At 40.7% G+C, this 66899-nt stretch overlaps 1 protein-coding gene across 2 annotated transcripts; it reads right to left on the bottom strand.

Annotated features, from left to right (window-relative positions):
- Positions 1-10912: 10912 nt before the first annotated feature.
- Positions 10913-50076, bottom strand: LOC120941166 (myosin-6). 2 transcript variants are annotated; one of them, XM_040354456.1, is made up of 39 exons: positions 50016-50076; positions 45719-45763; positions 40233-40441; positions 39948-40091; positions 39652-39808; positions 39003-39030; positions 38814-38913; positions 37938-38030; positions 37675-37738; positions 37153-37251; positions 35425-35528; positions 32216-32354; positions 29671-29789; positions 29373-29522; positions 27733-27903; positions 27268-27580; positions 27113-27180; positions 25595-25682; positions 25272-25389; positions 25067-25190; positions 24841-24977; positions 21511-21766; positions 20610-20852; positions 20349-20525; positions 19003-19148; positions 18828-18918; positions 18282-18671; positions 16934-17179; positions 16384-16580; positions 15684-15867; positions 15431-15596; positions 15182-15306; positions 14730-15038; positions 14267-14470; positions 12678-12803; positions 12320-12595; positions 12006-12101; positions 11179-11313; positions 10913-11030 (listed from the first exon to the last, which is right to left on the bottom strand). In XM_040354456.1, the coding sequence occupies exons 3-39, from the start codon at positions 40431-40433 to the stop codon at positions 11007-11009; spliced, it is 5808 nt and encodes a 1935-aa protein (XP_040210390.1). In that variant the 5' UTR covers positions 40434-40441; positions 45719-45763; positions 50016-50076; the 3' UTR covers positions 10913-11006. The 2 variants fall into 2 exon arrangements, with proteins under 2 accessions (XP_040210390.1, XP_040210392.1); XM_040354458.1 differs by having other exon boundaries at positions 27274-27580.
- Positions 50077-66899: the final 16823 nt, after the last annotated feature.

Here is a 66899-nt window from a genome sequence, read left to right as displayed (position 1 = left end):
TACTTAGTGCTTACTAATGGTGTCAGTGGAGGGCCAAGAAAATTAAACCAGGTCAGCACTCTCTATGCCTAAAAAATGCATTTTCTTGTTTTCTGTATGTGTACTGCTAATTTAACTCCCATTTAGCAATTACTGAACTAAACAATCAATGCATTTTGTCATTTTAATCCACTTTTTTACTTTCCTCAGATCATAAACCTACTTTATCTTGTGTGTATAGAATAAACAAGTGCCTTGCTTTACATTCCAAGTATTATATATGCGTAAACTGGTGGTAAAATCAAAGCCTGCTGCTGAGGTCAGTAGAACTGGCTAGACATCCATTAATAGAGAATGATGCAAAGTTTTAATAAGACTCTCCTGAAGGACAAAGAGCTCCTGGGTAGACCCCCTATTTTCTCTGGCAGGCTTGTACGCGAAGGTACACCTACTGTTTTTTTTTATGCTTAGCACCGTATGCGGCAGGTAGTTCTTGGCTACTTGTGATGCTTCATAGATATGTAGATATGACTTCAATAGAAGATAAGTAGCTAGTTTTTTTTTTAGGAAACACTTCCTGGGAATGAATGCAGAAAAGCCTTACCTAAAAGAAATAGAACATCTGGGTAAACACCAATTTTGCATGGCAGGTCTGTAAATGAATGCACAGCTACTGGCTTACTTCTGGTTCTGGTCTCGCTTAATTGAACAAGCACTTTTGGTCGATATGTAATGCACCATGGATTTGTACATATGACTTCAATAGAGGATCAAATATGAGTAAAATAAGCTAAATTTCAGGCAATGCTTTCATATTGCCATTGCTGGATTAAAACAAATATGAAACAAATGTCAGTGGAAAGTATTGTTTCTGCTTACTGAACCTATCTGGTATGCAGCGAGGCAGCATAGAATGACTCTGTTGGAGTCTCAAAGCGGTATTAAACCCAAAACCAAAAATATAATACATTGCAGCCTAACAATTATTAGATGTGGTTGTTGCATCAGTTTTTTTTATTCTTAACCACTTCAGCCTCGAACCATTTCGCTGCGCAAAGACCAGAGCCTTTTTGCGATTCGACACTGCGTCGATTTAACTGACAATTGCCACGTGGCTTCCAAACAAAATTGACGTCCTTTTTTTTTCACAAATCGAGCTTTGGTGGTATTTGATCACCTCTGCGTTTTTTATTTTTTTGCGCTATAAACAAAAATAGAGGGCCAAATCTTCAAAAAAGCTGCCTAACTTAACTTTCAGCAGTTAAGTTACACAGGCGTTAAATTTCTACCTAAGTGCCCGATCCACAAAGCACTTACCTAGAAATTACACGCCGTGTAACCTAAGTGCCTCCGTCGCAAGGCGGTCGTCTGCTCGAGGGGGCGATTCCTATTCAAATGAGGCGCGCTCCCGCGCCGGATGTTCGGCGCATGCGTGTGACGTCATTTTTGCTGACGTGCATCGCGCGAACGTACTTTACGCCGGGCTTTGTGGATCGCGACGGGACAATAAAGTTGCGTCAGGTAAAAAAAAAAATACGCGCCGGGAAAAAAAATTTGAAATTTAAAAAAAAACAGGGCGATCGAAAAAAAGGTTTGTTTTTACAAGGTCTAAACAGTTTAGGCCTTGTAAAAGCATCCATAATTTTACGTATGCAAAACGTAACTTACGCAGAAAACACAAAGCTAAAAAGCTTTGTGGATCTGCTTAAGTAATCATTTGCATACGCAAAGCGGCATTTCGACTCGAAATGCCCCCAGCGGCGGATGCGGTACTGCATCCTAAGATCCGACAGTGTAAGTCTATTACAGATGTCGGATCTTCTGACTATCTTTGGAAAAATCCTTCTGAGGATCGTTTCCAAAGATAGCCACAGGGATACACAGGCTGAACAGCAGTTCCGCCTGCATATCTCCTTTGAAGATTTGGCCCATAGTGTCAATTTTGAAAAAAAGCTATATTTTTAACTTTTTGCTATAATAAATGCCCCCAATTAATCTATGAAAAAAAAATTTTTTTTTCACAGTTTAGGCCAAAATGGATTTTTCTACATATTTTTGGTAAAAAAAATCGCAATAAGCGTATATTTATTGGTTTTCACAAAAGTTATAGCATCTACAAGATAGGGTTTTATGGATTTTTATTAACACTTTTTTTTACTAGTAATGGCGGCGATCTGCGATTTTTATTGTGACTGCGACTTTATGGACACTTTTGACACATTTTTGGGACCATTGTCATTTTTACAGATATCAGTGCTATAAAAATGCATTGATTACTGTGAAAATTACACGGGAAGTGAAGGGATTAACCACTAGGTGGTGCTGAAGGGGTTAAGTGTTTCCTAGGGAGTGCTTCTAACTATAGGGGGGATGGGCTATGTGAGACACGACACTGATCACCGCTTCCGATTACAGGAAGCTGTGATCAGCATCCTTGTCACTAGGAAGACTGGGGAAATGCTTGTTTACATCAGCATTTTTCTGTTCTTCCTCACTGTGAGACGATCGCGGGACCCGCGGTCAGGCTCACGGAGCTCACGGCATGTCCACAATGCCGATTCTTAAAGGAGACGTATATATACGTCCTTCTGCCTGCTCGTGCCATTCTGCCGATGTATATCGTCGTGTGTGATGGTCGGGAAGCAGTTAAGCCTTGTACACACGGGACGATTGTTGGCCAATCGAGCATCTGATTTTTGTCAAAAGGGCGTGTGCCAGGATCTTGTCTTGCATACTAACGGTACACAATTGTCGTGCCACAAACACGTACGTAGTGACGTACTACAAGGAATTTCAGCTTTTGGGCCCCTTCTGCTAATTTCATGTTTTGGTGAGCTCTGATTCCGAGCATGTGTGTTTGTACTTTCGACTTTTGTGTGACGGATTTGTGTACTGACCATACGAAAATCTGACATTAAACCGCTGTCCGCTGAAAATTTACTAGCTTGCCATCCAACATTTGTTGGCCAAAAGTTGGACAACAATTGTCAAAAGGAGCGTACTAACGGTAAGATTTTAGGACAACAGTCTGTCAACAGACAATCCCCTGCCAACAATCGAACCGTGTGTACAATGCTTTAGGCTTTCCCTTTTGTTTTTACCTTTGCCAGTTAAACAATTGTACTAGGGTGTCTATACTCTGGATGAATGAGCACAGTGGGCACCTTTGGACAGCAGCACTGTCAGTATGTCAGTCTGTGAGGGAGGGGAGTGTTAGATGGACTAGCAGATTTAAATACACTAACACATTTAAGCCAAATTTCAGATAATACTTTAGAAGCAGTTAACCACTTCCATACCGCGCCATAGGGAAATGATGGCGGCAGGAACCCCTCGCCAATCCGGGTGGACGTCATATGACGTCCTGTGTTCCCGGCGATCTAGGGCGCGCGGCGCGGGTGCCCGGCGGCCGCGATTGCCGCCGGGTGCCCGCGATTGCCGGTGATGACGGCAGGAGTGTGGATCTGTGTGTGTATACACACAGATCCACCTCCTGTCAACGGTGAGGAGACCAATGTGTGTTCCCAGTACAGAGGAACACACATCGGTCTCCTCCCCTTGAGAGTCCCCTCCCCCCTACAGTTAGAACACACCACCCTGAACACCCCATTCCCAAGGTGAAACATGGTGGTGGCAGCATCATGTTGTGAGGATGATTTTCTTCAGCAGGGACAGGGATTCCGGTCAGAGTTGATAGGAAGATGGATGTAGCCAAATACAGGGCAATCTTAGAAGAAAACGTGTTAAAGTCTGCAAAAGACTAGAGACTGGGACAGAAGTTCACCTTCCAGCAGGACAATGACTCTAAACATACAGCCAGAGATACAATGGAATGGTTTAGATCAAAGAAAATTAATGTGTTAGAATGGCCCAGTCAAAGTCCAGACCTAAATCCAATTGAGAATATGTGGCAAGACTTGAAAATTGCTGTTCACAGCGCTCTCCATCCAATCTATCAGAGCTTGAGCTGTTTTGCAAAAAAGAATGAGCAAAAATTTCACTCTCTAGATATGTAAAGCTGGTAGAGACATCCCCAAAAAAACGTGCAGCTGTAATTACAGCGAAAGGTGGTTCTACAAAGTATTGACTACGGGGGCCTGAATACAAATGCACGCCACACTTTTCAGATATGTATTTGTTTTGATCTATCACATAACATCCCAATAAAATACATTTACGTTTTTGGTTGTAACAGGACAAAATGTGGAAAATGTAAAGGGGTATGAATACTTTTTTAAGGCACTGCACCTGTTTTGTGCCATATGCAGTTTTAACATCATTGCTTACTACCTTCCTTCATGATAGAAGAATGAAAAAAAATGCATGGTTCACAATTTTTGTATTCATTTTATAAATTATCCATATATAAAGCTTCCAATGTATTATTAATGAAAGCAATGCATTTTCCTGAATGACTGCCCTATAGCATAATGTGATTTGTCTTTGATGTTTCCTGAAGATACTATTTAGCAGTACTGAATGTGTTACAAATTTAGTAGCAGTACTGTGTATAAATGAATGGTTTAGATTTAGATTATTTTAATATTCTGTGAGAACTTTTTTTTTTCTTACACCTGATCCTAAGAGGGCCTAAAGTGAAAAATAGACTAGTAGTCTATGAATATTCCTTGTTAACCAAATGTTAGTCTGTTTCCCACAAATGCTTACTTTCTCATCAAATTTCTGTCAACTAAGACGAAAGTCCGGATGTGTTTGAACAAAAATCTGCAATTGACTGCCCTTCCCTAACCTCAGACAGCTCCAGTTCTTCATCATAGCTAATAAGCAGAGGTGAGTATGAAGCAGCAGCTGCATAGTCTCTGTGGGACCCTACTCTAGGAAAGAGGAAAGCTTTGGGACATTTGGGCAGCCAATTCTTCTGTCTACTGTAAGGGGGACCAGTGGACCAAAAGTCATTTTCTTTTGTATCTTCTAGATCCAAAGAGATAAAAGGAACCATTCACTGTATTAACTGCCTCATTTGTTTCTCAATCAAAGACCGAACAGTCCGTCTGAGGTGTAAACATTCCAAAGCATTTCACTCAGTACGGAGCTTCTTATGATTATGGCTATGACAGCTATATACTGCTCTTAAAGGGGTTGTAAAGGTTAATTTTTTATTTTCTAAATAGATTCCTTTAACCACTTGCCGACGGCGCACCGTCGAAATACGTCCACAAGGTGGCTCTGCTGGGCGAGAGCACGTAATATGACGTCCTCTCTCCCAGCCGCCACTAGGGGCGCGCGCGCGCCGCCGGAGGCGGAGGCTCGCCCCCGACTCCCGTGCGTGTGCCTGGCGGGCGCGATCGCCGCCGCGATCGCTCGGTACAGAGCGGGGACCGGGAGCTGTGTGTGTAAACACACAGCTCCCGGTCCTGTCAGCAGGGGAAATGCTGATCTTCGGTTCATACAATGTATTTTTGGGGGATATTTATTATAGCAAAATGTAAAAAATATTCATTTTTTTCAAAATTGTCGCTCTATTTTTGTTTATAGCGCAAAAACTAAAAACCGCAGAGGTGATCAAATACCACCAAAAGAAAGCTCTATTTGTGGGGAAAAAAAGGACGCCAATTTTGTTTGGGAGCCACGTCGCACGACCGCGCAATTGTCTGTTAAAGCGACAGAGTCCCGAATCGCAAAAAGTACTCTGGTCTTTGGGCAGCAATATGGTCCGGGGGGTAAGTGGTTAAGCTAGTGCATTGTTGGTTCACTTACCTTTTCCTTCAATTTCCCTTCTAAATGTTTTTTTCTTTGTCTGAATTTCTCACTTCCTGTTTCTCCTCAGTAAGCTTTCCACCATCATCCGAGCGGTGGAAAGTCTGTCAGAACTGCTTACTGAACAGCTTACTGAGGAACAGGAAGTGAGAAATTCAGACAAAGAAAACAAAGAAAAAAAACATTAAGGGAAATCGAAGGAAAAGGTAAGTGAACCAACAATGCACTAGCTTAAAGGAACCTATTTAGAAAAAAAAAAAAAAAACCTTTACAACCCCTTTAACATTGGTTACAGTGTGGATCTTAGGGCCTGGAGTGGAACAATTGTTTTATTTCCACTTCTATATCTTGTAGTTTTCCGTGAATTGACTGCCATGATGTATGTACACTAGTGCCTTCCTTTACCTTCCCAGGAGTACAAGCAGTTCTGGTCAAAACTGAATATATACTTATAAATAAGTCATGGCAATCAATTTACAGCAAACTGCAGATACATTAGGGACACAATGTACACAAATATATTCAACAACAATCAAAATGCAGCACGCATAGCAAAAATAAGTGCTTATATTCCACTGATGTAGCCTTAGTAAATAGAAATCTGATTGCTTGCTGTTGGCTATGAATCACTGCATATCACCTTTGCCGTTTGCACAGCTTTAGTAAGCTAGCAATTTTCTACACAGGAGTTGTGTAAACAATTACAGAAAAAGAGCAGTGTTACAGAGATACACTGCCAGGCACATGCACTTTGCATGAAGTACTCACGCTTCTAAGCACAAACTATGTGTTCATACATACAGTGGGTAAAATAAGTATTGAACACGTCACCACTTTTCTAGGTATATATATTTCTAAATGTGCTATTGACATGAAATGTTCACCACATGTCGGTAACAAACCATGCAATCCATACATACAAAGAAACCAAAACAAATAAGTTCAGAAATTAAGTGACAGGCACCACTTTTAAGTACACAGTGGGGTTTATTTACTAAAGCTGTAAAGCACAACATCAACCTCACTTCTGCATAGAAACCAATGAGCTTCTAACCCCAGCTTGTTCAATTCAGTTTTGGTAATAAGACCCGGAAGCTCATTGTTTTTTTGCAGAAGTGAGACTGATTTTGCTCTTTCCAGGTTTAGTAAATAAACCCCATTGTGTACCTAAAAGTGGGGTATGCCTGTATATGTAATAAAATGGAATGACACGGGGGAAAAGTATTGAAAACATGAAGAAAAGGGAGGTGCAAAAAGGTATGGAAAGCCAAGACACCAGCTTACATCTATCAGTAATTAGAAAGCAATCCTCCTCCTTGTCAGTGCAAATTAATCAGCTGGTTCAGTCTCAACTGATGGCCTATATCAAGGTGTCTCATTACCAAGGTGTCACAAAAGAAACATCTTATGATGGGTAAAAGAAAAGCGTTCTCTAAAGACCCTTGCGACCTTATTGTTGCGAAACATACTGATAGTATGGGTTACAGAAGGATTTCTAAACTTCTGAATGTTCCAGCGAGCGGAAGTGGAAAGAACATAATTTTACCATAAATCGGCCACGTCCAGGTCTCACAAGACTTCTGACAAGATGAAGGGAAAAATGTACCAAGACATTCTTGATAAAGATCTGCTGCCATCTACCGGGATGATGAAGATGAAACGAGGGTGGACATTTCAGCAAGAAAATTATCCCAAACACAAAGCCAAGGAAACTCTCAATTGGTTTCAAAGAAAGAAAATAAAGCTGCTAGAATGGCCCAGCCAATCACCTGACATGAATCCAATAGAAAATCCATGGAAAGAACTAGAGATTAGAACTAAAGACTCATCCCTGGCCCCATTCAACGGTAGAGTCCCCAGCCAACAGCTGAAAGTAAACCAAGGGGCAGGGATGCTGGCTGCCACCATTGTCCAAATATGACCACATCTTCCCAAGACATTTAGTCCCTCTGTAAGTCAACTCAGAGATGGTTATAGTTACTACAAGTTTGCTTATCTGCAAACTAAAGCAAATTATTTTTGAATTTGTCACAGCCTCAGTGACAGATTTCTAAAGTGAATTACCCAAATCTGGCCCACGTATCAAATTTCCTAATGGGACCTTCACAAGGCTTATCTGTATTGTGCACAGGACATTTCAATGGGGCCATACTACCAAAAGTGTTGGAACTCCTTTATTGAATTCCACCTTTTATCCTTTACTAGATTTTCTGTTCAAGCTGCAAAGTGGTAATAAAATACCTTGTCCGGGGAAATGATCTATGAAAACAAGCTCCTACTGCTCAGGAATGTCCACTGTATGGTCTGCAGTATAATATTGCTGTGGGGATTTGGTCATACTGGTGGCTGCACTGTTCTAATTCATCAGTGTTTCTGCACACAGTTGTTACAGCTTGGGATATGCTGGTAATACAAGCGTTTTACAACATAATGAGGGAGATTTACTAAAACTGGCGCACACAGAATCTGGTACAGCTGTGCACAGTAACCAATAAGCTTCTAACTTTAGCGTGTTCAATTAACTATAAAACCTAGAAGCTGATTGGTTACTATGTGTAGTAATATTAATAGAGATGTGTAGGTATTTAAAATATTGTGGTATATGTAAGGCACAGTATATATAGTGTTGCATACAGGCATTCAAGGTTAGACATTAAAGGGTGTTTGCTGACCAAATCTTGTGGCCAAACGACACGTATCAAAAGGTTCAGAGGACCCTTTGATGTGTTAATCTTATCTAAGACTAGTTGTGTGAGATGGCCTGGTACTTCCTTACATAAGGAAGTATTTATTGATGGTAATTAGACTTGGGGAAGTTTTCATTCAAGGAAACAGTTGATTGACCTGAAGGAACCCCTCCCTTTTGAGTGTGAGACCAATATTTGAGACACTCAAGCTGGCATTCAGCTAGTGTAGTCTTGTCACTCTATGGTGAATATAGCACAGGTCTAAGAAAAGATGGGATTCTGAAATACTCTGTTGGATTCTTTGTATCGTCTGTGGACTTTGGACTTTGTATGTTATTGGAAGTTAATTAAATTTGCGTTCTCTGCAGAACCTGGTGTGAGTTGCTACGGAACAGCGTAATTTATAATCATCATACTAACATCTAAGATATTAATTATCTAACCGGACTACTGGGCACTATACATATACATTATCACTACATTGGTGCCGTGACCCGGATTCGAACCGGGGTTGCTGCGGACACATCTATTGGACACATCTAGATCACTATCCATGCCACACAAAAATATCATCGGTACTCTGCGTAACAGCACCGCGCCGAATGATATCATCCCCACTAAACTGCTGAAGGAATGCGCCGACATCCTGGCACCTCCTATCACGCAGCTTATCAACCAATCCTTCAGGGAAGGCATAGTGCCCTCCCAGTTGAAGGAGGGTATAATTCGACCCATCTTGAAGAAACCCAATCTGGACCCCAAGGACCCACTCAACCGTCGTCCAATAACAGGCCTAAATGTACTCTCAAAGGTAATGGAAAAAGTAGTGGTACAACAGCTGCAACAGCATCTAGATACCCACAACCTATTTGATCCATTTCAATCGGGATTCCGGCCTGGACACGGGACAGAAACCGCATTGCTCAAAATATGGGACGATGCTCTCGAGGCCGCAGACGAAGGAGAATCTTGTCTTCTGGTTCTGTTGGACCTAAGCGCTGCCTTCGACACAGTAGACCACAAGCTTTTATTGACTCGGCTAGCTGAAGTAGCCAGAGTCGCAGAAGGCGATTTATCTTGGTTCTCCTCTTTTTTGGAAAACCGATCGCAAATAGTGAAGTTAGGACCTTTCACTTCTGAGAAACGCACATTATCGTGCGGAGTCCCTCAAGGATCGCCTCTGTCGCCGGTGTTATTCAACATCTATCTTCGCCCTCTTTTTGAGATTATTAGCAGTCGAAAACTGCTCTACCACTCATATGCAGACGACACGCAACTATATTTCCGCATTTGCAATAAAAAGGATCACCACCTCAATCTAGAGACATGCCTCTCTTTGATAGAGGACTGGATGACAAAGAGTTATCTTAAACTCAACGGAGCGAAAACAGAACTTCTCCTGTTTCACGCCAAACGTATGAATCAACCTGCAACAACTTGGACCCCCCCCGCCAATTCTGGGCAAAATCATCACCCCTAGCGCCAAAGTCAAAAGTCTTGGGGTCATCTTTGACTCCTACATGACAATGGATGCACAAATAGGGTCAGTAGTCAGCGGATCTCACCATCTGCTGCGCCTACTACGCAGACTTACTCCTTTTATCCCCAAGGAAGACATAGCGGTCGTGGTGGGAGCTATTGTAAACTCAAGATTGGACTATGCAAATGCCCTTTACCTCGGACTCCCCAAGTACCAAATCGCTCGTCTGCAAGTCGTTCAAAATACGGCCGCTAGACTTGTGACTGGGAAAAAACCATGGGAATCAATCTCACCTTCACTGAGAACCCTTCACTGGTTACCAGTAAAAGACAGAATCACTTTTAAAGCACTCTGTCTAACGCATAGATGTATCTATGGGAATGCTCCCCATTATCTATGCGAAAAATAAAAGCTCATAATCCCAATCGCGTTCTGCGATCCACCAATCAAAATCTCCTCCAGATACCGAAAGCCAACTACAAGTCCAAAGGAGAAAGGAGATTCGCGGTCCAAGGGCCTAGACTATGGAACGCTTTACCAACCAGCATTCGGTTGGAGGAGAACCACTTGACGTTCAGGAGAAAGATCAAGACTCATCTCTTTTGATACCAAAGGAGACAGGAACAACAAGCGCCCAGAGGCGATTAAGTTCGCATGTGTTGCGCTATATAAGTTTTCATTCATTCATTCATTCACTACACTATGCACAGCTGCACTAGATTCTTTGTGCACCAGTTTTAGTAAATTCCCTCAATATATCATCAGAAATATTCATATACGTTTATTGGAGTATCTACAGATCAGTTAAAAGCAGGTACCAGATAGCATTGTTTTACCCACAAAACCTCAACTGCTTTATCAGGAATGAACTATTAATGCAAATGAGATTTTATTTTTTACAAGTAGGGCAATTAGCAATCCTGAACCCCTTGCTCCCTTTTGGCTTTGACAGACATGGGACAGCAATTGTTTTCAAATAGTTTTTTATAGTAAGGGCATTAGTGTACACACAATCTACAGTACTGAAAAAATAGGAGGCGAAAAAAAATTTGAGGTTGCATTATGCAGACAATCTTTATTTAAGTTTGTTTTACACAGTATGTACAGTTTCAATAGAATCTTTAGAGCTTCTTGGAGCCTTTCTACTCTTCATCATGGAGCTTTTGCTGTTGAAAAAAAAAAAACAGTGTTGAGGTATCAAAGCATAGGAGCATGAAGTGTATTTGCTAGTAAACAGAAACAACAGAAGTGATCTATAGGAACATGTCATGAAGGAGAAATATTTGACCATGTCAAGATAAATGTTATACTCACCTTACCACCAACATCTCTAGTCTTGGCTCGCAGCTTGTTGACCTGGGACTCAGCAATGTCTGCTCGTTCGTCGGCCTCATCCAGCTCATGCTGTACTTTACGGAATTTGGCTAGGTTTGCATTAGCTTGTTCCTCCTAAAAATAAAACCAAAAATAAGAAAGTAGAAGATGCATGAAAAAAGTAGTCAAAAAATAATGTGAGTGGAGAAATGACAGTATATATACAGTATATTATAGAGCAGTGTTTCTCAACTCCAGTCCTCAAGGCGCTCCAATAGGTCATGTTTTCAGGATTTTCATTATTTTGCACAGGTGATTTGCCTTAGTAATAACTAGGGTTGTCCCGATACCACTTTTTTAGGACTGAGTACAAGTACCGATACTTTTTTTCATGTACTCGCCGATACCGAATACTGATACTTTTTTGAAATGTCAAGTGACAGTTTTCAAACCACAATACAGACTAAGGATATTTTCTTTAGAATTATGAAGAACTCTAACTCAAGACATTATAAAAGAATAAAACGGAGTAAAAATGAATAAAAATGTTTTATTTGCTTGTCATGCAGTAGTAAAAAACTCAAAGAATTTTCATAGAACATGTTGATAAATACAAAAAAAGTATTCTATCAGGCATCGGGAGCATTTGCGCGAGTACAAGTACTCCCGCAAATACTCGGTATCTGTCCCGATACCGATACTAGTATCGGTATCTGGACAACCCTAGTAATAACCATACACCGTTTCATCTGAGGGAATGTCTGAAAATTTGACCTGTTAGGGTGCCTTGAGGACTGGAGTTGAGAAACACTGTTATAGACACTTACAGCCTCTTCTGCCTGTCTCTTGTATGCTTTCACTTTAAGCTGTAACTTATCAACCAGGTCCTGAAGACGAGCTAAGTTCTTTCTGTCCTCTTCTGTCTGTAGAAAATAGAAAATGATTGTGAAAATTGCTCCTTGGCAAAATACTGCAAGCATTGCATTCTTATAACATAAGGTATTTACACATTCTTACTCCCAAAAACGAGGAGCTCGGCCCTGAGCTCACCAAAACCTTTATTATTGTATTGTTCCCCTACCATGCAAAATAATCTTGAAATGTAAATTATATTTTAATCTTTATGTTTGACCTGTCATACCTGGTACGTAAGCTCTTTAATTCTCCTTTCATACTTCCTCACGCCCTTCACAGACTCAGCATTGCGTTTCTGCTCAGCTTCCAGCTCATTTTCCAGTTCCCGGACGCGAGCCTCCAGCTTCTGCACCTGCTTCTTACCACCTTTCATTGCAATCTGCTCAGCCTCGTCCAGACGTTGCTGGAGATCTTTGATTGTTTGCTCCATATTCTTCTTCATCCTCTCGAGGTGGGCACTTGTGTCCTGCTCTTTCTTTAGCTCTTCTGCCATCATAGCAGCCTAAGTTATAGACATTTTTAAAACAGTTAAAGAGAAAATAATGGGATGTAATAGAGTTTTTTTGTTTTCAAAATGTACATACATCAGTGATTGCTTTCTTGGCTTTTTCCTCTGCATTACGGCACTCCTGCACTGATTCCTCCACCTCTGTCTGCAGCTGAGACAAGTCAGATTCCATCTTCTTCTTCTGATTGATCAAACTGGTGTTCTGTTCAGGAAAATAATAAGTGTTACAATCTAGGTGAATATCAATATTTTGAGAAAATCTAAGTGACTTATATGATATAGGAAAAACAAGGCATGGTGGCACACCACAGACGTAGTAAAAATTCTTTGAAGATACTTATGTGATCATCCAGCCAGACATACACAAGATACGTTGACGCATTTCACTCAAGTCACGCGAGTTTACTTATAACAAATTATGAGTAAGCTCGAGTGACTCGAGTAAAACGTGTCAGCGCATCTTGTGTATATGTCTGGATGTATGATCAATTAACCACTTGCCGTCGCCGCACCGTCGAAATACGTCCACAAGGTGGCTCTGCTGGGCGAGAGCACGTAATATGACGTCCTCTCTCCCAGCCGCCACTAGGGGCGCGCGCGCGCCGCCGGAGGCGGAGGCTCGCCCCCGACTCCCGTGCGTGTGCCTGGCGGACGCGATCGCCGCCGGGCACACGCGATCGCTCGGTACAGAGCGGGGACCGGGAGCTGTGTGTGTAAACACACAGCTCCCGGTCCTGTCAGCAGGGGAAATGCTGATCTTCGGTTCATACAATGTATGAACCGAGGATCAAAGTTTCCCCTAGTGAGGCCACCCCCCCCCACACAGTAAGAACACACCCAGGCATACTTAACCCCTTCCCCGCCCCCTAGTGTTAACCCCTTCACTGCCAGTGGCATTTTTATAGTAATCCAATGCATTTTTATAGCACTGATCGCTATAAAAATGCCAATGGTCCCAAAAATGTGTCAGAAGTGTCCGCCATAATGTCGCAGTACCGAAAAAAAAAATCGCTGATCGCCGCCATTACTAGTAAAAAAAATATAATAAAAATGACATAAAACTACCCCCTATTTTGTAAACGCTATAACTTTTGCGCAAACCAATCAATAAACGCTTATTGCGATTTTTTTTTACGAAAAATATGTAGAAAAAAACGTATCGGCCTAAACTGAGGAAAAAAAATGTTTTTTTATATATTTTTGGGGGATATTTATTATAGCAAAATGTAAAAAATATTCATTTTTTTCAAAATTGTTGCTCTATTTTTGTTTATAGCGCAAAAACTAAAAACCGCAGAGGTGATCAAATACCACCAAAAGAAAGCTCTATTTGTGGGAAAAAAAGGACGCCAATTTTGTTTGGGAGCCACGTCGCACGACCGCGCAATTGTCTGTTAAAGCGACAGAGTCCCGAATCGCAAAAAGTACTCTGGTCTTTGGGCAGCAATATGGTCCGGGGGGTAAGTGGTTAATATCTTCAAAGAATTTTGACTACGTCTGTGGTGTGCCACCATTCATTGTTTTTCCTACATTGCATCCACGGTGGCAAGCCAAGGTGAGCACCCACAGCTGTCAATTGCTTCACTGATTGGTGTGCTACATGTGTTTCATGTGTTTTGACTTATATGATAGGCATTGATTGAGAAAACCTGATTCCTTTCTGACCTGTGAATGAAGGAGTTGTACTCTCTCACTGGTCTCTATCAGTTCTTGCTCTGCAAGCTTCCGTCCCCTTTCAGTCTGCTCCACTAGAGACCGCAGTTCCTCCAGTTCAGCCTGGAGCAGCATGTTTCTCCTCTCTACAATTGCAATATTTTCTTTAAGATCATCATTAACTCTTAGTGTGTCATCCAGTTGAATTTGAGTGTCCTGTAAGTGACAAAACAAAAGAGTTACTTTCACCTGTACCTCTGGCAGTTGGTTGTAGTTCAGTGCAAGTCACAGATTTATTAGGGTGAGGCTTTGGTCTCCATAAAACTAGAATTTGTAGTTTAAAATTTTAAGCATCTTGAGATTTATTTCTATTATTATTTTAATAGTCAATGCATAAAGAGTATGATCATGACTGAATTTTAGAAAACATTAAAGCTATTCAGAGTCTACACATATGCTTACACTATCGGCTTACCTTAAGGGTACTATGGGCTATCTTCAAGTGTTTGTGAGCCTCAGCTGCTGCACGGTTGGCCTGACTAAGCTGAATTTCCATTTCATTTAGATCACCCTCCATCTTTTTCTTTATCCTGAGGGCCTCATTTCGGCTCCTGGTCTCAGCCTCCAGTGAGGTCTGCAATGATTCCACCAAACGCTGATGGTTTCTCTTAAGTTGCTCCATCTCTTCATCCTTTTCTGCCAGTTTACGCTCAATCTCAGACTTCACTTGGTTATATTCCAGCTGGGCACGAAGGATCTTGCCCTCTTCATGTTCCAATGAAGCCTGAAGACAAACACATTTACATGTAGAAACATTTCAAACAAATTCAAATATATATATATATATGTATTTATATTTATTTACTGAGTTGCTAAAGTGGTTTTATTATATACTATTAATTATAGCCAAGTATTGGTATTACATACTTCTGCTTCCTCCAGTGCTGATTGCAATTCCATCTTCTCCTGATCCAGCTGCTTTCTAATCTTTTCTAGTTCATGAATATTCTTTCCACCCTCTCCCAGCTGCTCTGTGAGGTCTGAGATTTCCTCTGTGAAATAATTTTATTATTAGTGAAGTTCATATTGAGATATTATTCCATCCATTAATTCCTAATAGACATTCAGCTCATTTTCATCTTTTCAATTAGTAGAATATTGGTCTAATTTTCTCACCCTGGAGATTTTTATTTTCTCTCTTGCAAGTTTCAAGATGCTCCAGAGATTCTTCATAGGCATTTTTCAGCTTGAATAGTTCAGTGCTTAGAGATCGAGCTTCTTTCTGTGATGCCTCCAGCTCTGACTGGGACTCCTCAAATTTCTGCTTCCACTCAGCAAGGATCTTAACGATTAAAAGAAGTTTAGAAACTATACATGAAGCATTTTACCAGTTATAGCTTTCCCCTTCACTGAAGCGTTTCTTTTTTACCTTATCAAAGTTCCTTTGTCTTTTGTCGAGTGCAGCAGATGCAGCATTTGACCTCTCTAAGTCAACCATCAAATCCTCAATTTCATTCTGTAAACGATGCTTGGTCTTCTCAAGAGATGAGCATTTGGCATTTACAGCCTCTACAGCCTCTTCTGCTTCTTGAAGCCTTTGAGCCAACTTTTTCCTGAAGAGAAGGTTGCAATATTTACAAAATACATGTGTGTTTTTAGGAACTAATGGACCATTAATCTCCAAATATCATAATGTGGAAACAGCAAAAAAAAGTCAAGAATATGTAAACAGACATTCACCATTAAGGATCATGCTCAGAAATGTTCATGCGGTAATTTATATATACTTTGGGTGCTCTCATGTTCTTTCACCCACCTGGATAGAAAAGGCTGAAGCAGAGCCTTCTAACAAACAAGCTTTATGCTCGTCTTATACAACAGTATGAAACATAATCCAAGCAAAAAGCTTCTTTGTTGAAAGGAATTTTAGCTGGGATGCATTAAGATACCTGGCCAGATGTTAAAGAAGCAATTAATTATTATAGCAGGGTGAGCTGCAGGAGAAGGATAATGACAAGTATTTTTAATGCCAAAAGAGTAAAGGGGAAAAAAAACACCTGTGTAAGTAATTCACTAATAATTATGGCACTGATTACATACAGTGGATTTAGAAGGATGTTATCACTCACTTGGCGTCCTCCAGTTCCTCAGTCCTTTGTATGGCATCTGTCTCATACTTGGTTCTCCACTGAGCCACCTCTGAGTTGGCTTTGGATAGAATTCTTTGCAGCTCTGCCTTGGCTTCCTGTTCTTCCTCATACTGCTCCCGTAGGAGATCACAGTCATGACGGGCAGACTGCAAGGCATGGGCTAGAGCATTTTTAGCCTAATGGAAAGAGAAACAATGCTGTCTTAGAAACCAGTCATATTTAGTTACTTAAGAAACTGACAAACTAAAATCAATTTGAAGTTGCGAAAGCAGCTGTAAGTACCCCATTTTAAAATGATCTCCTGAATATAAATAAATTGTGTAAATACTATGTGGTGAGAACTTAGCTATTTGGTAGTCTGCCACCTTTAGTATCCCAGAAAGACATGCAAGATAAAAAAATAAAAATAAGTTGCATGTCACTATTTTTGGTCAAAATTTAATTATCTAGAGTCTATAAGTTTGAGCCCTTTGATGATCAATCCAGAGTTGGTTGAGATTGTTTATCCTAGTAACTTAATAATATTTACCTTGCTCTCTTCCTCCAGTTGCCTCTTAAGGTCTTCCATTTGCTGTGTGTAGGTTTGCTTTCCACGTGTTAGTTGGGAAACTAATGCCTCTTTCTCATCCAGTCTGCGGGACAACTCTCCATTCTCTGTCTGCAGTTTAGCTTTTTGAGAAGTAAACTCATTTAGTGTTCTTTGACTCTCTTCATACTTGGTCCGATGTTCATTCATCTGGTCCTCTAATGTTCGGCATATCTTCTCTAAATTAACCTGGAAATCATAATGTAGAAGTGAGAGGAAGTAGTGTGGAGAAAATGATTGCTTCTGCTTAAACAGTAAATCACCATTATTACCAAACAATTCTTGCAAACTAACATCTGGATCCAATGGAGCATGCTCGCTTCTTGTGCCAAAGAACTGGGAAACTGTGGCTGGATTTTGCTTTGGAGCACCATGAGCACTGAGCTTAGCAACACCTATCTCCCCAATGGGATATAGTAAATAAACCTGATATAACGTATCCCTTATAAGACATGGACACTCAAGGCAAGCAAGAGTATGAGATAACAGGTACGGGAATAAAGCTATTGAGTCCCCAGAACATAGATTTGTCCAGTCATCTTACCTACTTACACATTGATCACGTGGCATAAATTAAATATGAGAATAAAAAGGACTTTACTCTTATGATACCTAGCTGAGCGTGTTCTGGTTGGGTCACATGATCAGTTCTCAGCCCCCGTTTCAGTATATGAGGGGCAGCCGACAACAGATGTCCTATATCAAGCCTATGGATGACATCATCGCTCAGGCTCTGCAACCATTGTCTGCATTCTTTCCTATTCAATGAAGCTGGCCCCTGGAGAGATCATGTGATCTAAGCGGTGCTCAAAAGGTAAGTATAACCATCTTTCCTTTACAGGCTAGTTAGAATAGGCTTAGAATGGGGGAGGGGACAGGTTTAGGTATGGTTAGGATTTGACTGGAATGATCCTTTAATATACACTGAATTGTTTTTAAAGAATCTAAATGTTATACTTTGGATATTAGGACACAAAAAATAAATCTAATAAAGGTAATCAGCACTGGTCTGATACACTCCTCTCTTCCGCTGCAGTAAAAGTCAATGACACTTGTGCTGAAGGGTGTGGCTAATACTCAGCTGTACCAGTTTAAATCATTGAAGGGGAAGGGTAGGAAGCAGCATTTCCATACTAAGTTAAGGTATTTCCAAAGATCTATCAGAAATTATGCGATATAAGGATGCAGAGTTGAAATTGATTAAGACTTAAATCTGGATTTAAGTCAACCAAAAACAGAAGGGATATAGCTGGTTTAGAAAAACTGCAGGACAACATACTAATCCCCTTACCTTGGCTTTCACCACCTGCTCCATATTAGATCCTAGATCATCCAGCTCAAGTTTGAATTCACTCTTCTCCTTTTCCAGTTTCTGTTTGACTCTCTGAAGGTTGTCTATCTGTTCACTGAGCTCTGCCACAGAATCAGCATGTTTCTTACGTAGAGTAGCAGCTGTGGCCTCTGATTGCAGAGTGGACTCTTCAAGATCCCGCCGGAGTTTCAGGAATTCAGCCTCCCTCTTTTTGTTGAGCTCCATTTGCACAGAAGTTGCTCCTCCAGCTTCTTCTAAACGCTCACTTATCTCCTCTAGCTCTCTTGACAGATCAGAGCGAAGTTTTTCTACTTTGGCTCTTGCTGTTCGCTCAGCTTCCAGTTCCTCCTCCAGCTCTTCTATACGAGCCTAAATAAGAAACATATATATTAAAAAGGAAAAACATATAAAAAAAGAAAGATAATAGGTGTATTTACTGTAGGTATTTATTATGTAGATCATTTGTTAAAAAAAATATATTATTCAGGTGGTCAATATGGGAAATTTGGTAACATTAAAGAGTACCTGGTGCTCTTTGAGTTTCTTTTGAAGTTGCATGCCTAAAAGTTGCTCGTCCTCTATTTTGCTATTTAGTGTACTGGTCTCAAACTCCTTCCTGTCAAAGAAAAATTATGCAATTTATCAACACCACAAAGGCACACTTAGAAAAAAAAAAAAACGAAATTCTGAGGTAACATACTTCTTTAACTTCTCCTCCAGCTGTTGCTTGTCATTCTCGAGATCCATCACATTCTCTTGAGTCAGTTTCAGATCACCCTCCAGTTTTCGTTTAATTCGTTCCAAATCCATTCTTATTTTTTTCTCTTGCTCTAAAGATCCCTCCAGCTATTGGGAATGAAGAGGTGTCACAATTGAGCTTATATCATACCAGATACTTAATATAAATAGTTGGAACATGCAAGTGTAGCACCCTCTAGATAGGTAGGTTCGAGAGAGGTTGATAGAGTAGGTAAATTTAGGCAGGCCTCGCTGGTTGCTAGGCCTGTTTGTTTTGATTCTGGGCAGGAAGTGCCTCAGGGTAGCAACTGTTGACTCAGAAGAAGCATCAATAATACCTCCCTCTTTTTTCTAGAGCCTCATGAAAGGTACTAGCAAGAGAGGAGTAGAGGAGAGGTGGAGCTGCCTGGGGTGTTCTAAGGAGCCCTGACCAATCCTCAACCTGGATTGGCAAGGGGCACACCTCCTTAAAAACCCAGGGTCAGCACAGCTGAGGGGGAGTTGGAGTTGTTCAGAGCTTGAAGATGGAGTGCTAGGCTGTCGGGGTCTTTGAGGGAGCTCCCCAGTCTGAGGGATTGACCTTAGGCCTGGGCCCCGGGTGCAGACAGAGCCCTTCAAGAAAGCGTGAAGGTTCTGGACAGGAGGCACAAGAGGAACAAGAGAGGACAGCGGGGAGCTAGCATTGCCGGGCAAGTCTTCAAGGAGAGGAACAACTGTTAACAGCCAGGAGAGGGCTGGTGAGTGACATGCACAGTCAGGAGGACTGGGGAGGTACGCCTGAGAGGACTGGGAGCATGCAGTCTGGAATGGGAGCCAGTAGCGTGGACTGTGATGTTATGGGCAGTAGAGAAGGCCAGCTACAGCCAGGAGGGCTGGCAGGGCCTAAAATTAGGTTACTAGGCTTAGTAACAAAAGTTAGGACAGCTAGCAACAAGAACTTTTCATTGCTACACTAAAGGGGCCTGGCTGAGCCAGTGTCAGGCCTAACCATTCAGTGCTAGTTGTGCCTGAAAGCTCAAGCAAGTAGAGTGCTGGAGGAGCTGAGGAGTAATAGTCTGCAGTAAGAGTTGTGCTGGAGGAAGAGAGATCTGTATATACCAGAGTCTATATAAGTTGTATATAATTGTCCCAATTACCATATTTGTTCCAAATCCACTGGGCATCCCATACTTCCTATACCCCATCCAAGTTCAATCCCCTCAATAGAAATACAAAAACAAAGCTAATGGACTGTTCATTGCCTTTGGAGTTTCTGAGGGGGGTACCCCTATGGGGGGTACCGCTAGACAGAGTACAGGTGTCACTTACATCATCAACCTGCTGTTCAAGCTTAGCTTTAGCCTTTGTCAGCACATTGACTTTGTCTTCTTCAGCCTGGAGGTCATCTAGTGTTTGCTGATGGGCCTCTTGGAGGGCCTTTTTCTCTTTGGTAAGTTTTGCAATGATCTCATCCAAGGCAGCCATTTCTTCGGTAAGATTTTTAACCTGGAAAAAAAGAAGAGCTGACACTAAAAGGGAAAGGAGAACTGTCATTGACTAGAGTAAGGTTCCAGATGAAAAAAGTATTACCTTGTTCTCTGTGGCATGCTTTTCCTTTTCCACTTTGGCTAATGTCAGCTCCAGATCATCAATATCCTTCTTGAGCTCAGAACATTCATCCTCCAGCTTCCTCTTCTTAGCTGTCAGCTCTGCATTCATTTCCTCTTCATCTTCCAACCGTTCTGTCTGCTCCTTAAGCTTGGCTTCTAGTTGGATTTTGTTTTTAATTAGCTGTTCGCATCTTTCCTCAGCATCATTTAAATTGTCTTGCTCCTATTAAAACAAGATTTTATGCAGAAATACAACTTTTAAGCAAAAATGAAGAAAAAAAATACCATATATAAACCTATATGAAAATTCTGTACTGCTTTCATATTAAATTACATGATTATTTCATTAGTCACCTCTGTTTAGTGCACGTGAACCATCTTAGCTTTGACATAGATATAATGACAATATGTGTTCATTAATTTTTTTGGGATATTGAATAGTTATATTGGAATTTAAGTTATAGGCAAAAAAAGCATGTCATGGTACAATCTTCTGCCTTTTTCCACCAATTTCTTCAGTTTTTCTCTCCCTCAATGTACACTGGTGGGTGTTGTTTAGCCTGCATCAGTGGATTACCCGGTCAGGGGTTTCTGAAAGACTGCTCACGTCTTATATAAACACCAGTATTTATTTTGTTTTTAAAATACAGTCTAATTAAGAAAGATGTAGGCAAACCCTTGCAACTACAAAAAGGGAGTCTGATTGTACAGTTACATTTAATGTAGGGTCTCAAAACCTAGTTGTTTGTACTGCCACAATATTCAGTAACTTAACTATTTTTAATAAAGAGTTTCAAACTGACAGTACTGAAGTATTACAATTATTGTGTATGTGTAATAGGTTAATTTCTTAATAGGAAAGTATGTTAAGGTAGACTTACAGATTGCACTTGAAGTTGCATTTCATTCTTCTCTTGTAACAAGGAGACCATCTTCTCTTCAAGCTCCTTGCGTCTGGCATCAGACTTCTCCAGGGCATCCTTTAACCTCTGGAACTCTTCCTTTATGTTTGCCATCTCCTTCTCTGTCTCTGCACTCTTAAGCAGTGGCTTGATCTTGAAGTAAAGCTTCATCCATGGCCAATTCTTAACACCCATGAAAGCACGAATGTTCCACTGAATAACCAGAAGAGCGTCTCTGAAATGATAAATAATATAAAGAATAAACCAAGAAAGCTGCACATGCAATACATAGCAGTGCATTAAGCCAAACTTTGGCCAAATTTAAAAAAAAACACACACACAAAATGTTTTAAATACACCTGTGGAATCTTGTTAGAAAATTTGACATTTCAGAATGTTTGTTCAATTGACTAAAGCCTCGTACACACGACAAAACCAGCAAGAAACTTGCTGACAGATATTTTTTTGCCGAGGAAACCGGTCGTGTGTACATTTTCGTTGAGGAAAATGTCGAGAAACTCGACGAGCCAAAAAGAGAGCATGTTCTCTATTTCTTTGACGGGAATGGAGAAAATTGGCTTGTCGAGTTCCTCAACAGCTTAACAAGGAACTCGACGTGCAAAACGATGTGTTTCGCCCATCGAGTTCCTCGGTCGTGTGTACGAGGCTTTAAGAGTTAAAGAGGACAATCCGTTTTGACCAGAATGAGTTAACAAGTAGAAGGACAAGGATGGACAATTTTTGTTGCATCTAATGGCTATGAATGAATTTCTAATTGATTAATTTGTTCCCGGCTGAAAAAAATCATAACTGGTCTTATGCGCTTCCAAAAGTTAATCTGGAAGTAGAATGTTTGTTTGATGATAACCAAGACATTGATATTGTGCTCGAACGAAAAGTCAGTCAAAATTAGTTGACCTCCCAGACCAGTTAGCCTGATATCAATAGTATGCAAGCTCTTGGAGGGAATGATAAGGGACTATATACAAGATTTTAGTAATGAGAACGGTATCATTAGCAGTAATCAGCATGGATTCATGAAAAATCATTCTTGCTGAACCAATCTATTAACCGTCTTTGAGGAGGTGAGTTGCCATCTAGATAAAGGAAGGCCCGTAGATGTGGTGTATCTGGATTTTGCAAAAGCATTTGACACAGTTCCCCATAAACATTTACTGTAAAAAATAAGGTCTGTTGGCATGGACCATAGGTTGAGTACATGGATTAAAAACTGTCTACAAGGGTGAGTACAGATGGTGATAAATGAGGAGTACTTGGAATGGTCAGTGGTGGGTAGTGGGGTCCCCCAGGGTTCTGTGCTGGTACCAATCCTATATAATTTGTTCATAAATGACCTGGAGGATGGGATAAACAGTTCAATCTCTGTATTTGCGGATGATTCAAAGCTAAGCAGGGCAATAACTTCTCTGCAGGATGTGGAAACCTTGCAAAAAGATCAAAACAAACTAATTGGGTGGGCAACTACATGGCAAATGAGGTTTAATGTAGAACAATGTAAAATAATGCATTTGGGTGGCAAAAATTGTAATGCAATCTACTCACTGGGGGAATCTAGAATGGAAAAGGACCTGGGGGTCCTATAAGATGATAGGCTCAGCAATTACATGCAAATGCCAAGCTGCTGCTAACAAAGCAAACAGAATATTATAATATAAGCAAGGAAGGGGCAGATACCCTGGGCTGGGCAGTACAATTTTCTGGAGGGAGGGGGGTGGAGGTAAAGTGTCGGCAGTGCTTCACACAGTACACACTAGCCGCCGCTAGCTGTACTATAGTGGTCTGAGTCTCTCTACCTTACTGTAACAATGTGCCCACTGCGCTCGTGCACCCGGCACAAGCACCAGCCATCCCTGTCAGCACTACCCACTTCACTCCCCCTAAGGCGCTTAGCAGTCCTGTCCTGGCGGGGTGACGTCACTCATGGCAGGAGGTGGGATGGGAGGAGCTTGGAGAGCTGCTCCCAGTGCCTAAACTGTAACCAAGAGGAGCTGCCAAGGAGGATTCAGCAAGTTCATCAAAAAGTTTGTATAAGCTAAGCTGCGTGTTAGAATGAATGATTCATTGCCATTGCCAAATGGCATGCGGGATGCGGCCATCTGACTGACTTAATAATGAACTGTCTAGATCCAATTGGGGGAGGGGAGGAGGCTGAAGGGGACATTACTAATGCTAGTATGCTACCTATTTATAATTTCTGTAATATGCAGCATTGGTCGGATTAATGTACTGCCACTGGTTAGTCATTAATGCATCAGTGTTAAGGTTATCTGAAAGATGGGTTTCAAATGTTTTAACATGGGCGCAGTTTCAGTGCTTGCCATAGGCGCCATTTTCACTAGATATGCCTCTGCGAATGAGTCTCTACATGCATGAACAGATTGTCCAGGTAACCGATCACAGCAATCCCTCGCTGTGTTAGCAAGACCTTGGCAAACACCTGAGGAGTGTAGGCCAGACCAGAGGGAAGCACTACAAAATGATAATGTGCATCCCCAATCGCAAAGCATAAGAAACGCTGGTGTCCCTCACAGATGGGAATGTGCAGGTAGGTGTCCTTGACGTCTATGGAGGCCAAGAAATCCCCTTGATGAAGAGAGGCCACCGCAGAGGGAATGGATTTAATCTTGAACATTTGAACCCATACAAAGGCATTCTAGGCTTTAAGGTCTAGGATCAGGTCCTTCTTGGGCACTGTAAACTGCTTGAGGTAAAATTCCTGGTACCTCTCTGACTGGGGTACCAGGACAATCACTCCTCGAAACAACATGTCCTGCATATCCCCATATAGGGCCTGTAGGTGCTCTGGCGAGAGCCAAATATTGGAGGGAAAGAAACTAACTTTTTGAAATGGGAACGAGGGACACCTATTAGCAAATGCATGTAGGCATAGGATACACCCTCTTTAAGGAGAATTATACAAAAAATAATTAGTTAAACTCACATGACCACCACAATCAGATTTCTTGAACCCCCCAGAGAGAAAACAGCACTCACGAAACCCCACCAGAGCAGTTACTGACCCCCCCCCCCATCCCAGGGTCCCAGCAGGGAGCCAGGTTCTTTCTGCTTGTCTTGCCTACTATAGCAGAGAGTGGGTTTTATATCTAGAGAGGACTGTGCCGAGTTCTTTTCTGCCTAGTGTCCTACTCCTGCAGGTGGCGCTATAAATCCCTGTTTGGTCAAGTATAAGGAAGAGAGGCTGTGTCTGTCAATGATTGTAAGAGAAAAATGTATTCTGTTCTAAACTAATTGTGGCTCTAATTGAATTTTAAGTGTACATAAATTTACCTGCGCTCCAAAATCTTCTTAAATTCTATTCTCATCAGCAATCCTCGAGACTGGGCTTGGATTCGTGTAATGATCCTAGAGAGTCTTTCATCTCTCATTTCTTCCAGGGAACCCAAAAGACCAGCTTTAAAGAACACCTGTGTGACAATGTAGGGTATTGTTTGTAATTTTCCAATGAAATTGAATGGAACAAATGTTGAAAAAAAGGATACAAATATATGTTTACCTTTGTATGTCCAAATTTGTACTGAGTGTGATCAATCTCAAGTGAGCCCAAAAGCTTTTCAGCACCTTTCCTGCTGTCTATGAACTGTCCTTCAGGTATGGCGGAAGGATTCAAGATACGGTAGCTGTTGAGAATAACACTTCTTAAACAGATGTTGAATTATACTATATGCTCATTGCTACGCATTTCTAGTAAATGTGCCTACCGCTGTTTGAAATCACCATACAAGATGCGATTGGGAAATCCCTTTCTGCAGATTCTAATACCCTCCAGCACACCATTACAACGGAGCTGGTGCATCACCAAAGGATTGTCCATTTCACCTGCAAAGCACATATACACATTTAGTGTCCAAAAAGGCAAATAAACTTATGCTAGTGGCGGTAGTTATGGTGGAAAGGGGTGGTTATTAGAGAGACTAAGACAAAAATTACATTTCAGCCATGGTAAGGTCAAAGGAGGGCTAAGTTCTAAAGTATTACTAAAAGGAAAGATGGGACTCTGAGTGATTTCCTGACTGGTTATTACCTGGAGCTTTTCGTTCATTAGGAATGATACAACGCACAAAGTGAGGGTGAGTTGTTCTCAAGTTGGTCATGAGCTTGTTCAGATTCTCCTGTTGAAGCAAAAAAATGTCAAGGAGGGGGGCATGTTCCAACACATCCTGCTAGAAACATTCAACACCAAAAACATTAGAAATTAGTAGCCTTAGGTAGGCCATACATTATGCAACCTTCTTGTACAATTTTCCATTATATTTAACAAAACCATATAGTATGAGCAGGGGCGGACTGACCATTTGGGCACTCAGGTACTGCCAGAGGACCCTATGCCACTAGGGGGCCCCATCAGGGTTGCCTGCCTCAGTGAAACCAGGGACAGTATGTAAAAATCGGTGTTTTTAAAAAAATCCCAAGATTTTAGCTGCCCCGCCTCTCCAGTACCTTTTCAGTGTGTTTATGTGTATTCTGTGTGTATGTATACAGGCATACCCCACTTTTAAGTACACAATGGGGTTTATTTACTATCACTGGAGAGTGCAAAATCAGGCTCACTTCTGCATAGAAACCAATGAGCTTCCCAAGTTTTATTACCAGGCTTAATTGAACAAGTTGGGGTTAGAAGCTGGTTTCTATGCAGAAGTGAGCCTGATTTTGCACTCTCCAGCTTTAGTAAATAAACCCCGTTGTGTACTTAAAAGTGGGGTATGCCTGTACTGTGTGTGTATACTGTGTGTGTATATTGTGTGTCTGTATGTGTATACTCTGTATGTATACTATATGTGTGTGTGTATACTGTGTGGCCCCATAATCTATTGCCTGGGGGCTCCCAAATCTTCTATTGCCTGGGGGCCCCATATTCTCCTATTGCCCAGGGGCCCCATGAGTTGTCAGTCTGCCCTGAGTATGAGGTCAAACCTAAACACTTTCAAATTGTATGAAATCAGGCAGGCACTTGCATTAAATATATGACGGTAAATCTAAAGGAAATTGAATAAGAAAATTGTATAATGTATGGCTAGCCTAAGGCTTCATTCACACTTGGCGGACTCCGTCGCTACGGAGTCCGCCTGCTCCGGTCGGCTCAGTGGGAGATCAGTCCGCAGATCTCCGCTGAGCCGACAGATGACAAGCTCCTCTCTGCTCACTGAGTGGGGAGGGGCTTGTCGGGCACCGCTGTGTCCCTATGGAGCAATCTGATGAAAACGGACAGCATGTCGGTTTTCATCAGATCTTTCCCAATCCGATCCGCATGGACGGATGGATGTAGCGATGCATGAAGCGGCTGTTCAGGTCCGTGACAGACGGACCCGAATGGCCAAGTGTGAATGAGGCCTTAGTTTTCAAAAAGTTTTGAAGAACTATCTGGGTATTTCACAGCCAGCAAAAAGATTCAACCACTCAGACTGCAGTATATAATAATCTGATGCAAAAGCAATTGAAACATGATTGTGCACAGCATTTCCCCCCCCCCAAAATTGTGAAAAACAAGAATGAACATTTTTATTGTCACATAGAAATACCTCAGCTAAAAAAAAAATCTTACTCTGTGGAGAGCAGACACAGTCTGAAAAGAAGATCCTTTCTTCTTCGCACCTTTACCTTTTGCTCCATCTATAATTTGGAATAAAACACATGGTTAATATATAGGGAAAAGCAGCAAACTAATTTGATGTTTTTAATGTTCTAAGCAGGTCCTACCCGCACCATCAGTTCCAGCATAGTGGGCAAACAGGAGTGCCAAAAGCTTAAGTGATGACTTTTGATACAATCCGACAACGGTCTCATTAAGAGGGTCCTTATTCTTTTCTAGCCAACCAAGGATATTATAGTCCACAGTGCCAGCATAGTGGACCAGAGAAAAGTGAGCCTCTGGCTTTCCTTTGGGATTACGTGGCTTCTGGAAATTGTTGGATTTGCCCAGATGATTGTCATACAGTTTGGCTTTAAAGGTCACATCAGAGGCCTTGGGAAACATGCACTCCTCTTCAAGGATGGACATGATACCCATGGGCTGTGGAAATAAAAGAGTTTATTGTATCATAAAGGGAAAAAGTAACTATGTAAAAAGGGAAAATATCCTGTCAAAGTAAGATAAGAAAGAACATGAAAAGCACATATATACATGCAGTATATGTAAAGTAAATTAGTTCCTGTCACTCTTACCTTCTCTATGAGATCAATACAGGCCTGTAGATCCATACCAAAGTCAATGAACTCCCATTCAATTCCCTCTTTCTTGTATTCCTCCTGCTCCAACACGAACATGTGGTGGTTGAAGAACTGCTGCAACTTCTCATTAGTGAAGTTAATGCACAGTTGCTCAAAGCTGTTGAACTGAAGGTGTAAAAAATGTGTTAGACAAAGAAGAAAGGCCAATGTAAGCAAAAGGAATATTTACTCACGATAGAAAAATACATATAAAATACACATACAATTCAAATGTTCTCACTCACAGTGTGCCTCATGCTCTATTTTATTATATACATACATATATATATATATATATATATATATATATATATATATATATATATATATATATATATATATATATATATAATCATTGTTAAAGTTGAAGTTTGTTCTGCATATATTTTGCCTTCCCTGGTTCTTTCTTTCCTCCCTTCATTAGCATCAACATGTTAATTTACGTTTTTAAATAAAACCTTTGTGTGTTCACTACATACCTTATTTTTGTTCCAATGACATCATCACTTGGTCTCTGAACTTTTATGCAATTCAGGTAGATCATGTGTAGCACCCTCTACCTTTAGGTAGGTGCTAGAATAGGATTTTTCTGGGTTTAAGCTATCAGTGCAGGCAAATTTAGGCAGGCCTGTGCTCTAGGCTAGGCCTTCTTGTTTTGATCTGGGGCTGGGAGTGATTAGTGTAGCAGTGGGTGTGATCACCTGTGCTTTGACTCTAAGGCGCCTCCCCTGCTTTCAGGAAGATTGTTCTGGAACAGAGGTTGGACCTGAAGTTGGAGTGGCAGGCAGCTCATGTGAGGAGCTCTGACCAATCCCCATTCGGTATTCGCAGGGTGCAGGACTCCTATATAAGCTGAGGTCACATGCTACTGGGCAGGAGTAGCTGGAGAAATGAAGATGGAGTATTAGGCAGTTGCTGCCGGGCAGTTAAATTGTTAAAAGTGTAGCACCTGTTTATCTTAAAGGGGAACTCTTACCCAGGTTTTACATATTGTCTTTTGTTATTTCTTTTCACCTGTGGCATCAGGGCTTAGAGGGAGCTGACTGACAAAAAGTCTTCTCTCCCCCTCTTGTACCTGGGGTCATAGGTTATTTTAAGGCCTGTTGGCTTTTACCACCAGGTTCACTGTCACTGCCATTTCATTGCATATCTCTGTAACTCTGTTTAATGCTAAAGTTTGCAATTTGTAGAATACCCACATTAAAAAAAAATTCCCCTTGTAAATTCTAGAATATCTACTAAAATATCAATTTGCAATCTCTATTATTTCTTGGTGTTTTTTTTTTGCATTTGCACCCTCTCTTTGAATTACAACAGAATCCAGGGTGTCAGAGAATCTTGCAAGGTCAGGGCAACCTCTGGGGACAGTCATGTTCCAGCGGCCCCTACGGGGGTGGCACTACACAATATGTAAATGTCATCAGTGGGCCAGCTTGTTCATGTTTGGACATATACACAAACCTAGACATAGCCTTTTTTTTATAGATTTGCAATTTAATCTCGGAAATGCCTTTATCCTTTCTTCTCTTCCTGTGGTTTTACAGAAACCTCTGTACTATCAAGTTTTATTTCACACTTTATTATATAATACTTACATCAAAGATCTCAAATCCTGCAATGTCCAGCACTCCAATGAAGTATTGTCTGGGCTGTTTGGTTTCCAGGGTGGTGTTTATTCTAATCACCATCCACATAAACATCTTTTCATACACTGACTTGGCCAGGGCACCGATGGAATTGCTTACCTAAACAATGAGGAAAATGTATGTGTTATGATTATGAAAGGCAGACAAGTAGAGAAGGCAGCAAAAGAAAGTGTTTGTTGAAAGAAGCCTTAATTAATTAAAAATCAAATATATAGAAAAAGATATTTCAAGATAAAATCATCTTCACCTGTTGGACAGTTTGTCCCTTGGTGACATACTCATTGCCAACCTTGACTCTGGGGTGGCACAATCCTTTCAGGATGTCAGCAGAATTCAGGCCCATGAGGTAGGCACATTTGTCAGCCTCTGTAACATGAGTACAGTATTACCAGCCTTCATCACAAAGCATTTATACATTGGATTAAATATATTTGTGTGCACACCATAGTCAAACAGCATCATTTTTGTTAATTTTTTTGGAAGCCATGACCCTTTTACATTGATATTAGCAAAACAGCAGTGTTGCATTTCAGTTTAATACAATGTATTTTTAATAATATGTTTTTTTACTGTTTGCCACCAATACTGAGTTTAAGGAAAACCTCCTTCCCTATAATCTATGGATTTTTTTTATTTTTTAATCAATTTATGGCACTCTTTCTATATCAATTGACCAAATAAGATAACTCCATTGCAATGTCAAAAAAACAACTTGACATTGCAATGGAGTTATTTTATTTGGTCAATTGATATAGAAATAGTGCCATAAATTGATAAAAAAAAAAAAATCCTTATGTGCAAAAATACCATAGAACATTTGTGTCATAGTTAAGCAAATCTGAATAAAGAATCATTTGAAATGACAGTGTTGCCAGGAACCAAATGGCTTCACCCAAGAACATATCAAACTACAATAAACACATTAAACTGTTTTAAATCTAGCAGGCACCTGCATCACAATGATAGCTGTAACTGCAGGTCATGTGACCTAATGATGTGTGAAACTTAAGCTTGTCAGCCATAATTTGGTCAGTGGGTAGCCCATCTGGCTCTGCTCTGTTTCAGAAAAATCAATAGTTCAATCCACTTTAGTTGAATGTTCTAGCTGGCATATTTTCAGCCAAACAGAGGCTACATCCAATCAGATGCAGCCTCTGTTTGAGATATAAATACAATAGCCACAGTGAAAGGTTCTTCCATCCATGCTGTATAACATTGACAAAGGCTTTGGTTAGTTATTTTTCATTCAGCCTTAAAGCTAATAGGAATACACAAATTTATGTACAGTATATTATAAAAGTGGGTATACCCCTCACATTTTTGTAAATATTTTATTATATTTTTTCATGTGACAACACTGACGATATGACACTTTGCTACAAAGCAAAGTAGTGAGTGTACAGCTTGTATAACAGTGTAAGTTTGCTGTCCCCTCAAAATAACTCAACACACAGCCAATAATGTCTAACCCGCTGGCCACAAAAGTGAGAACACCCCTAAGTGAAAATGTCCAAATTGGGTCCAAAGTGTCAATATTTTGTGTGGCCACCATTTTTTTTCTAGCACTGTCTTAACCCTCTTGGGCATGGAGTTCACCAGAGCTTCACAGGTTGCCACTGGAGTCCTCTTCCACTCCTCCGTGATGACATCACAGAGCTGGTGGATGTTAGAGACCTTGCGCTCCTTCACCTTCCATTTGAGGATGCTCCACAGATGCTCAATAGGGTTTAGGTCTGGAGACATGCTTGGTATCACCTTTACCCTCAGCTTTTTTAGCAAGGCAGTGGTTGTCTTGGAGGTGTGTTTGGGGTCATTATGTTGGAATACTGCCCTGCAGCCCAGTCACCGAAGGAAGGGGATCATGCTCTGTTTCAGTATGTCACAGTACATGTTGGCATTCATGGTTCCCTCAATGAACTGTAGTTCCCTAGTGCCGGCAGCACTCATGCAGCGCCAGACCATGACACTCCCACCACCATGCTTGACTGTAGGCAAGACGCACTTGTCTTTGTACTCCCCAAATGGCTGCCGCTCCACACGCTTGACACTATTTGAACCAAATACAGGTGGTCCCCGGGTTACAAATAAGATATGGTCTGTAGGTTTGTTTTTAAGTTGATTCTGTTTGTAAGTCAAAACAGGTATTTTTTTTAAGTGTGGCTCCAGCCAAAAAAAATATTTTTAAGCTTTTTAGATAGCATAGGGAAGTGTTAACACCCCTGTAACATTTGATTTGCTGTCTGCGCCCCTGTTCAGAAGATCTCACCTCACTTTCTGTCCCAATGACAATTGTATTTGGAAAATTTTGGGTTGTTGTGGAAACAGGCCTTGGTGATAAAGCATCAGTAGAGGTACCTTTTTCCCATAATAGCTCTTACAGTGGTGAATTTCCCTTCCTAGGGGTAGATTTCCTCTTACTTCCTATTGACTCCCTCAGTTTGTAAGTAGGAGTCGTTTGTAAGTTGGATGTAAGTTTATCTCCCTGCCAGAAAATTATTACTTAGGGGTGTACTCACTTTTGTTGCCAGCGGTTTAGACATTAATGGCTGTGTGTTGAGTTATTTTAAGGGGACAGCAAATTTACACTGTTATACAAGCTGTACACTCACTACTTTACATTGCAGAAAAGTGTCATTTCTTCAGTGTTGTCACATGAAAAGATATGATAAAATATTTTCAAAAATGTGATTGGTGTACTCACTTTTGTGAGATACTGTATATGGCCAACTTTAAAGTTACAGTACAGTGTGGTTTATATTGAATACATCTACTAATTCAGTTGCATATCTCACCCTCAGTCCCATCTGGTTCTGCTTGTTCTTCCCTTTGCTTATTCTTGAATTTCATGTTGCCAGAATGCATGATGGATCCAGTCAACTTGTACACACCAGCTTTTTCCTCCGCTGTGAAACCCAGAACATCAAAGGCATTCTGGGGGTGTCAGACAATGTAAGTTTAATATAACGTGAAAAACAACTAACTAAATCTGATTGATAATCACTGTGATAACCAATAAAAATATAATGTTATTAAATCCAACAATAAATTGCCTAAGCTTCAGTGTATTACTATTATTAGTTATTATTCTTGGTGAAAAACCATACTCCATTTCATAAACATGGTCCTCTTCTTCACAATAATAAGTCTAGCCATACTTGATTCCTCCAGCCTTGCTAAATAGCAGGGATGGAGGAATCTCCCCTGCCGGCTTTTGTATTCAGACAGCCACAGCACCTGAAACTAAATACCTGAACTGTGACTGCAGCTGATAGACCACAATTTTCCACCTAGCTCCCTAGATTTTTAATTGGACTTTTGCTGAGCCAGGTGGTACTAACAGAAATTCAAGCCATGTAGGACAAGCTTAAATGTACTTTACCCGGTTTATGCAAACTTACCCTGTGTTGGTTGCCTTCAACTTATGGGCTAAAACTCACCACAATTGTTTGACTACCCACTCAGTCACTATAGGTAAATCAAAGAAACTTATGTCCAAGCAAAAGTGCTTCAAGTACTATGAAAGCAAGAATATGAAAAGCTGTACTGAACCATATTTTTTTGTATTTAGTTCAAACTCACAATCTTTGCCATAGATCCAGCAGTGCACGTGCCAAGGTAGGGTTGGAGATGTAGGCACGCATGCTGCTGGATCTGTGGCAAGGATTGTGAATCGAAGTAGATACCCATATAGCTTATCATATGTTTGCAGTCATAGCTCTTGGGGCACTTTTTACATGCAAGTGCATTAATTTTTAATGTATTAATTTTGATAATAAAGGTCTACACTATGAGTAACCTCTGTTCCCAGATGACATGCTGTACTGATTATATACTGGCTATATGAGGTGGCTATTATATAAAAGAAGTTTGGAACTTGTCTGGATATGATATTTTTTTGGAAGAATGATTGTTAGGAGATAAGAATCAAGCACTGTTTGACTTACTGTCAGGGCTGGGCTAAGCCCTTCCCTATCTGTGCTGGCATCTCAGCTGTCAGCTAATTGCCAGCTCCCATCTCTCCACGGTGATCCACCTGTTGATGATCCTGCTTGTCAGCTCTGCCTTCCAGTTCATTTGCTCTTTAGCTTCGCCTGTGTTAACATCACTAGAGACTTTCTCCTGTGTTCCTGTTGAAGACCTGCTTGACTGACTTTCCCTCTGGCTACAGATCCTGCTTGCTGTATGTCTACCTTTATCGCTGCCTCTTGGACATTGGCTTGGCTGACTACCCGATCCGTTACTGAACTCTGGCTATGTTTTAACTACGCTTACTCTGTTTATCTTTTTATTATTATTATTAAACAAGTGTGATTTAACTGTACTTCTGTCTCGGTCTGATTCATGGTTTCTGACACTTATCTATAGTAGGTGGTCAAACAATTGCAGTGAGTTTTATGCCATGAGGTGGATGTGATGTAACATGAATTGAGTTTGTGTACACTATATACATCGTTGCTTTTGTAGTTACTTTTTGAAACCATAATTATGGTAATTTTTTTTTTTAACTGATTGTTTTCAATTATATCTAGTACACTATTATGTTCAAGTTCTGTCCTGAAGAAGCGGATTTAATCCATTAATTGAGTTGAAAAAGAGAACGCTTTGCCAAAGGCCTCTGTTAATATTGTGTATACTACATCAAAATATCATTTAATAATGGCTATTGTAGAAATATAGGGCATTTGTTGGGGCAAAGACATCCACCCCCTCTAGAACCACCATGGTGACATTTAAGGTTTAGATCTGTATAACCTTTATAATAATTTTAGGATCATAAATTGACCCATATACCCTTATGACTATTATGTAGAAATAAAACTATATATGTTTTAAACACTGTTGTTGCCTCCAAATATACAAGTAAAGTCAGAATATTAGAAAAATATCATTCTTATATTTTTCTTTGTAGGTATTTCGAATTCATGGATGTGGTACTAGTGTGGCCCTTCTTTAATATATATGTATATACCACATTAATCACATTTATAATGGTAATATTTGAATAATATTGAACAGACTAAACCTGCCAAATTTCAATCAGTGTATTGGCCAGCTTTAAGCTCGTATTGGCTGACACTGCTGCCCTACTCACTCTGAAAACATGTTTTTTTTTTTTTTTTATAGGGATTACTGAAGACTGATATAAAATTTGATTTGTATACTTATGCTAGTTTTATGTAAAAATGTAATTCTTATTTTTATTGAATACTAGCTGAATACCCGGCGTTGCCCGGTCTTCCTATCTTAACCGTTTGGGGAGGAAAATCATAGTAATATAAATATACCCATCTTTTATATAAGGGTGTAGGTAAGGGTTAATTTAGCTGTCATATATTTTTATTTGGCATATAAGTAATATGTGTACCAGGTATTATTGAAATATCTCCAGGCGTACAGAAGTTATGTGGGAACATACATTTCCCATTGATTTGAACCCCGACCCTCACAAATGGGGGTAGTTAAGGGATAAATTAACTATCCTATAGTTTAAGTGGACATATAAGTAACATGTGACCAAGTGTTATCGAAATATCTACAGCCGTTTGGAAGTTATGAAGTAACATGTATTTCCCATAGAGTTGAATGGGACTTTAAAGGAAAACCCCGACCATGGCAAATGGGGTGGGTAAGGGTTAAACCACCTATCCTATGTTTGTTGCTGACATATAAGTAACATGTGTGCCAAGTTTCATGTTAATATCTTTAGCCGTTTGGACGTGATGCTGGAACATGAAGTAACATGTATTTCCCATAGAGTTGAATGGGACTTTAAAGAAAAACCCCGACCATGGCAAATGGGGGTGGGTAAGGGTTAAACCACCTATCCTATGTTTGTTGCTGACATATAAGTAACATGTGTGCCAAGTTTCATGTTAATATCTTTAGCCGTTTGGACGTGATGCTGGAACATACATACACCCACACGTTGAGTTTTATATATATAGATATGTAATCTGACCAACTAGCTGTATATCAATTCCTTCAAAGAAACTAGTCTTACATCTGTTGCCATGAGTTCATCAGAATCATCTATGGAGGCGACAGTGACTTCTCCTTGGGAGATGTAGGCATAGTCATATGGGTTATTCGTAACCAGAAGCATATCTGCCATTAAGGACAAAATATAAATTAACCAAAATATTTGAATACGTAATATAATACACATTAGACATGCCTTATAGACCATTATGGACAGAGGTGCCTAACAGAGACAGTTTCTGCTCTGTATTATTAAAGTTGTACTCCAGAAATTAGACAAAATCTACCCTTACAGTGGGGCCTTCCTGCATTGTAAGTGTTAAGTGCTCATTAATTCTAGGTGTGCAGGGATAAGATGTAACAATTACCCCATTTATGGCACTGACAGGCTTCCTCCATCCAGATTACTGGTCCAGCACTTCCTCCTTTCCAAGGCGCACTCAGCTGTGGCTGCAGCTTCCTTCATGTAAAATGCAGGGTTAAAATGAAACTAAGGGGAGCTATACTTACCCTTCCTCCAACGGTCCTTGGTCCTCATTGGTTCCGTCATCTTCTTTTGTGTGCCATCTTCCTTGGCTGGAGTGGGATGACATCAGCCATCCCAGCATCCAAGGATTAGGCCGGCTCTGTAAGCTGAGCTGTGCAGCTCAGTGTACAAATGCCAGAGCCTGCTGATTGCAGACAGGTAAGTGTATTTTATTGCAAAAGAAACATTGCATGTCTCTTCTGCAATAAAGAACCTGACTGCCTGCAGTCAGTAACAGCGGAACTTGAGTTTCACTTTACTAGCACTGCACTGTATGGAATGACGCCAATAGACTGACCACAGCCCAACAACAGGCGCTAAAAGGTAGAAGAGAACAACTCTGGAGCCTGCTGGACCAAGGGATAGGTAAGTAATATACCTTATCCCTACAAGTCTAAACTAAATAAGTGTAGCACCCTCCTAGTTAGGTGCAAGGCTGTCAGGTAATGTAAGTTCTTTTTGTTCTCCTCTGTAATCAGTGGAGAAGTTGTTGATTGTCTGGGCTGATCGGGGTCCCCCAGGTTGTACACTTGATTGCTTTTCCCTGCTTCCTGGAAATCTCCAGAACATAGGAGTGGAGCCGGCCTAAGTGAGCAGTCTGAATAATTTTGAGGTCTCAGCCAATCCCTGGGAAAGCATTCTCAGAAGGTGGCTGGAGAGAACATAAATAGTCTGGGGCTTGATCAGTCAAGGTCCTGTCCCAAGAGGAGAGGCACCCAGCCTTGAGGGCATTTGCCCTCCCATGCTGTTTAACTGTCGCCTACCAAGAAGCTCAACGAGGTCCCATCAGACACAAAGCTAGGGGACCTATCCACTCATAGAAATCTCTGAGGAAGGAGGAATCTCACCCAGGGATCACTCTGGGGAGTCTACTTTTCAAATGTCTGCCTGTTGCAGAAGGAAGGTATCCAACTACTTAAGGACCTGGGAGTACAGACCTGAGAGCACAACCTGGGTGCCTGTGCTGCTGTTAACCCCTTGGTGCACTTTTGCTTAGGCTATTCATTGAGCCAGAGTGAATTCTGCTGTGTGTCTGGTCGCTGCTATACAGAGAGAAAAGACCCAACAAGCAACCTTTTGTAGGGGTAGTGATACACAAGCATTTAACCCTTGCATTGCACGAAATCCCACTGCAAAAGTAGATTTTGTCTAATTCTCAGAGTTCAGCTCCAAGATTCTATTTTGAAATTAGATTTACATGACATGGACAAAACCAAGACCCACCTAGAAGCTCTGGCTTTTTCATGGACAAGATCTGGTAGAAGATGTGATAATTCCTTTCAGACTTCAGCTGGAAGATGCAACGAGATTTTTCCAGAAGATCTAGACAGACAAAATTATATTAGTTAAACAGAAGATGGTAACGTTTAGTTGGAAATAAATGAACAATGTTTATAAGAAATATATTAATTAAAATACACTACTGTAGTATGTGATCTAAAGCAGTGGTTCTCAACCCTGTCCTCAAGTACCCCCAACAGGCCATGTTTGCAGGTTTTCCTTTATCTTGAACAGGTGCTTTAATTTAGAGTCAATGGCTTGGTATTTTGGACAGCTGTTTTATCTAAGAAAAATTCCAAAAACATGGCCTGTTGGGGGTACTTAAGGACAGGGTTGAGAACCACTGATCTAAAGTATACTAAATGCAGCTTAGCATACAAAAAAAGTGAGAATTTTAAAATAAACGTTATTACTGGTGGACAAAGCATCCAGTGATATGAAGGGAGAGAAAGTAGAGGAACTCACAGGTTTCTATGTCAGCAGAAGCCAGCTTGCCGGAGGCACCAAAGTGGATCCGGATGAATTTACCCTGGCCAATGTGAAAGATGACAAAAGTCAGAGTAATAGAGATCAGGAAAGAATGAGAATCCACTGCTCGGAAGAAAAGAAACATCAACGAGACAGGGCAATCACAGCAAAGTGGAATAAAGCATGGTATGTAGTGTAGAGGAACAGAAGAAATAGATAAAAGACTATTGGCTAACAGAACATGTGGCAATTGTACTCACAAATCGTGAAGAGTTGTCATTACGGACTGTTTTGGCATTCCCAAAAGCTTCCAATGCAGGGTTAGCCTGGATGATTTGATCCTCCAGAGTTCCCTGAAAAAATATTGATATCACTCATGAATAGGTATTCAATTTTTTTCATATGCCCCAACATTGTTTCAATGAGCAACTTCATAAAATGTTTGTTATATTCCAGTTATATATTTTTTGTGTTCCTAACCTGTTTTGCTTATGTAGTGATGTGAACATTTCTTTGCCCATTTACCAAGTGTATACTCTTGTTATGCAGTGTTTGTTTTCCCTTTTCTAATATGGTTGCTATGCTCTCTGTCTCACCAAGGATGAAGTCATCAAGAAGAGCAGAGGATGGCAATGGGTTTGTGGGTGGAGAGAGACATGTGGGGACAGTACAGTAATGGCTGCTAAGAGAAAACAGACTGAGTAAGTGCTGCAGATTCATCTCACTGAGACATACATAGAAAATGATAATGATTTCATGTTCCTGTTTGGAAAATACTTTATGTTGGATGGTTCACTGAATGTTATTTCTTTAATACATGGACTTTCAAATAGAATTCTGTGTGGATTACTGTCTATGTGGAGATATATTTCTCAATTGGGATTTCATTTGCTAGTCACAAGTCCCAATTGAGTGGAGGCACTGTGCTTGTTAAAGATCCTGCCCTGATCACACAGATTATGAAGACTCTGCTTCTAAATACTATACAGGTGACGCCATCTTACCTCAGTAGCCGCAGAGAGAGAAAAAAATAGTGCTACACTTACATCATCTCTATAATCTCTCATTTCTCCCTTTTTACTTCTTACGTTTCCCTTACTGTAATCAACCCCCTTTCTCCCCTTTTTCCCCCTCACCTTGTTGGCTGACTCCTTTTTTCCTCCAATGGCTGCAATGCTGGCAAAGTACTGAATGACACGCTTGGTGTTTACGGTCTTCCCAGCACCAGATTCTCCACTAAGTAGAAGAAGATGGAGGTAGTGTTAAAATTTTAGGAAAACAACGATCTACCTAAGAGCTAGTGATGCAAGAAAATGCCAGCTTACGTGATCAGGATGGACTGATTCTCACGATCTAGGAGAAAAAAGAAAACACAAAAAATTACCAAAAATTACCATAGTACAACTTATACGGCTATTGATCATCTTCAGAAAGAAACATTTAAATAACACTAGATTAACAGTCCAATAGTATAAGCTCCTGGTGCCCAACTTGCTGCCCTTTGGCACTTTTGTTGTGTGGCCCTCGGTTCTATTGCCTCTTATAGTAGTGATTTCTTGCAGCCTCATGTAATATGTCTCTACTCTATGACTGTGTCCTGAAGCATGTCCTCAGCCTCTAACAACTGCAATAGCATGTTCACAGTCTCTGACAGTCTCCTAAGGCATGTCTGCAGTCTGTGATCTTCTCTTGCATTATATTCACAGTCTCTTACCATCTCTTTTATTACGCCCACAGTCTCTGACTATTTCTTGTATAATGACCATAGTCTTTGACTATAACCTGTTGTGTGTCTGCTGTCTCTGATAATGAAAAATAACAGACTTTTTTTGTGTGGCCCTTTGACGATGTCAGGGGCTGCACTTGAGGCCCCCCAATATCTAGAAAGATGATCACCACTGGTATTGACAGTAGTCTAATATCCCATACTTATTATAATATTAAAAATGTTGGGCATTGACCAAGGCAGCTGACCTGTCAGCATGTATTGATAGGCGTTGTCAGAGATGGAGAAGATATGAGGTGGAGCTTCAGTCCTCTTCTTCCCACGGTAAGCATTCACAACCTCTGCGTTGTACACAGGGAGCCACTTGTAAGGGTTCACCGTCACACAAAAGAGTCCTGAGTATGTCTAGTAGAACAAAGAATGATACGAATTATGTACAGCTGCATGTAAAAGAGACAGATAATATACTGGGACACTCAAAAGACATGTATTAGTATTCTGAATACATATGGGATGTAATATCAATAATATTCAAATCTCTTACATAGATCATCCAGGCTGCATAACGCTCTTTGAGGTTGTACAACACAGCTGGTTCATGCAGGAAGGTGAGCATGGCCATGTCTTCAATTTTATCGAACTTTGGTGGATTTTGCTGGTGGATGTCATTTTCCTTCACAGTGACAGTCTAGATAGAACCATAAAATGTATAAAATTACTATTCCAGCATGTCAGATACAGAGAAATAATTAATTTATTCATAGAAATAATAAAGAAAGAAATACAAAGACCGATAAAAGAACCCTGTATAAGACTTTATTTCACACACCTTGCCACCTGCAGTTTCAACAGTCACTTTGCCACCATCACGACTTATGATCTTAGCTTTTACAAACTCCTCGACGGTATCTGGCACAAAACACTCAGTCTTGATGTCAAATAGACGAGTCTGAGCCTCTAGTCGCTCCTTGCCAGACTTTCGGAGGAACGGAGCAGCTGCCCCAAAGTCAGACAATTCTCCTTCAGACATTTTGAAGTCTACAAAGAAAGGCAGAAATTAGAGTACCTCATATATAATGTTAGGCTTTTACATATTACATGGGCACATGTGCAAAATTGCAACAGCACTCCCTTTTAAATCAAGTGTTTATTGATCTAGGGCAGTGGTGTAGTGGATAGCACTTTCACCTAGCATCAAGAAGGGTTGCTGGTTCAAATACCATCCATGACACCATCTGCCTGGAGTGTGCAAGTTTTCCCTGTACCTGCGTGGGTTTCCTCTGGATACTCCGGTTTCCTCCCATACTCTAAAGACATGCTGGTAGGTTAATCGGATCCTGTCTAAATTGGCCCTAGTATGAATGTGTGTTAGGGACCTTAGGTTGTAAGCTCCTTGAGGGTAGGGACTGATGTGAATGTACAATGTATATTTAAAGCATTGCGTACATTGATGGGGCTATATAAGTACCTAAAATAAATAAATAAATCTATAGATAGATAGGTAAATGGTCTTGATCTATAGATACATGGATAAAAAGGAAACTGTTGTTCTAGTTGAGGTTGAAAAAAGACACAAGTCCAACCTATGTGTGTGATTATATGTCAGTATTACATTGTATATCCCTGTATGCTGTGGTCTTTCAGGTGGTTATCTGAGCATAGAAGTTATAGAAGAGTTATAGAGTTATAGAAGAGCAGAAGCTGCGTGGAAAAGGTGCTCTTCAGATAAAAATCACACCATTTACAAGACAATAACAAAGAAATATCACAAAGAAATCTTCACGGCCAAAAAAAATCATTTCTCCAACATCATCGCAAATGCCCTTAACCGCCCCCGAGAACTCTTCAAGCTGGTCACTCAGACTATGAATCCAGCTTGTTTAGAGGCCCCCAATTCTGATTCACAAGAATTTTGCAACGAGTTATCGGATTATTTCATTAATAAAATTGAAAAAATCCGTGAAAGTATTCAGCAAAATGGAACCGTCACCAACTCCCCCCCAAATCACAAACCTAATACCCACATAAATCCGTCGCAACCACCAAAGTTCACTCTAAAACCCATTTCCATCGATGCCACAAAAACATCATCGGGACTCTGCGTAATAGAACAGCACCCAATGATATCATCCCCACTAAACTGCTGAAAGATAGTGCCGATATACTGGCACCAGCTATCACGCAGCTCATTAACCAATCATTCAAGGAGGGCATGGTGCCCACCTTGCTAAAACAAGGTACAATAAAACCAATTCTAAAAAAAACTACCCTTGACCCCAAAGACCCAAACAACCGGAGGCCCATAACAGCTCTAAATGTCTTCTCCAAGGTAATGGAGAAAGTAGTTGTACAACAGCTGCAACTGCATTTAGACACCCATAAATTACTCGATCCGTTTCAATCAGACTTCCGTCCGGGTCACGGAATAGAAACGGCACTGCTTAAAATATGGGATGACGCTCTAGAGGCTGCAGACGAAGGAGAATCTTGTCTCCTGATACTGCTGGACCTAAGCGCGGCTTTTGACACTGTAGACCACGGACTACTACTGGCTAGGCTAGCTGAAGTAGCTGGAGTCGCTGAATGTGTTTTACCCTGGTTCTCCTCCTTCTTGGAAAACCGATCACAAATAGTGAAACTGGGGTCTTTCACTTCTGAAAAACGTACAGTGTCATGCGGAGTCCCTCAGGGATCTCCCTTATCGCCCGTATTGTTTAATATCTATCTGCTCCCTCTCTTTGAAATCATCAGTAACCAGAAGTTACTTTACCACTCCTATGCAGACGACACACAACTGTATTTCCGCATCTGCAACAAAAAGGATCATTCTCTTGGACTAGAGAAATGCCTCACTCTAATAGATAACTGGATGACAAACAGTTATCTTAAACTCAATGGTTCGAAAACAGAACTTCTCCTGTTTCACACTAAACGGAAAAATCACTCCGCGTCAACATGGACTCCCCCACCCATTCTGGGTAAAACTATCACCCCTAGCACCAAAGTCAAAAGTCTCGGAGTCATTTTCGATACCTACATGACAATGGATGCACAAATAGGGTCAGTAGTCAGCGGATCCCACCATCTACTGCGCCTACTACGCAGACTCACTCCCTTTATGCCGAAAGAGGACATTGCAGTTGTGGTGGGAACAATCATCAATTCCAGACTCGACTACGCAAATGCCCTCTATCTAGGACTCCCCAAATACCAAATCACTCGTCTGCAAGTCGTTCAAAATACGGCCGCTCGACTAGTGACTGGGAAAAAACCATGGGAATCAATCTCACCTTCACTGAGATCCCTTCATTGGTTGCCAGTAAAAGACAGAATCACTTTCAAGGCACTCTGTCTAATACATAAGTGAATTCAAGGCAAAGCCCCCCAATATCTATGCGAAAAAATAAAAGCCCATAACCCCAATCGCATTCTGCGATCCACCAATCAAAACCTCCTCCAGATACCCAAGGCCAGATACAAGTCCAAAGGAGATCGAAGATTTGCAGTCCAGGGACCTCGCTTGTGGAATGCACTACCAACCACCATCCGACTGGAGTCGGACCACTTGGCCTTCAGGAGAAAGATTAAAACCCATCTCTTCTGAGGTCAAGGGGTTCCTTACCCATGAAATGGATACAGCGCCCAGAGGCGATTCAGTTCGCATGTGTTGCGCTTTACAAGTCTCTCTCTATCTAATAGTTTTTTTAAACTATCGATGCTCCCCACTGAAACCACTGCCTGTGGAAGTAAAGAACCCTCTACGCAGTTTAAGGTTAGACCTCTTTTCTTCTATTTTGGAAGAGTGGCCACGTGTCTTATTAAACTCCATTTCGTGGAATTTTTTTCCCCCTATTGTGGGGTCACCAGTATGGTATTTGTAAATTGAAATCATATCCCCTCTCAAGCGTCTCTTCTTTAGGAAGAATAAGTTCAGTGCTCGTAACCTTTCTTCATAACTAATGTCCTCCAGTGCCTTTATTAGTTTTGTTGCCCTTTTCTGTACTTGCTCCATTTCCAGCACATCCTTCCTGAGGACTGGTGCCCAGAACTGAACAGGTGCGGCCAGACCAGAGTCTTGTAGAGAGGGAGAATTATTGCTTTATCTCTTGAGTTAATCCCCTTTTTAATGCATGCCAAAAAGCTGTTTGCTTTGTTTGCAGCAGCTTGGCATAGCATGCCTTTGCTGAGCCCATTATCTTCTAGGACCCACAGGTCCTTTTCCATCCTTGATTCCCCCAGAGGTTCTCCCCCCAGTGAGTAGATTGCATTCATATTTTTGCCACCCAAATGCATAAATGCAAATTTTCCACAATAAACCTCATTTGCCCACCCCCATTAATTTGTTCAGATCTACTTGCAAGGTTTCCAAATCCTGCGGAGAAGTTATTACCCTGCCTAGCTTAGTACCGTCTGCAAATACAGAGATTGAACTGTGTACTCCATCCTCCAGGTCAATTATGAACAAGTTGGTGGCAGGACAGAACCCTGGGGAACCCCACTACCCACCCCTGACCATTCCGAGTACTCCCCATTTATTATTTTTATTTACTCGCCCTTGTAGCCAGTTTTCAATCCATGTACTCACCCTATGGTCCATGCCAACGAACCTTACTTTGTACAGTAAACATTTATGGGTAACTGTATCAAATGCTTTTGCAAAATCCAGATACACCACATCTACGGGCCTCCCTTTATGTAGATGGCAGCTCACCTCCTCATAGAAGGTTAATAGATTTGTTCGGCAAGAACGATTCTTAATGAATACATGCTGATACCTGCTAATGATACAATTTCATTGCTAAAATCTTGTATATAGTTCATTATCATCCCCTCCAAGAGCTTGCATACTATTGATGTTAGGCTAACTGGTCTGTAAATCCCAGGGATGTATTTTGGCACTTTTTAAAATATTGGTACTACATTGGCTTTTCTCCAATTAGCTGGTACCATTCCAGTCAGTAAACTGTCAGTAAAACTTAGGAACAATGGTCTGGCAATTACTTGACTGAGTTCCCTAAGGACCCTCGGGTGCAAGCCATCTGGTCCCGGTGACTTATTAATGTTACGTTTTTCTAATAGACTTGTAAATTAAAATTAATAAAAGCTGCATTTATGCTTGGGCACCTTGGTACCATTGACCCGATCACACAAAAACCACTATTCCCTCTGTAGATATGTCTGAGTATGTTTTGGGTATAGGACACAGGTTCAGATAAGTAATATAACTAAATTTCAGCTTTCATGTGTTTCTTAGTATCTGTCTTATCATGGGCTAATTAGACCAATTAATGCTTTCTGTATGTTCATCATGCATTCAAATTTATTGTGATACTAAAGCCCTGTACACACGGGCAGAATGTCGGGAGACATTTGCTGGTACAAAAAATACCGGTCAACATTTTGCCTGTGTGTATGTTGGTCTGTCCGACAGAGGCTGGCCATTCGAACGTGCATGCTGGAAAACCAGCAGCCGAATGACTCCCGATCAGTGCTCTCAGCCAATGGCAGAGAGCACAGATCGGAGTGTTCTAGCGGGGGGGTCCACCTGTCATAACAAAGTAGCTCAGCAGTGGGTAAATCGCTGGACTAACCTTGCATGGTTAGTACAGAGGCTCCTGACCAGAGCTGTCAGTTATTTTTGTGCAACCTGTGGGGTTGCATGAAAAAAAAAATGGTAGTGTGTATCCAGCTTTACTGACCAAGTCTACAGTGGTATGATATTACTGTGTTCTGTAATTAGTCTAACTAGTGTTTGAAAATGTATCCAGCTGTGTTGTCTGTTGTGACACTAAACAATATGCTTATTCTTCGAAAATAATTCATACACATCCACTACTTAATGGCTCTATTTTTCATTAAAAAAATCTTAGTGTATTTTTCTGCCTCTTGTAACATCCTGCAAGAGGTCCCGATCCTCCCCTTTACCTCGCCTCAGTTCTGTTAATTTGGAAAGAGCAATGCACTTTAGTTGTGATCATGTGCTCTATGCACACAACAATTCCCATATTCCATAGCCCATAATTTATCTCAAGCGTGAGAAAGAGATGGTGAGACATACAGTTGGACAATGGAGAACGAAGGTAGCCACTCTTTAATAGGTAGTTGGATCATAGCAGCAAAAAAGAAGAAGGAATTTGGAGATTTGGAGGAGGCTGGACGCAGTAGAAGGTACTTAAATTACATACTTTATTGTGTTTTCTTATACTAGAGTTTAGTGTCACTTTAATCATAAAGATCTTCACATTTATGTTCGGGATGCTATTGGGAATAAATGTTGTCATTGCATGAGTACAATTTAGAAACAGTTTTTCTTACCTTGTTCTCAATTGCTCAACACAAGAAGCAAAGGGAGGACTCGTTCTGGGCAAAAAGAAAAAGCACAATTAAACTTTGGCAAGGGAAGGCATATGACAAGTACTTAGGATGTTCCTGGAAGTATCTACTGCAGAGGCAATCTTGGGAATAATAGCTAACACTTTAGAAGAACATGAGATAGGAAGAGGAGCCAAATGATAAAAGGATTCAGATACAGAATAAGGGCATAGCATTATTTATAGAACAGGGATGATATGAAGAAACCGCAATACAGATAATTGAGGTGTTGGAGATGACTTGAAACATAGTGGCATAGACAGGACATCTCACTGTTATCATATCAAACTATGTTCGGACCACAGAAATGTATAATCAAATTTATTCAAGCACTCAGGTTATTTTAACACCCCATAGTAAATGCTTCCTACATCAACACAGATTATGTATTTGAATTACTTTGAAATGTGTAGCTATGAACAAAATAAGCTATTAAATACAGTATTACTATTGTATAAGGATAAAATGGAAGCCCTAGTGATATACACTTTAGAGAGGGCAAGGAACTAGCAATTGTACATCTTAGCACATTAAAGTTACAAACTATTTTTATGAAGAATGTCTCTTTTTCCCTATATGTCAATATAGACATACCACTAATGGCGATGAATTAAAATGTTATATGTGATATTTATCTATACAACTTCTAAAGGTTAACTATAAAGACTTTCCAGTGTATTGCTACAGTGATAACATAATTACAGGTGCTCTAATATTCTCATAAACCTATGCTACAGAAAAACAAAAAAAGATTTTGTTCTATAGCACAATGTACTTCAGTTGGCAATATTTAAAAATAAAAGCCAGCACAGTAATATGAGGGTGCATGTTACATCTCAAGAGGCACACACGTTGACAATGCACCAGACAAAGGCAAGCTATAGGATATGTATGCAAAAAAGGATATGCGCTAAAAATATACATAACAAGGACAGATAATCAGAGCTGCATTAAGCACATAGAAGAAGAGAACCTTTATAACCAAAATAATTAATATGAATTAACCAAAACATGTCTAGGGGCAACTACATTGAGAATTTGATCCTATTATTAAAATGCCACATGGTACAGGAAAATGAGGTATAGTTGGTTTACATATTGCCATAATTGCAAATATTGGGGTAGTATAACTACACTAGTAAATCTTTAATTTAATTACACTGTTCTTCTGTATTTACTTTCAATATTTTTATAAAATTTTACATAAATAGTATAACATTCAATAACAAACTTGTCATCGGCCAACACGGCCTGCATTCAAAGTTACAGAACAACAGAAGAGAATAGGAGCAAGATAGGAACGGTTGCTTGCAGCAAGTGTGAAGTTCCCAACACAAACCATCTATTGGAAGCTAGGGGTCCCCATATTACAGTGGGGTCAGTTCCTTTAGGTCTGTGAGGATGGGTCCCTCACTTCCAGGGGACCATCCTATGGGGTCCCACCTTGTGTTACCTGCGACCCTTGCTGAGTAGTTCTATAGGGAACTGTTCTGCTGTATTTAATATACCCACATGTAGCCTAATGAATAATAACATAAAATACACTATGCAAATTGTGCTTTAAGAAGATTAGCTAACGGAAGGATAGTGCGAACGTTTGCATCAAACAGGTCTCTTAAAATGTATGATTTGAGTTGACCATTCAACATAAAATCTGATTATACAATCTTCTTTAGATCTACCATTGACTATGTAGCGCTAGGGCCTTTCTGAATTACTACAAAATTTATGGATTGTTCAGTTGGCCCTCATATATCATAACTTTGGTAACGCTAGAGAAGATTGTACAGTGATACGAAAATCGAACTGTATAGCCAGCTTTACAGTTTTTATGGTCTATATGTTTCTAAAATGCTTTATGCATTAGGACTTCAATAAGTACTAATTAGTACTTTAAGTATTTTCTTACTTTTTTTACTATGATTAACAGTATAATATATTATAAAAACATTTTGTAAGCAATGACAAAGTCTTATGCCGCGTACACACCATCACTTTATGTGATGAAAAAAAACGAATTTTTTTGTGAAGTAAAAAACAACGTTTTTGAAACTTCAATTTTCAAAAACGACGTTGCCTGCACACCATCGCTTTTTCACAATGCTCTAGCAAAGCGAGGTTACGTTCACCACTCTTTTCCATTGAAGCTCGCTTCATAACTAGCTTCTGGGCATGCGCGGGTTTAAAAACGTTGTTTTAAACGTCGTTTTTTGCTACACACAGTGATTTTTTGTGAAACAAAAAATGACGTTTTGAAAAACGACACAAAAAATTGAAGCATGCTTCAATTTTTTTTGTCGTTTTTCACAAGACATAAACCAAAATTTTCCCCCACACACGGTCATTTAAATTGACGTTTTTAAAAACTTCATTTTTTTTCATCACATAAAGTGATGGTGTGTACGCGGCATTAGAAGGAATGGAAATTAAGTTTGTGTATGAGTAAAGCCATGTACACACGATCGGTTTGTCTGATGAAAACAGACCGATGGACCGGTTTCATCGGACAAACCGATCGTGTGTGGGCCCCATCGGTTTGTTTTTGGTGAAAAGAAATAGAACATGTTTTAAAATGTTCCTATGGATAAAAAAACGATAGAAAAAAACGATCGTCTTTGTGGAAGACCATTGGTCAAAAATCCACGCATGCTCAGAATCAAGTCGACACATGCTCGGAAGCATTGAACTTTCTCAGCACGTCGTAGTGTTTTACGTCACCGCGTTTGGACACGGTCGGATTTTCGACCGATGGTGTGTAGGCAAGACTGATGAAAGTCAGCTTCATTGGATATCCAATGAAAAAATCCATCGGATTAGATTCCATCAAATATTCGATCGTGTGTACAGGGCTTAAATGTAATTTGTTTTAATCAACCAGAGGCAGGCTATTTGGTTATGTGTGTCTATCAGGCCCCGTACACACGTCCGAGGAACTCGACGGGCAAAACTCATCGTTTTGCTCGTCGAGTTCTGTGTGAAGCCGCCGAGGATCTCGGCGAGCCAACTTTCCTCATTGAACAACGAGGAAATAGAGAACATGTTCTATATTTGAAAGTGTACACACGGCCGGGTTTCTCGGCAGAATTCAGCTCCGATCGAGTTTCTGGCTGAATTCTGCAGAGAAACTCGGTCGTGTGTATGGGGCCTAAGGCAGCACAGGTACATTGCTCAGGTAATCAAACTGTATGCCTACGACTGCCGATGAACTGCATGGTTTTCTGTGTCTAATTAGAACATCTGGTAGACTGCATTATGATTATAGGGAGATGCAGTTATTTTTAGCTATGCCATGTAACAGGGATATAACTTGAGACTGAAAGCACTGCAGTTATTTGGCACCAAGAAGTGTGTGTCATTATTATCCTGTGATAATAGCTGTAGAAGATCTCTCTGACTTTAATTTCCTGCTCGTGTTATTTGAATGATATATTTTTGGTGTTTGGGGCTCTCGTTCTCGTTCAGTGAGTATTTTGTACAGAACTAGACAGAACACAATGGGTTTGGTTTACTAAATGTGGAGAATGCAAAATCTGGTGCAGCTGTGCATGGTAGCCAATCAGTTCCTAACTTCAGCTTGTTCAATTAAGCTTTGTAAAAAAAAAAAAAAAAAATGAAAGCTGATTGGTTTCCATACAGAGCTTGCACCAGATTTTACACTGCAGTTTTTGTAAATCAACCTCACTGTATTTCTATGGATGGGGAGATGTAAACAGATGTCCTTTTATTGCCATCTGTCCACATCTAAGTAAATTTAGGTCCACAAAAACATCCGAATGGGATGGATCAGATTAACACTGATTGGAACAGGCACACATCCACCCTATAGAGATTGTTAAAATTTCCCTTTGGGATTAATAACGTATTCTGATTGCATGGGTCAATTTTCTTCCATCACAAGATGTAGGGAAAATCAAGAAAAACACAAAAGTGACAAAAATGACATTGGCCCTGTGCTGATCTGACTCAGCGGGGGATCTGTTTCTGATGACATAGAATGGAAGATGGTCATGGGACAGGGGCTTTACCTTGAAAAAACACTGCATTTGTGTCACTGCCAGGTAATGCAAAACAATTGTAGCTGTCAAAGTATAAACTGAAGTGTAGTATGAAAAGTTAAGTATATAAATTAAAAAGTCTAAGCATAATTTCGCAGGTGCGCACTTGCCCAACTTGCCTCGCTTTTTGAATGGGCTACCTGTTATGTCCATATACCTGTAATGTGTATGCGCAATAGACTTACCCCAGACCTGGCTGCTCACTCTTCCTTGGTGACAATAGAATATGTGCCGCTTTTGTTCTCTTATATCCCCAACTCTCTCCCTTATTAGGAACATGTCATCTAATTCTATTGTGGGCAACCCCCCCTCCTCCTTTCCAAATCTATTGTCCAGTCCCATTCACCTACAAGTCATTGTCTCAGCAATTTTGGGTGGGGGTGTGTGCGTAAGTTTGTGCGTATGTGTAACACAACCCTTTCATGACATAGAGCAGATTTTGTTGAGATGACAGTGACACAGAAAAAGCATGTTTTCCATGTATGGAGCGACTGGTACCACTTAAAATTTCACACCCTCGCCCCCCTCTCTTTACTCCTTGACCCTTCTGCCCTCTGTAAGAGCTAGATTTAGGATCCACTTGTGTGCATTCCGGAGGCTAGGACAATAGGCAGAGTGAGAGTGAGGAGCTATTTCAGGGAGCAGGGTGGCCTTGAGCTGTCTGCAGGCAGCATGCTGAATTCACTCCAATACAATATTCCATCTTGACAACCTTTTGTTTCAGAAAGTTATTTTTAAGATGCAGCTGATCACAATACTCACTGTATTAACTCCTTCCTGCAACACACAGCTGACTTCAGCCACTGATCATCCTATTGTTCTATGCAACACTCTATGTATTGGGCAGAAAAAAAAGAACAATGAAATAAATGAACACATATCTATAGCCAAAGCCTTTTTACATTTTAAATGGAGTAAGGAATAGGTAAATCTGTCAGATTTATTTCACCCTCTGTGCCCTTTTGGAGAGATTTTCCTGCACTTCCTGTCCTCTAGACATAAAAGGAAATGAGAGGAGATATGTCCAAAGGGAGGGAATAATCTGTAATGCCCTGTACACACGGTCGGAATTTCCGACAACAAATGTTCGATGAGAGCTTTGGTTGGATATTCTGACCGTGTGTAGGCTCCATCGGACATTTGCTGTCGGGATTTCCGACAACAAATGTTTGAGAGCTGGTTCTCAATTTTTCCGACAACAAAAGTTCTTGTCGGAAATTCCGATTGTCTGTATGCAATTCCCACAAAAATCCTACGCATTGTCGGAACTTGACGTATGCTCGGAATCATTGAACTTCATTTTTCTCGGCTCATCGTAGTGTTGTACATGACTGCGTTCTTGACGTTCGCAATTTCTGACAACATTTGTGTGACCGTGTGTATGCAAGAAAAGTTTGAGCGAACAATCCGTCGGTTTGGTTGTCAGAATGTCCGATCGGGTGTATGCGGCATTAGACCAGCCATCTCGGCCGGGATGGCTGAGCTAGTGGGCAGGAACTAGTGGGCAGGCTGAATGTACAAAGTTGATCGATCGATCAACTTGGGTACAACCAGCCTGATGGATTATCTTGCGATTATCGCTAGTCACTTTCTTCTCCTGGCGGGGGCACCTTCCTCCGCCTGCCTCTGCTACCCCCCCCCCCCCCCCAAAGAAGACAATGTCAGCACTGTCTCTGTTGATGGGGGGATAGTGCAAATTTCTTTCCTGCAGACGTAAAATCATCCTTTCTTTCTTTTTTTTTGAAAACTAGGATTTTTGTATTTTCCTAATTTAGTCTTAATGACAATGATAACCATGACAAATGAAGAGAGCAATACAAACTTGACAGGGGTTCAAACTCCATACCACTCAATCCAAAAATGTAAAATACACTTTAAGGTAAAGGCATTCTATGCATGAAGGTAAAAACCTCCAGTATGCTGCTCCCCCCCGCCCTAATACCAAAACCTGTTCGCGATCCAGCTCTTCTCCCGGGTCTCTGCCTCCTCATTGGCTAAGAGACAGCAGCGGGAGAGACAGCATCAGTGAGGAGGGAGTGGGGGCTGGGCACACAGATCTTATGGACACACAGATCGGGGGTCGGACTAGGGAGCAAGCACGCACAAGTGCCCCCCCCAAGCCAGGGAGGGACGAGGAGCCAGGAGCGCTGGTGGGGGACCCCAGAAGAGGAGGGTTGGGGCTGGTTTGTGCAAAACCATTACACAGAGAAGGTAAGTATAACATGTTTGTTTTTTAAATTTTAACCTTTAATATCAGTTTATGGCCTCATTCTCATGCGTGTACTGTTCGGTATACCTGCACAAAGAGCTGCCTTCACCTGCATGGGAAGCACAGGTGTTCCATGCAGCCGTGTGCAAGAAGCCTGTTCAAATGAATGATGTGTGGGTAGCTGCATGGATCTCTAAGCACATCCTCAACTGTTCATCTGTGTGGGACTGATGCACGGATCTGAACGCCATCTCCAGATTTGTGCAGTCATTCGCTTGTCGTTAATTTAAACAGGCTACCTGAACGGGACTGCTTGGAAAACACCTGTGCATCCTTTGCTGGTGAAGATGGCTCTTTGGACGTGTGCGTGACGCCTAATTCAGCATACTCAGTGGTTCTGATTGTCTACAGTTTATGCATGTACAGCAGAACATCATTTGTATGCAGACAACCAAATCGTATCCTCACAACATTACTACGTGTCCCCACATTTCTTCAATGCAAGCATATGAGCTACATATACTATACACAGGTACAAGAAATGTGTTTTCCCCTGAAGTGCACATTCCAGTCGATGAACATATGCCAGCTAGGCTTAAAATAAAATTTATGATTTGCTACATAGGTACACTATATACAGCTACACCCAGGCACCCATTTGATTGCACAGTCCAAATGTACCATGAAAATGTATGCCTCTTTTTTTTTTCAGGAACAATATCCTTATCAGGTAGAAGAGCAGAGGTATTTTTCAGCTTTCTTCAGCCTAGACACTATAAAAGTTTATTGCTTGTTGATTAAGAATCAATTAATTTATTATACAGTGGTCCAGCATGGACCTAATGTACTTTTTTAGTCTTAGGGTCACAAGAAAATCGATATACCTGTATCTAAATTGGAATACTTGATAGCTTAATTAACTGTACTGTTTAATGTACTATGGTACTGTAACATTGGTATATGGCTATGACTTAGCCATGATTTGAGGACTGAAAAAAAGAAATAATTAGGAATGGAAGTAAAAAGGGTATGATATTACTGCTTTATGACCATCCACACAAAATGTTTAATGGCCCTTTTTATCTTATCTTTATATGTTGAAGTGATGTCACTGTAACAAGAGCCATTTATGCAGAGGCCTCCAAGCTTCATACAGACAGTATGAGATTCAGCTTGGGAATGGAAAGAAGTCTCTTGGATACAAGTGTAGCCCCTTGGACCCATGGTAATTCAGTCTTCTCATCTGAAACACACTGGCCCAGATTCAAGAAGCAATTGCGTCTGCGTAACCATAGTTACACAGCGCAATTGCTTACTTGCGCCGGCGTTTCGAATGCTCCTGATTCAGGAACCTCGTTACGCCGACACCAGCCTAAGATATGACTAGCATAAGGCTCTTATGCCAGTCATATCGTAGGCTGCATTCTTACGTTGGCCGCTAGGGGGCGTTCCCGTTGTGGTCAGCGTATAGTATGCAAATTGCATACTAACGCCGATTCACAACCCTACGCGAGCCCTGCATACGCAGTTTACGTCGTTTGCGTACGTCGGGTTTCGCGTAAGGCTGCTCCTGCTAATAGCAGGGTCAGCCAATGCTACGTATACCCATCGTTCCCGCGACGCAAAGTTTAAATTTTACGTTGTTTGCGTAAGTGAATCGTGAATGGCGCTGGACGCCATTCACGTTCACTTTGAAGCAAATGACGTCCTTGCGACGTCATTTGCCGCAATGCACGTCGGGAAAGTTTCCCGACGGAGCATGTGCACTACGTTCGGCGCGGGAACGCGCCTAATTTAAATGATCCACGCCCCCTACGGGATCATTTAAATTACGCGCCCTTACGCCGGGCATTTTTGAGGAGCGCCCACAAATTACGTGGCTACTGCTTCGTGAATGAAGCGTAGCGCAAATAATTTGCGGGGGCGCAGGGCAAAAACGGGACGCTGCGCCTCCGTAAGGAGTGCACAGCGGTACCTGAATCTGCCCCACTGAAAACATATGAAATGCACATAGGTTGACAGAGGACTGCTCTGAGGTTCTGGATCAAGAGAATCTAAATCTTGATATGTGTCCAAATTGACTACAGTTAGGCTGCGGCACCTTTCACACAGGCACCTCCGTGTAGCGGATTGCGCTTGCTCAGCAGTGATCGCTCCGCTGATCCCTACTGAGCAGGCGGATGGCAGGACCGCCAGGAGATGACGCGTTTCACACTGAATACAGTGCTTTTTCAAGAAGCACTGTGTTCAGTGTGAAACTTGTCACCTCCGTGGTCCTGTAACCTTGTCCTTGTGGCTGAAAATTGTCATGTTTTGGAATTAAACATGGTGGATTAATTCTTTGGTGTGCAGCTGTTTTCTTCTGTTCATTGAAAAACTGACAGGCTGACCTGATCAGACTGCCCATGTGAAAAGGGGCCTTAATTTAAGTTTTACTTTTTTTTTTTTTACAGTATATAGAGTAAGTATATAGAATCAACAGAAATATGGTTATTGTTATACTCTTTATTTGAATGATTTGATTATGGATTTGTATTCTCACAGGGTGGTACTGTGGATACAGAGATTGTAACAAAGTGCCACATCCTAATAGATCTCTATGTGGATGTGAAAAAACTTATGAACTTTATAGGCACCAAAGTACACCACTATTTATATAAAAATATAAATGTTATTACAATAATCATAGAATAATTTTACACACAATTCAATCTAAAATTGCACTCAATATCCAGCTTGCATCTAATATCAACTATCACACAATAGTGAACCCCCTATTGTAGACCATCTTGTATAGGTTAGAGTGTTCTGGCCAACTATGTCCAGGCGGGTTTGGTGTGCGTTGATAAAGCCTATTCACGCTTATTCAAGCTTTACATGTTTCGTGCTGTTGCGCTTCCTCGAGAGCTGAAGCAGACTTTATGTTAGCTTTACTTTCCATGCTTTTTGTTTTTCCCATTTAAAGAATTTCCAATTTTTTTGCACTACAACAATTATTTCTACCCTTTAGAAATCCTAGATTCCATAATAATTGTGTAATGTTTTTTATGCCCGGGACTGACGAACAGTAATCCGAGATTCAAAAACTCTTTAAAAACTTGGTGACAGCTCTAGAACTTGGCGTGTTCTTTCGATCTACTTTAGTGCAAGAAGTGGATACAATGAACTGTGTTGTTTTCTGACAGCTGCACATGTCTGTGCCCTTGCAGCTAAACAGCACTCATTGTTTTCTACGTAAGTGGTACAGTAATCTGCATTTTACTTTATGAGAAACAAAGGTTTCATTTTATGAAGCTACAAGTAAACCACACAGTTGTGTCATAACAAAAGAAACTTGGAGAGAAAGTCTACCTTGTTTGTCCGGAGGGTTTTCCTAAAGTCACTTTATGAAATAAATCAAGGAAACAAACACACGTTGAATACCATACTACTATATCTCATCATATATCTTTGATGGAAATATTTTTCTTCAAAAGAACAATCAATACAGACAGAGATTTTCAGAAAGCAAAACACATGGTATTCACATAGCAGCGCAGGTAACCAGTGCTTCAACCTTCATGGCTACTGTAACACCCACATGCTTTATATTTTAACCACTTAAGGAACGGACCAATATGCTGCTAAATGACCCAAGGGGTTTTTACAATTCGGCACTGCGTCGCTTTAACAGACAATTGCGCGTTTGTGCGATGTGGCTCCCAAACAAAATTGGCGTCCTTTTTTTCCCCACAAATAGAGCTTTCTTTTGGTGGTATTTGATCACCTCTGCGGTTTTTATTTTTTGCGCTATAAACAAAAATAGAGCAACAATTTTGAAAAAAATTAAATATTTTTTAATTTTTGCTATAATAAATATCCCCCAAAAATATATAAAAAAAAAATGTATCCTCAGTTTAGGCCGATACGTATTCTTCTACCTATTTTTGGTAAAAAAAATCGCAATAAGAGTTTATCGGTTGGTTTGCGCAAAATTTATAGTGTTTACAAAATAGGGGATAGTTTTATTGCATTTTTATAATTTTTTTTTTTTTTACTACTAATTTTGACACATTTTTGGGACCATTGTAATTTTCACAGCAAAAAATGCATTTAAATTGCATTGTTTATTGTGAAAATGACAGTTGCAGTTTGGGAGTTAACCACAGGGGGCGCTGAAGAAGTTTCGTTTCACCTAGTGTGTGTTTACAACTGTAGGGGGGGTGTGGCTGTAGGTGTGACGTCATGGATCGTGTCTCCCTATAAAAGGGATCACACGATCGATGCAGCCGCCACAGTGAAGAACGGGGAAGCCTTGTTTACATACGGCTCTCCCCGTTCTTCAGCTCCGGGGACCGATCGCCACACTCCAGCGGCGATCGGGTCCGGGTCGCGGGAGCGCGCTACGGGCGCGCGCCCGTGACCCACGGCTGGGTACTAGTACAGGACGTACCTGTACGTACATGTGCCCAGCCGTGCAATTCTGCCGACGTATATGTGCAGGAGGCGGTCCAGAAGTGGTTAATAAAAGAGTTAATTTTCAATACACTGGGAACTAATATTAAGAACAAATATTGATCCGTGGGCAGCCTAATAAATAACTAGGAAGAAAAAGACCAGTAAATACTTGCCACGAATTTCCAAGCTATGTTCTCTGACTGAAAAGGCTAAGGCTTCGTACACACGACCGAATTTCTCGGCAAAAAACAGAAAGAAACTTGCTGTTTTTTTTTTTTGCTGAGGAAACCGGTCGTGTGTACACTTTTCGACGAGGAAACTGTGGAGGATCTCGTCGAGCCAAAAATAGAGCATGTCTTCTTTTTCCTCGACGGGAATGGGGAAATTTGGCTCGCCGAGATCCTCGACAGCCTCACAAGGAACTCGAAGAGCAAACCGATGTGTTTCGCCCGTCGAGTTTCTCGGTCGTGTGTACGAGGCTTGATACTAACATTTAATGAATTATGGGCCATTGGTGCAAATAACTGTCAGTGCCCTTATAACCCTGCCATATAGGACAATGCCTGATTGGTTTTACCAGGTGAAATACATCTGGTTCATCGATTGACTTGAGTACAACTCTCCTGTTGGATTTTTCTGCATGCGATTACTGCCGAAGGCTATAGCCGCTAGCAGTATTCATTGTACTAGGTCGGCCGGAAAGGCTCGCCAAGCAGGGGGCTCGCAGAATACAGTTGCGCTGTGGGAAGCATTCCCCCATCAACACTGTGTTGATGGGGGAATCAAGCGATTTTCTTTCCTTCCACACATGGTGGATGGATAGAAAATCACATCATCTATGAGCTGCTTAACATTGGCCTTCATTTTTGGAGCCACATATTTTATTATGAACATCTTCTGAAATTTCTCACATTGACGGATCTTTTTGGAGCCTTACTTTATTATTTATATTTGCTCTGTGGCTGTTCTTCAATTCATCTGCAGATTACCAACAAGAGAAATGAAGTCTTTCAAAGAGTATTTAGGACTGCACTTTACAAAAGGGCCTTGACAAAGTAATGTGGCTTTCACATATGTTTGTAATTGTTCTGCAACTAATACCTTTGTTTTGTCACAAAGACAGTGTAATTTGTGTTTTTTTGCAGGCTAGCTGGTGAGTGTGCTGGGAAAGCCTCTGTTTTGTTTCTGCTGTGCAAAGCCCTTCCATGTAAATCTTACTTTAAAGGCTCATTGCCGTTGACTGAGAGAGCTGATGGGTTTCCGTTTAGCATACCTTTTTTGGTCATGACCCTTTGGACAGAAGCCGGACACTCGACTTGCTTTTGTCGGACCAACTGCTGTACGCCAAATGTTGGCCAGTTTCTATTGAACCAGCCGTCGATGTTCGGCCCGTGTGTATGGCATTTTAATGTGCTTTTTTTTTGTGAATAGCAATAATAGCATTCTACCAGCGACTGGGTGGAAGGCATGGAGTGCAAAGGTAACACCAGAAATTACATTTATTTGTCTCACGATAGAGAGCAATTGTAAAAAAGGGTTGTTCATTACGTACTTATGTTAAAAAATCAAACAAATATATATAATATGTACAAATTCTAATGTACTGTATATATCCCCTGGTCATTTGATAAATAGCGTGTGCTGGAGGAAAAAGTCTGGGGTTTATAGTCTAGGGTCTTCTTGGATGATATTTCCAAGGTCAGGATCACCTTTAATCACTCTAGAAACAAGCTGGTGGATTTCCTTTCTCAAGATAAATGAAAGAGGAAATTAATAATCTTATATCTCCCACAGAGGAACATGGTATAACAAGCAGAAAATCTCTCCAACAACATATGGCTGCAGCAATGAGGATTTAATGATCCGACTTCCAGTCTATAGTTGTTAGCGATAAAAGGAATATGACAGCTAAAAGCTCATATGTTGTGGAATATTTCAGCTAATGAGTATAATACTTTGAGAATAAATTAGGCTCTACCTAAGCTCTGAAAAGATGCTTGCTGTACTAGAAATTCCATTGTCAACTATCGGTATGTGGTAGGGACTTGCTTAGCAGGCATTTTCTCCAGAGCATAGTTACTGCAGTGATGGCCGTTCTCCCTATGTAAATACTGCTGCTCCATTTACCCCAGAATTGACATAGAACAAACACAAGCTACTCTTTTTTTAATGATCATTCCCATTAACCCGATGTCCTTCTTGTAGTTGTAACCATACAGAGGATTTTTTTTAAAACTACATTAATGCATTATCAATCTACTGCAAACATGTCAATGTCAAAATACATTTGCTCCACCATTGAGGAAGGGATATTTTTCTAGCAAAGGTCCTCGACCTATAATTGTGAAATGAGGCAGGGGTTAACTGTTTGCCACTTTAAAACAGGTTTACTCTTTAACCTCCCTGGCGGTATGATAATGTCAGATTTTTTATGCTAAAAAGCGGTACATTGTTTTGCATTGAAATTTGGCATATATTGTAGGCCTGTAATTCTTAGGAATAACTCTCACATTCCCTGTTCGGGTTTCTACCCAGCCTGGAAGAAGATGGGAAGGAGGAGAGGGAACTTTGGGTGCCCCTGTGGGTGGTCTAAATATATGTGTGTGGGTGTGTATCTCGGCATTTGCATCTCCATCCCTGAGGGAATACCGTTGTATAATGTGTTATATGAATTTTCGATTGTATTATGATATAACTATTAGAAGTTTGTCATTCTATTTAGATGGCATTTATAGAAACTCTATATTGATATCTCCTGATGAAGAGGGCCTTGTACGAGAAACGCATTGAGCTGTAAAGACTACTATACGCAATTACTGCAAATATCTATCGATTGGTTTTATAAAATTGTATTTTATTGTTGTCTGTTATAATATGGACTGAATATTGTCCAATTTTATTACATTTTGAATAAATGTTATTTTTCATCAAAAATGCTGTGCCTCAAAAGTCCCATGCCTACACTATTAATATAGTTTCAATACATCAAATTTAGAGATGTGGTGCAAAAGTTTAATTATCTGTCTGATCGGATTATCACATGGTGCAGATGCACTGTGATTAGCCCCTGTCTGTTCCATGTGATCACTGTGACTAATCTCATAGATCAACACAATAATACACAATGATAGGCTATAAATAAAAGCCATTAATTGTGATTGGTCACAGCACACAGATGGTACCGGCAGTGTTCTGCTACAGTGATCTGTCATCTGCTGTGTCTAGGGAATACAGCGAGTGACTGATCACCTAGCAGTTTGGCCTGTGGGATGCTCATTCAGACACATTGCTTCTCTGATTGAATTAGGCTGTTGATTGGGAGTGGATGCAGCATGAAGCCTCGTACACACGACCGAGGAACTCGACAGGCGAAACACATCGTTTTCCTCGTCGAGTTCCTTGTTAGGCTGTCGAGGAACTCGACAAGGCAAGTTTCTCCATTCCCGTCGAGGAAAAACAAGACATGCTCTCTTTTTGGCTCAACGGGATCCTCAACAGTTTCATCGTCGAAAAATGTACACATGACCGGTTTCCTCGGCCAAAAAAAAATCCCAGCAAGTTTCTTGCTGGTTTTTGCCGAGAAACTTGGTCGTGTGTACGAGGCCTTATTAAACATTCTGGATCAAACATTTTAAAGTAAAATCTGTGCATGATCAATTTATTTGTGTCAGATGGTTAAAAAAAGAAAAGGGGATTTGTAGACCACATCATCTATTTCTCGTAGCTGGAGTCTAAGTTTAATTCTAACTCCAGAACAAACTGTTGCCTAATGATTGAATCAGGCTGTTGATTGGGAGTGGATGCAGCATGAATAAACATTCTGGAACCAAACATTTTAAATTAAAATCTGGGCATGATCAATTTATTTGTGTCAGATGGTTAAAAAGGAAAAGGGGATGTGTAGGCCACATCATCTATTTCTCTTAGCTGGAGTCTAAATGTAATTCTAACTCCAGGAAAAACTGTCGCCTAATGATCAGTGTTAATTTTGACATCAAACTTCAATGTACTTTAAGATATAGTCTTTTGACTAAAATGCCATTTTAGTTTTAGCTATATTTTAGTCATCTGAATTGTTTTAGTTTAAGTGGTATTTTAGTTGACAAAAATCTCCAGTACATGTTAGGCTCCATTCACACCTAGGCGTATTGTCGCCTGTAGCGCGACGCTATTGCAGCCTGCAATACGCTGGAGGGGTGATTTAACATTGTCGGCTATGGAGATGGTTCACATCTCCACGCCGAACGCCGAAACGCCGTACGCCTGAAGCTCAAAATAAGTCCCGGACCTTTTTTTCAGGTGGCTTTCGGCATTCGGCATAGCCGACAATGTTGATCACCCCTCCGGCGTATTTTAGGTTTAAAAAACGCCGCGTTTTGTCGCGGCAAATCGTGGGAAAAAACACTGCAATTTGTCACGGCAAATCACGGTAACATACGCCGCGTTCAGGTGTGAATGCAGCCTAAGTCGACTAAAATCGAATGGGTTTAGTTATTATTATTATTATTATTATTATTATACAGGATTTATATAGCGCCAGCAGTTTACGTAGCGCTTTACAATATAAAAGGGAGACAATACAATTATAAAAAAATAAAATACAAGAGGATTAAGAGGGCCCTGCTCAGAAGAGCTTACAATCTAATAGGGTGGGACAGGTGGTACAAAATGTTGTAACTGTAGAGAATGAGATGATGGAAGTGGTAAAAGATTAGTCAGAGACGTGATAGGCTTCCCTGAAGAGATGAGTTTTCAGGTATCGCCTGAAGGTAGCAAGAGTAGGGGATAGCTGGACAGGTTGAGGCAGCGAGTTTCAGAGGGTGGGAGATGCTCTGGAGAAATCCTGGAGACCAGCATGGGAGGAGCAGACATGAGAACTTGTAGTTAAATTGTAATGCATTATTTAAGCATTTCTTTAGAATTGCCAAACTCATTATATACTCCTTTAGTAAAAAATCTAATAACATGTTATTTTTTATGGTATTAAGGTTTAAACATGCACTACAGGCACAGATTTATCCGTTGTCATATATAACGTCTTTATAAATAAAACCAAGTTTCAAAAACAAACAAAAATTACAAGTTCAACTTGAAAATATAAAAAAAACAAAAAACAGTAAATCCTATTGGCTGTAATGCAATTGCACACATTTTCCTGAAGATATTACCAACATTAAATATTAAGAAAAAAATATAAGAAAATATATATATATTATACATATATTATGTTAATCTTGACGTCAAATTTCAATTTAGTTTTAGTCTCTTGACTAAAATGCCATTTTAGTTTTAGTTGTATTTTAGTCCTCTGAATTGTTTTAGTTTCAGTCATATTTTAGTCAACAAAAATAGTATTAATTTAGTCAACGAAAATATTTTAGTCAATGAAATTAACACTGCTAATGATCAATATCACAAGGAAAGGTTTACATTTATGGCAGATTATGTCGTTGTCTGTAACTCAATTGAAGAGATTTACACTCAATTTTTATCCCTGTGACGCTACACTTGGACAATTAAAGAGATTTACTCTAAGGCCGGGTTCACACTGATGCCGCATGCGGCTCACAGCAGGGGTCCGGTGCGTGCTGGTTCACCGGTTCAGGTCCGATTTCAGCCCGAACACAGGAGTCTCTTTAGAGGATAGGCCCGCAGCTATCTTAATACTAGATGTCGGTGGAAAAATATAAAAACTCATTGCTAAGACATCTTATTACAGCCGCAAGGGCGTGTATCCCTGCCCTGTGGAAAAAAGAAGAGCCCCCCATCGAGAGCACATTGGCTCGCTAGAATTGCAGAGATACAACAAATGGGGAATCTCACAATGGCAATGAAAGATCAGGATGAGAGATACCAGACGATATGGGCACCATATTTGAAATATAGGGAGGAACAGGGGAGGGATGGATCTGGGATGAGGGTGGGGGGGAGAGTGGACAGACAACATTTATTTTCTTTTTTTGCTGGAAGGAGGTGGGAGGGGGAAGGCTAACACTGAGAAGAAAGTTAGAGAGTTAAAGAGGAAAAGAGAAGTTACACGGAGCCAGGGAAGGACCAGGGAGAGGAGGGAAAGATGGGAATGTAACAGTGTCTTTCGGTCTGCCCTCTCCCTTCTTGATTATAGTTGATATAAATTGACAATATGAAATGCGATAATCTGTAATGTGAAACTTTTTGGAAAGAAATAAAGAATTTATAAAAAAAAAGATATTGAACATTTTTGAAGGTTATTTTAGAAGTAGGCAGAGGCTGGATTGCTCAAAGCAAGGTCCATAAAGAGATGGGTGAGCGAGTTAGGGGTGGAGGAATTTGACTGGCCTGCACAGAGTCCTGACCTCAACCTGATAGAACACCTTTGGGATGAATTAAAGTGGAGACTGCTAGTCAGGCCGTCTCATCCAACATCAGTGGCTGACCTCACAAATGAAGAATGGCCAAACATTCCCGTAGACACACTCCTAAACCTTAAAGGACAGCCTCCCCAGAACAGTTGAAGCTGTTATAGCTACAAGGGGTGAGCCAACCCAATATTGAACCCATAGGTGTGCACATCCTATTGCATTAGGGTGTGCACCCCAAAGCTCAATCATATATGGTTGTATGTGCATGTGTATATACTGTATACTGATGGTGTCAGTAGAGCAGTGGACAGTGTCAGAAGGGCAGAGATCGGTGTCAATAGAGAAATGGATGGTGTCAGTAGTTTTTATCCACTTAAAGACCTTAGGTGTTTTTCAGATTTGGTGTTTGCAAGACTAAAACAGTTTTTTCTGCTAGAAAATTACTTAAAACCCCCAAACATTATATATTTTTTTTCTTCTAACACCCTAGAGAATAAAATGGCGGTCATCGCAATACTTTTTGTCACACCGTATTTGCGCAGCGGTCTTACAAGCGCACTTTTTTTGGAAAAAATTCACTTTAAAAAATAAGAAAAAATAAATTTGGCCCAATTTTTTTATATATTGTGAAAGATAATGTTACGCCGAGTAAAATGATACCCAACATGTCACGCTTTAAAATTGCGCCCGCTCGTGGCATGGCGTTAAACTTTTACCCTTAAAAATCTCGATAGGCGACGTTTAAAAAATTCTATAGGTTGCATTTTTTGAGCTACAGAGTAGCTCTAGGGCTATAATTATTGCTCTCGCTCTAACGATCGTGGCAATACCTCACTTGTGTGATTTGAACACCGTTTTCATATGCGGGCGCTACTCGCGTATGCGTTCGCTTCTGCGCGCGAGCTCGTCGGGACGGGGCGCTTTAAACATTTTTTTGGGGGTTTTCTTATTTATTTTTTATTGATTTTATTATTTTTTACACTGAAATAAAAAAAAAAATGATCACTTTTATTTCTATTACAAGGAATGTAAACATCCCTTGTAATAGAAAAAAGCATGACAGGTCCTCTTAAATATGAGATCTGGGGTCAAAAAGACCTCAGATCTCATATTTAGACTTAAATGCAAGAAAAAAAAAAAAAAAAGGAAAATTTGTCATTTAAAAAAATGACAACAAAAAAATTGTCTCTTTAAGAGGCTGGGCGGGACTGACGTTTTGACGTCACTTCCGCCCAGCAGAGCTATGAGGACGGGTGGGGGCCATCTTGCCCTCACTCAAGTCCTCGCTCTACAGGCGGCAGCATCTGATCTCCTCCGCCGCTACCGACGGCTACGGTAAGCGGTGGAGGGCGCGGAAATTCCGCCGTGGAGACCGCCGTTATCGTTTACACGGCCGCCCACAGAAAATATGGATACCTCAGTTGTGGCAGCGGCTGCTGCTGTTACTGAGATATCCATATTTAAAAAGAGGACGTACATTTACAATACGCGGGTCTTTAAGTGGTTGTTTTTATTTTTTTATTATTTTTTTAAAAATTTCCTTTTTTAATTTTATTTTTTACAATTTTTTTAGGAGCTCTGTTAGGGGACTTTGGTGAAAATTCAGGGGTCTAAACAGAGGAAATCTGAGCCACACATGGGTGATTAGGATGTGCCCAGACACCCTGTGCGCACGCCTGTGATTAAACCCTACGGACTAAGGCTGGCCATGCATTATACAATTTTCTTGTACAACTTTCCTTAAGATTTACCAAAACCATATAATATGAGGTCAAACCTAAACACTTTTAATTTGTATGCATTCAGGCAGGCCATTGTACTACATAGTTGAAGGTAAATCTAAAGAAAATTGCAAAAGAAATATGTATGGTGTATGGCCAGCTTTAGACTAGGTGGGGTCTGTCTCTATATGAGAAGTGATCTTAAAGCGAGTGTGAAAGAGGACCTGGTTGATGGAGAGTGTGATGAGGCTGAAGCATTATGGGTGGAACTGCATACAGATGTGCGTAGTTCAAAATTAATCATTGGAGTTTGTTATAAACCACCCGATGTTAACGAGGAGGTGGAGACTCAGCTCCTTGCACAGATGGAAAGGGCTGCAAGGGCTGGGACGGTGATAATAATGGGGGATTTTAACTACCCAGAAATTGACTGGAGTAATGGCACTGCTGGGACAGGTAAAGGACAAAAATGTATAAACCTATTGCAGGACAATTTTAGGGTGCAGCTTATTGAGGCCCCAACTAGGAATGATGCTCTGTTGGACCTGGTAATCTCAAACCATGCAGAGAGTATTACTAATGTTCAGATAAAGGAACACCTGGGTAGCAGTGACCATAACATGATTTCATTTTATGTTAGCTGTAAGCAAGAAATACATACAGGAAAGATAAAAACACTACATTTCAAGAGAGCAAATTTTCCAAGGATGAGGGCTGCTCTCCAGGACTTAGACTGGGAGAGAATATTGGCATCAATGGGCACAGAACAGAAATGGGAATTCCTCAAAAAGACTGTTTGTGAACTCACTGCAAAGTATATTCCCAATAAGGCAATACGTTTAAAAGGCTAAAAAAAACAAAACCTTTGTGGCTCACAGCCAAAGTTAAAAAAGCTATAAACTATAAAAAAAGAGCTTTTAAAAAATATAAAAATGAAGGAACACTAGTGTCGTTTAAATGTTACAAAGAATATAACAGGATATGTAAAAAGGAAATCATGGATGCAAAAATTCAAAATGAACGACAGATTGCAAAAGATAGTAGGACAAACCCCCAAAAAATTCTTCAAATATATTAATAGTAAAAAGGTGAAGTCTGAGCATGTAGGCCCCTTACAAAATAATCTAGAGTGGGTGACTGGGGACAAAGAGAAGGCAAATGTATTAAATCCTTTCTTCAGCTCTGTGTATACAAAGGAGCATGGGGGAGGGGCTCATGTCCAAAATGGGGGTGGGAGTGACACAGCCCCAAATCCACAATGGCTCAAAAGTGATATGGTCCAGAAATATTTAGACAGAATAAAGGTGGATAAAGCACCTGGGCCTGATGGCATCCACCCACAGATCCTAAAATAATTGAGCTCTGTCATTTTCAAGGCCATTGTATGAAATATGGTGCCCATATTTAAAAAGGGATCAAAGTCTTTACCAAGTAACTATAGACCTGTTAGTTTAACTATAGCTGGGAAGATACTGGAGAGATTAATAAAAGACCACATAGATGAGTTCTTGCTGGGAAAAAAACTATTTAAGCAACAGACAGCATGGACAAATGAAAGACAGAAGTTGTCAGACAAATCTGATTTCCTTTCATGAAGAGGTAAGTAAAACCTTGGACAGAGGAGTGGCTGTGGACGTGATATACTTGGATTTTGCAAAAGCGTTCGATACAGTTCCGCACACACGGCTCATGTGTAAGGTAAGGTCTACAGGATTGGATATATCGGTTTGTAAATGGATAGAAAACTGTCTGAAAGACAGAATTCAGAGAGTGGTGGTTAATGATTCTTACTCTGAATGGTCTAAGGTTATCTGTGGTGTACCCCAAGGTTCAGTGCTGGGACCCTTACTTTTTAATATCTTTATAAATTATATTGGATCTGAGATCAAAAGTAAAATTTCTGTCTTTGCAGATGACACCAAGCTATGCAGTGGAATAACGTCCTTGCAGGATGTCTCCAATTTACAAGACGACCTCAATGCTCTGTCTAATTGGGCGACTATGTGGCAGATGAGGTTTAATGTTGATAAATGTAAAGTTATGCACTTGGGGGCTAAGACTATGCATGCATCATACATACTAGGAGCAGGGGTCAAGTCCTGGGGAAAAAAGTGTGGGAACTCCCACCCAAGATCCACTCCCCCACCAAAAAAAATAAAAATGAAACGCTCATAAACATAATTACTAAACTGCATGTTTTTTTTTTCTAAATCTTTCTAAATCCCGCGATAACTCGCGCCAGACCTCCACAATGTCTCCTGGGAACAATGACAAAAGCTCCCAGGAGACATTGCGGGATCGAGGAAGTGACGGAATACCCGCACACTACCCGATGAATCCATATACAGGAAGCGGCCAGTA

The sequence above is a fragment of the Rana temporaria genome, chromosome 1 (assembly GCF_905171775.1).
Source record: "Rana temporaria chromosome 1, aRanTem1.1, whole genome shotgun sequence".
In the NCBI taxonomy this organism is placed as follows: Eukaryota; Metazoa; Chordata; class Amphibia; order Anura; family Ranidae; genus Rana; species Rana temporaria.
Note: the sequence above shows the minus strand (reverse complement) of the source record. Positions and strands in the feature narration are given on the sequence as shown.

Bases quoted from the DNA above. Each gene is read 5' to 3' on its own strand.
- LOC120941166 (XM_040354456.1), bottom strand. From the start codon at position 40,433: ATGTCTGAAGGAGAATTGTCTGACTTTGGGGCAGCTGCTCCGTTCCTC. The intron at 18,919-19,002 runs GTATGTTACCTC...TTTCTTTGACAG, and splicing joins CTGGAGGAGAAGTTAAAGAA to GAAGGAGTTTGAGACCAGTA. The intron at 14,471-14,729 runs GTAAGCCGATAG...TGTCACTTACAG, and splicing joins TAGCCCATAGTACCCTTAAG to GACACTCAAATTCAACTGGA.